The 72089-nt window shown below is 34.0% G+C and overlaps 5 protein-coding genes and 1 long non-coding RNA gene across 7 annotated transcripts; 3 read left to right on the forward strand and 3 right to left on the reverse strand.

Moving 5' to 3' along the window:
* Positions 1-820: 820 nt before the first annotated feature.
* On the reverse strand, positions 821-2880 carry LOC110683008 (protein BIG GRAIN 1-like A). The gene has a single exon (XM_021859343.1). It carries the CDS (start codon positions 2177-2179, stop codon positions 944-946), a length of 1236 nt encoding a protein of 411 aa, XP_021715035.1. The 5' UTR covers positions 2180-2880; the 3' UTR covers positions 821-943.
* A 94-nt stretch (positions 2881-2974) lies between these two features.
* Positions 2975-13326, reverse strand: LOC110683009 (omega-amidase, chloroplastic-like). The gene is made up of 10 exons (XM_021859344.1): positions 12909-13326; positions 11278-11394; positions 10487-10711; positions 10290-10383; positions 9061-9135; positions 7931-8009; positions 6906-6921; positions 6441-6521; positions 6242-6324; positions 2975-6002 (listed from the first exon to the last, which is right to left on the reverse strand). The coding sequence occupies exons 1-10, from the start codon at positions 13146-13148 to the stop codon at positions 5915-5917; spliced, it is 1098 nt and encodes a 365-aa protein (XP_021715036.1). The 5' UTR covers positions 13149-13326; the 3' UTR covers positions 2975-5914.
* A 2334-nt stretch (positions 13327-15660) lies between these two features.
* Positions 15661-24911, reverse strand: LOC110683010 (protein Brevis radix-like 4). The gene is made up of 6 exons (XM_021859345.1): positions 24597-24911; positions 24349-24513; positions 23825-24264; positions 18482-18629; positions 17369-17778; positions 15661-16199 (listed from the first exon to the last, which is right to left on the reverse strand). Exons 2-6 carry the CDS (start codon positions 24481-24483, stop codon positions 16121-16123), a joined length of 1212 nt encoding a protein of 403 aa, XP_021715037.1. The 5' UTR covers positions 24484-24513; positions 24597-24911; the 3' UTR covers positions 15661-16120.
* Positions 24912-27269: 2358 nt separating this feature from the next.
* Positions 27270-38670, forward strand: LOC110683011 (phospholipid:diacylglycerol acyltransferase 1-like). Of its 2 annotated transcripts, none has more exons than XM_021859347.1 (7): positions 27270-28506; positions 32696-32918; positions 33842-34125; positions 35437-35764; positions 36914-37173; positions 37522-38013; positions 38335-38670. In XM_021859347.1, the coding sequence occupies exons 1-6, from the start codon at positions 28058-28060 to the stop codon at positions 38003-38005; spliced, it is 2028 nt and encodes a 675-aa protein (XP_021715039.1). In that variant the 5' UTR covers positions 27270-28057; the 3' UTR covers positions 38006-38013; positions 38335-38670. The 2 variants fall into 2 exon arrangements, with proteins under 2 accessions (XP_021715039.1, XP_021715038.1); XM_021859346.1 differs by having other exon boundaries at positions 27271-28506; positions 38095-38670.
* Positions 38671-46432: 7762 nt separating this feature from the next.
* LOC110683130 (25.3 kDa vesicle transport protein-like) lies at positions 46433-47908 on the forward strand. Its single transcript, XM_021859480.1, has 5 exons — positions 46433-46573; positions 46757-46913; positions 47036-47179; positions 47270-47337; positions 47417-47908. Exons 1-5 carry the CDS (start codon positions 46433-46435, stop codon positions 47522-47524), a joined length of 618 nt encoding a protein of 205 aa, XP_021715172.1. The 3' UTR covers positions 47525-47908.
* A 19997-nt stretch (positions 47909-67905) lies between these two features.
* Positions 67906-69467, forward strand: LOC110683012. Its single transcript, XR_002503537.1, has 3 exons — positions 67906-68213; positions 68343-68948; positions 69152-69467. It is a non-coding gene; the product is annotated as an uncharacterized LOC110683012 (long non-coding RNA).
* The last annotated feature ends 2622 nt before the right edge of the window (positions 69468-72089 follow it).

Raw genomic sequence — 72089 nt, forward strand, 5'->3', positions numbered from 1 at the left:
CTAAAAAATAGGTCTATATAAAAGGCAATAAAATATAATAAGTTCAAATAATTGTAGGCGTATCAATGTATGTTAACTTTTTTTTTTTTTTTTTTTGGTGAGGAAATGTGTAACTAAGTGTTCGCAAAACGGTGAACCGCCCTTTTTTATATATATATATATATATATATATATATATATATATATATATATATATATATATATATATATATATATATATATATTTGGAGACTCACAATAGGTTAATGTTAATGAAGGGATTTTTTTAGTCCATAGTTTAACTTTTGAATAATGGCGGTTATTTTAAGTTTATTTTGATTTTTTATTATACATATTTAAGACAAAATGACTTCAAATTAGTTAAGATGTTAAGATAGAACAAATTATGAGTCCTGTACAGAAATTATGTAAAACAAAATTAAGTTTTAATTAATTTAGAAGATAAGTATATAGAAAAAATAAGTTAGTTCAAATAAAGCCTTATGTTAGAGATTATGCGATATTGAGATACAATCTACTCTAAAACTTAACATGATTTTTAAAAAAAAAGAATGCATAAGAATCCAATGTGTTATATTGATTTTAAAGGATGGATATAAGGGTGCCAATAAGGGTACATAAATATAATTAATTAAGGATAATTATAAAAATAGTTAGAAACCTTAGATATCAATTAACCTCATATATCCCTTTTTTGACGTACATATATTCCTTACTAGCTATCCGCCTATCCCCTACTAGCTATCTAGCTTAGTAATCATACCACATTCAAAATCAAGTGCATTACAACTAATTAATGGAGTAAATTTGTGCTTCCTCATAAACTTAAAACCAAAGTTAATAGATTAATCAACTTCCAAGCACCATATAATTACATTCACATCCTAATATTAAACCAAACAAAAAAAAAAAAAAAGAAAAAACAACATAATTAAGAAAATAATTAAGCCGTTATGTTCTTCAAACTAGTAGTACCATACACCGGCAACTCCTCATAGTACCGACTTACACCAATTGAGCTCAAATTTTCCAACTCAAAAAGATCTGAACTCGCACAACTTCCACCACCATCATCTTCATCATCATCCTCCTCCATTTCGTCGTCGTCGAAATCATCTTTTAAATTCGAAACATGACGCTGTTGAATGTTCCCGCAATTTGTCTTGATCATCATCATTAACGCATCAATTTCTTTCTCTCTCCTCCGTCTCCTCTCCTTCTCCTCGCTTTCCCCGCCGAATGCGTGTTCATTCGGCGGCGATGCGAGCTTCTTCGACTCTTGAACTTCATTCTTTTGTAACGATTTATGACCGCAAGGTCTGGAATCTTCGTCTAGTATTACACTCACTGGATAAAATCTCACTGATCGTTTGGATGATTTTGTAGACGACGTCGTTTTATTGCTCAAGCATGATCTTGAAAATGACGACGCCGACGAACATGTTGAGTCCATCGCCGCCGTAATTGCCGCCGTCGGTGGCGGTGATTTGATCTCCGGCGAACTTCTCGCCGGAGATCCGCTAGAGTTTCTGAAAATCGAGTTCAGAAACGCGGCGATTCTTCTACCAGGAGAAATCGGAGCAGTGTTCTGCTGTTTCGACCGCTTCAAATCCCCGTAGATCTTCAGCGCGCGAGATTTCGTCTTCGTGAAGATTCGCGAAGACGATTGATCGCGCGAGGTTGTTGATCGGGGAGTGAGATTCGTAAAACACGACGAAGAAGACGATGAAAAATCAGTCGTGGAAGAATTATCTGATGCCCTAGGTAAACTCGGGACAGATTTCTGACGAACAATCCTGATTTTTTGATCGAGTACATCACCGAGATGAAAATGCTTTCGTTGCGGTGGTTGTTGCGGGGGTTGTTGTGGTGGTTGCCGCTCCATCCACGACTCGATCATGATGGCACGGCGAAGATCGACCGTCTCTAAGGTACTATCGCTTCTCATTTTAGTTCTTCGCTGTTTGGACGATGATAATTGTATAGTGTTGCAATCACTTTGTTTGGTAATGCTTCTAGTAGGGGAGGAAGGGGTGGTACGGGGGTAGTGGGGGAGGTCGTCGTCTTCATCGATTGATCTATAAATGGCGTCGAGTAGGATGGAGGAAAATGAAGGGTTCTTAGCCCTTCTTTTATGGGTAGTATGAAAAGGAATCGTGGTAATTTCAAACTTAGACATTTTAGTAACACACAATAACAATGTTGTTACGAAAACGACAACGACAACAACGACGATGTTATTGTTAGAATTTTAGCAATTGTAGTGAAGTATGATGAATTTAGGACGAGAGATTCTCATGCTAAATACTCAAATTTAGGAGTGACAAAGAGAGCATGTGAAAGAAGGAATTGGAGCAGTTGTCTGCTAAGAGAATGTCAAAAGCTGCAAAGGCTTAGGCGCAATTAGTGAGAGAAAAAAAACACCACCATGTGATATGAATATATGATCAAAGAGTTGAAAATTAAAAATAAGTGTAACACACTATTAACACCTTATCGTACCTTAAGAACAACACCCTTGCTCGCACCCTTCAAGGTTAAGGTACGATCACGGGTTATTTTATTAACAAGTGTTTATGAAGACGTCTAGATAATTATAGCGAGAGGGAATTGGGGTATAGCAACGAGGAGAAATGAATGAATATGTGATGATAAGTAGTGCTATCTTCTGTTCGTATATATGAACAGAGGATAGTACTTAAAAAAGAAAGGAAAAATAATGTAAATAGTTATGCGGGAGGAGAGAGAAAACTCCCGCGCGTGCGGGTGGGAAGAAGAAAGGTGGAAAGGGGGGAGCAAAAGGCTGACAGCTAGGCTAGTGAAATGAATAATAAGGTCGGAAAACTTTTTTTACTATTAGTCAGATTACTGTTTATTTTTATTGCTCTGTTTTTTTGCTTTTGTTTATGTGACTTTGTTTACACGTACGTCTGTGGGTTACTTTATTTTTTATCTGTCTTTTTTTATTTTGGGTTTATGTGCTTGAAAATTTGTTGGATGTTGATATTCATATAATAAGCCAAATTTATTTTTTTGTTTTATCAAAATATATACAGTATTCATATTCCTTGACTATTTGATTGGTGATAAAATCAACCTAAATCATTGACAGTCAAAGTGGTAATGCTTTTTTATTTTGGATGTTTTAATGGAATAATGTATAGTTTTTTTTTTTTCAAATTTGTTGATTTCAACTGAGGAAATAATTGTACTAGCAACATTGCAATAAAAAGGAAGCAAAGGACTAGCTAATCAACAATGGATATTTTTTCTGCTTCTAAACTATATTTAATTTGAGATCATTTTAAACAAAGAAGAGAATCTTAATATACTTCCTTTGTCTATAAAAATTATACGGAGTACTCTCTAAGTCATTAGAATCTTACAATTATTTAAATTTGGTTGTTTATCACCAATACTACATTATATAAGAAAAAATAAAAATAAAAAATAGACCCTGTGGTCTTATCTCAACAAGTGTTTTAAGATTAATAAATTTTTATGATTATTTACTACTAAGTAATTAGAGATTAGAGATTTTAATGGTTAAGGATTTACATATAGAAAATTGTGAATAGTCAATATACGAAGAACTTTTATAGACAAAGAAGTGGAAAGCTTGCATGTCACAGATTGATGATTAGAGATCATTACTTATCTTGTACTACCTTTGGTCGCTATTATTTGCAACTTTGGGACATTATTTGTGAGATATAAAATATTCCAAAGTTGCAAATAATAGCGACCACAAGTATTATAAGGTACTCATATTTTTTAATAAAAAATACGAAAAGGATACTGTCCAATGTTGTATAGTTCTCTTTAGAACTGTAATATCATAGAAAACATATCTAGCTTAAGTTGTTTGTGTATCAATACATGTAAGTGAATGCACACGTATACATTTGTCTTATCTTTTAAATTTGATAAGAGTGTAGGTATATATTTACTCCAAATACAACTTTAATTTTGAGACTCCATATGTATATGTGAAACTCTTAATTGTTTTTCACGTATGTATAATTCATCTAAACCTACACAAAAACATAAGTTATAAATTCAAAGTTTTAACTCTTAACTTAAATTTAGAATATCATATGAACTCACATTAGAGATCGATATATGTAGTAGGGAGTTTGATAATTGAGCAATGATAACTTATGTATGATCCCTTTTCTTTTTCCCTAAAGTTATAATAATTGGACTTTTAACACTATTCACTCACTCCCTATTAATAACGGAGTAAACATTAATTTAAGTATAAGTTCGGTGATCACTGGTTGTACAGTGTTGCCAAAAACAACCTAGTTGTATAGTGTCCCAACCAACACACGTAGAAGTTTTTTTATTGGGTTGGGTGGGGTGATTACGCGGACCCTTAGGCTCTATATATGGATGGTCCAATACTCCAATGTTAGGTAAGTTTCTACAGTAATTGTTTGGTTGTGATTGTAATTTAAGCTGACTTTTTCACGTTGCACATGGCAAGCCACTAATTTACTTAATTACAAACTAATCCTGTCAACAAAAACATTACTTCCACATTTTTGTAAATAATCACAATGTGTCTTGTTGATAGACTTAAAGAAAGGATTTTAAAAATGATTAATTAAAATAGTTAAAACAACGGTAAAAATGAAGAGTTGAGTTATCGGTGTATAATAATTCTGATAAATTTGTCATTTCTATAATCTTTGTTTAAATTTTGTGTCAATTCAAAGATGCATTGTTTACAAATGCTTCATTGACCTAGTAAAGTGCCCTAAAAAATGCCACTGTTTAAAAAGATAAATTTAAGATTAGCAAAATGTATTGACAAAGTAACTATAATGTTTTTTTTTTTCTTTATCATTACTATCAACAACCAATTAGAGATACATTAACTTTTAACTTTTATGAATAGGTTTGAGTCAAATAGCAATGATTAAAAATTTCTTATCACACTACTCTTAGAGCAAGCCAAATGACTAAAATATAACTTATCAATACAATTTCAAATTATACATCGTATTCAAATCCAAGCAAGACATGGGGAGACCTTGTGATGGTTTGAGCATGAAGATATTAGTCAAACACAATTCAACAAGACTTATGTATAACGAGTTTACAATCAAATAGAGTTCTCGGAGTACAACTACTAATTTGAAAAATAAAAAGAAATTATCAATTCGCGAGTCTCTCGTAGAAGCTACTAGCTTTTGATAATGTCTTGGTGGTACCTATGAACCGAGATTATAATTCCGTCCAATGCTGTGAGAAATGGAGGTTCTGAGTACTCTCTTATGGTAATTTTTCTGGTCGGGTCTACTGAAATGTATTGTTATTTAAATTATTACAGCTAACAAAAAAAGGCTATAACCTGAAAAGAACAAAAACGTACTGAAATGAGCAATATCCTTAAACCAGCTTAAATAAATGTCCATTAATAACAGGTACACTCATGGGCCAAGAACACTAATGTATTACAGTATTAATACAATCCATTTATAGACTACAGCTCATTTAGAGCCCACAAGTTAACTCCACTAATGACACTACTATTATTGGAATATACTGGCACTGATGAGCAAATTTTCTGTAGAGCAAATTTTCTGTATTAATGAGTTGTACCATACTGCTAGATTCCAAATTCGTCGAGTCAAGAGTACGTAGAAAAAAAAATTACAAAAAAAAAATATTATGCTATCATTCTTCACAAGAGGAAGGAAATCAAAATCTTTAGGGAACTGGGATGGTCATCTCACCAACAAAACCTTATCTAGTCATCATAATTGGAAAACATTAAGAGATGGGCTCTTCCAATATGCTGTATCAGAGTTGACACCACGCATGAATTAAAGATTGATTATTGTTGATTTGGTAGCTCGGCATTTGCAGATATACTGCTTCTAGCTGATGACGGTTTGCTGTGCTGTTACTTGGTAGACTCGGCGTGCAGCCTCTGAACATCAACTAATTGGTATAAGTCACCTCTCCTTTGGTTGATGATGGGTAGATATGCCCTGCAGATTCCATTCCACACAAGAATTTGGTAAACAACATATAATGTTTGGGTCAGATAAAAAAAAACCTTCAGAAAGTGAGAATAACACCAGATTTTCTTCTTAGAACATTTAAATAAGAGAATGTGGACCGCTGGACCTTTCTCAGTTTCTCATTCTCATGTCAATGACAGTACTAGAAAAAGTGACGGTATTAAAAATAATGAACATATAGTATCATAAAGTACAGAAGATGTCACCTCCTTTGCTCAACCAGCGAGTAGTCGATTTCTGCTATAACAGTTGTCTCATCATGATCAGTTGTTGCAAGCACTTCCCCGAACTGCCATAAGAAAATGATATGCATAAATTATTCATTTGCCCAGGTTTCACAAATTTCCTTATCACACAAGTAATAGCCTGAAACTTGAAGAAGACGTAAAGAGACAACAAACTTACAGGTCCAACCAAGGTAGAGTGTCCCCATGCCACATACCCTGACTCAGTATCACGAGCTGGTGCACATGTTGCTACATACAACTGAAGAGAAATATATAGAACATCATCTACCTGACTATTAAGTTCTCAAATGCAGGTGATAACATCATGACTTGTACCTACTATAAAGACGATACATAGACACTTTCTCTATGACATGAAACATGTAGAAAATACAGGCCCTCTAATTGTGAAGCCCTAAGATTGTGCAAGTTTATTCAAATTTATAATGTCTAGTTCAATAGACTTAATTATAAACTACAACAATAAGAACCACCTTCACTATGACATGGTAGTCATAATGTAGTATCATATATGCCCTTCACCAGCAAATTACGGAGTACTTAATTATAAACATCAATGTACGTACTTCATCATGTAATATTGAATGGGAGTACTTCACAATTAACAAGGTCAGTGGAGTACCTGATTATCTGCTGCCCTGCATATTTTATAGATAAAAAAATATAAAAGGAGTTCGTTAGAAACAGGAACTTCACTTTGAGGTACAGAAATACAGTATAACCCTTGTCTTAAAATGCTAAATACACTTTGATATGTATAGTTTCAAAACGATTTCAGCTAATTTTCAAGATATATTAACTATGTTCTGAGATGGTAATATTTTTTCATCAATTTATGGAATTGAGTAAAGATGTAAATATATAAGAAGGGAACATCATCGTGACATTGTTTAACACTAGTTACACAATGTTCACCCTATAATAATACCAAAACTTGATAGTAACTTAATATGTAAGTTAAGGGGAGGAAGCATTTAATTTAATAGAGAACTCCAGAAGCCACACCTCATCCTAATCCAGTAATCCCTCAATTCATTTTTCTTATTTTTGTTTATTATGGGGGTAGAGGCAAGGGTGGAGGTAGGGAAGATAATTGTGGAAGGAAAATCTATTTAAAAAAAAAAACACTGCCAGAGCTTTCCTCCCAGACCCCAACTAATAATTATCTTCAGCACCTTCCCCACAACATCATCTCCATTCCAAAGTCTAGTTGTATTATAATGACACAAATAATAATCTCCACTCTCCAAATCAAACACATTGAACAGATTGCCGTAAAATAGTTTTAATTAATTTATTTATTATTTTTTTTTATCATTCTCCCTATATCTGGCAGTTCGTGAAATCCTACGAGGGGAAGTACTGTCATGGTTTGACAGAAAAATACAGCATGCCTAATTTCCTGCTTATAGATCTTTGTGATTTGCAAACACTCATACTCCTGCAGACTCAGCAGGACAGCAACATTTACAGAGTAAACGAGCCCTAGGTTCAAGTGAGAAACAATAGAGTTTAGCTGTAGATTGCCAAATTCTGTCAAAAGAAATATAGCAAAGATGAAGGTTTAGTCCTGCTGCGTGAGTCTGGTAGTTTACATTTTCCAAAGGTTAAGAAAATTGATTCAACTAAAAGCATTAAACCTCTTACCTAGCTCTCTGTAGAAGCTCCCAATGTAATGGACCAGTGGTCATATTAAATGCCCCAGGATAGCAGAGCAAATGAGCACCTAACATCCATAAAAATACTTCACTATTAAAATCAAAGTCCAGAGAGCAAACCTAACAATCAATTTAAACTCTATCAATGCGGGAATTTTTCAACAATACAAGAGCAGAAATGAGAAATCAATAAAGTCCTAGAAAACAATAATAGAGGTAAAAAAAAAGTCCATGCTCAGCAGATGTGGCATGTGTGAGTGTGACAAACAAGAGACGCCAAATAAATTAACAAGAAACCATGTAAGTATGATTGAAACCTTTTTTGTTTATTCTAGACTTTATATTATAGTAGGAATAAAGACGACATCAAGAGATGTCAAGCCGCCCAGTAATCCTCTAAAGAAACATTTGACGACAGTAAAATGATGCAAGGAGTAGAAAAAAATGATTGTCCCATAAGCTTCTTAGCTAGTATATCATACGATTCCTTATGACAATTCATGTTAGCCGACCCCAAATCATTTTGGGACTAAGGCTTTGTTGTTGTTGTTGTTGTTGTAAGCTTCTTAGCTAGTGCTTGTATTACGAAATGTTCTAGCTTCTCTCCATTAATTATACCTAAAGGATACCCAATAACACTGATCCGCACAAACACTTCATTACATCCTTATAAAGTGCACACTGCTAAATTGCACCAAGGAATCCCCACAAACACTTGATGAAATCCTTAAAATGCTGCAAGGTATAAAAAGTTGTACCATAAGCTTCTTAACTAGTGCTTGTATTACGAAATATTCTGGCACTTAAGGATATCCAATCACACTGATCCCCACAAACACTTCATGAAATCCTTCAAAGCTGCACATTGCTGACTTGCAATTGCAATAGAGAAGATGATTACACTCACTGGAATCCCCAATTAAAAAATTGAAGATTTTAAGGAATACTCCATAAATCCATAATACATTTATATGTACTGACTATTATTTGGACTCCCCAAAAATCATGTTTTTCAAAAGCTGGAGTTGGATTGCATTCTTGTATATGTTTTGTACACAATAAGAGAGAGAGATATCACATTAAGAAATAATACGTGATAAAACAAAAGTAAAAACAAACCTCTTGCTGCATAAATTGCCGCTAATTCTTGAAAGCGGATATCATAACAGATACCAATGCCGATGCGCCCAACATCTGTAAAGAAAATTTACTTATCAGCCTACAACAAAACATTAACAATCAATCAATCATAGCCTTAATCCCATAAGTGGGGTCGGCTACATGAACCAAAAGTGATTATTTCGTGTAGTCATCGAATATATTAGTATTCTACTAAATCATTGATCAATCATAACAAAGAACCCAAAAATGGATTACAAGTCAAATTTTCACATATAAGATTCTAAAAATAATGGACTATATTAGTATTCTACTAAATTGTTGATCAATCATAACAAAAGCATACCAAGGGCTTCTAATAGTTTAAGACATGAACTAGTCCTTAGCCATACTAAAGTCTTTATTTATTTGTGTGTGAGTGTGCCCGCATGGGGGTTGAGTTCTTTAAATTGACAACTGATCAACAGATATATGCAGTATTGAACTAACATAGCAAGTAAGAAGTATTCAGAAAACCCAATTATCTGTCTTAAGATTCTGGAAGACAGGGCTTGAAAGGGAAAGGTACACAAGTGTCTTTAAACAAAGTAGATTCATGAATTCAGTGTATTTCATATTGAAGTTTTTGACAAACTGATTTTCCTATAAGGCTATAATGCATCAAGCATGAGTGTATTCGGAAGTCGTATGAATTTCAGCGTTTTACATATACAGAGTGATGCTATATAATGATAAGGAAACATGGTGAAAGAACCCAAATCATCTGCAACCACAGTGGTCTAGCAGAAAAAAATGATTCCTAAAGCAATATTCTCACAGAAAACCCACAATTATTGATTTGTGCAATTCCAGAAAGTAACATTTATAAAGAAAATGGACAATGAAAAACTGACCCTTTGAAAAAGATACACTAGACTTGAATCAGTACTAAATGAATAAATACACAAAAGATGTCCCAAAAACAATTAAAGGAACAAAAATGTGAGGGGAAACTAACAATAAGATGAAAAGGGATGTCCAAATCTTGATATAATTTTACCTTCTAATTAAAAAAAATTTAGATTTCTCTTTTTACGATGAAAAGGGTTGATCACATTACTGTATTTACAAGAAAATTTCTAGATCATATTACTATGTCAAGTTATCAACAACCCCAGTATTTTACAAGCAACTAAACAGCAATAAATATCTTGATGGCCTAGTCATCAAAGAACAAAAAAGACAGAAACCTGTGTCAACTATGGTAGGATTCTCTCCAGCGGTAAGTGTCTTTGATTCTTTAAAAGTCATCTTCCCTGGAATGTCAATGTCAAAAAGATGTATCTGTAAAAGTGATCACAGTGATGTTAGGAAACCTGATAATAAAACCCATCATATAGTATAATGCACTGAGAGTCTCCAAACCTACAGTAGATTAGACACATGCCTTCCTGTGTTTAGCTTTTAGCTTCCCATCAGTCCCAAAAACACAGCATGTGTTATAAAGCCGATCACCTCTTCTCTCCGGTATGGAACCACCAACTATTGTAATTTTAAGGTTTTGAGAAACTTCAGAAAGCATTGCTGTGGAGGGAGATGCATCACCACCTAATTCAATATCTTCAGCATAAACTGGAAAGCTGTCGTTTGAATAGGGACTGTTCCATATTTCCTGAGACGATTGCATAAAGAAAGCAAAACGTGTTTAATAAAATTATCCACGTAAATCTTGAGAGACAAGAGTCAAATAAGCATCAGGACGATATCGCCCAAAACTGCACCCACAAACAATCAAGCATAATCAAAATTATGCAAGTCCAACACAAGCATACTGAAAACCTCACCAGATTTCGCCCTAAACTACATTTACAAACAATCAAGCAGAATCAAAGGTATGCAAGTCCAACCCAAGCATACTGAAAACCTTACCAGATTACAGACTATGTTGCAAGGGAGAAAATCCTTTTACTATTCTTTATACATAGAACCAGACAAAAACCACAACTTAGCCAACTAATACATAATCAAAACTCCAATTATACTTGGATAAGTGAACAACATGACTAAAGCAAATATGCACTCACACAAAGATAACATAGAAACAACTCCATAAAATGACAATCCCATGCATGGTTGTCAAGGAAACTAAGACACATTTAAAGAGAAAAAAAATACAACAACAAGACCAACCATCCAAACCCAAGTACCCAATTAGGCAATTACAAAATGTATACTTACAGGCAGAAGAACAAGCTGAGCACCCTTGTTTGCAGCCTCCTCAATTGCTTCACGAGCATGTGATATATTCCTCAATTTGTCAGATGTAACTGACAACTGGCAAAGAGCAATCTTGAACTGCACACATGGAAATAGTGATTCAAGAACACAGCAAATAGTGCCAAAATGCCACCAAAATAAAAAAAATAAAAATAAATAAAAGATTGATACAAGATGCCTTGAATATCAACACCAATGAAAGGGGGTCAAAAATTAACTAGAAAGAAAAGTTGTTTATCATGCCAAACTGAGAGGTCTGAATGTCTCCAATTATAGACACTCGAAAGAAAAAGAAAGGACACTACTAGGTACATGGAGAGTGACCATTTCATTGGATGGGTTTTGGAAGTTGCTCAAGAGGTATAATGTCTATTCACCTTAGCACTGGCCATTGCAAAGTTATAAACTACTCCGTAGGAATTTTCAAGGTCAACATACAACAAAATATTTTGCTACTTTGAGCCACTACATAAAACCCCATCTTACTTTAGCTCCACTCAACTAGCTGTTGATGAACTTCAAATTTTGATTAGTTTATCCATCATAAAACCAAGCTTGGCTCAGGCTATATCACCTTTGTTCCCTAAGGACAAATCAAATAATGGACTGGCTTGTCAAGTTATTATTCAAGGGCTAATAAGGATTACAATAGTCCTTAAATAGTATAAGCACATTCCTTGACAAATCAACCCATTATATGACATTGTTAAATTACCAAACTATCCCTGATATTGACCTCAAGGATAAAAGGTAATATTATACCCTAAGCACAAAAAATTACGAGTAGTTTTTGAGCAAATTCATACCTAAGTTGTACTACTAACGACTTACTCGAAAATGGTAATGCTATAGATCTCAATGGTAATACTAACAATATCAAAGGTACTACTAATGAGTCGTATAGTACTATTTACGATCTCTAATTCTCAGCGGAATTATCTTTGTACTGTTTTATTTGTTATAGTCTTCAACTACTAATAGGGGTATTAAGAAGCCTTTCCTTATAACATCCAACCCCAACAATATCAAGTTCAAGGGGAAATATATTTACCTATTTAATGAGTTACGAGGATAGCTATAATAACCACACCAAGCTACGGATTAATATTGAATTTAAAAGCACGATTACTTTCAACTCGTATAAGAAACACACCAAGCTAACCAAGTAATAATGAATTTAAAAGCTTGACTACTTTCAACTCGTATAAGAACCACAGTAAGCTAACCAAGTAGCTCAATATCATCTAATTCCGTTTATATATAACGCAGACTAAATGTTGCTACACGTTTCGCAATGGAAATGTAGAGCATCAAATGATTAAATTGAAAACGTTGCCCAAAATTCTCTCATTGTAGATTTAAGTAATACGAAGTACAGTACACAATAGCTTGAAGTAATAAATAAATTGCCAATTCCAAACCCTAATCGCAACATAAAGAAGTCATCATCATATCTAATTTACAAATTGAACGATGCAAGAAAAGCAAAACAAAACTACAAGTATAAATAACTGATCAATCAAAGCCACAATTCTTAAAATAAATAGATTAAATTAATTGATAAGATTTGTAGGAGAGAGAAAATGGGTGACCTTGGTGATCGGAGGAGGCGGCAATGGAAGTGCGGGAGGAACCCTAGCTTGGTGAGCGGTGGAAATGGCGGAAATTGTGGTGGCAAATGGTGATTTATTGAGGTTTGAATAATAGGAATTGCGAAATTTGACAGCAAAAGTTTGAGATGATAAAAATGAGAGATTTCTGGAATGGTGTTTCAGATTTTGCAGTACATTTGGTGTTTTTGTTAATGGATGAATTTGGGAAATGCCATTCATGTTTTTTTTCTCAATGTTATGGAAGTGATTAAGTTTGATGTTTAGAACTGAGAAAGTGAGGATGTACTCCGAGTAGTTGACAAGACTTGAGTTTGAAAAAAAAACCGTTGTCTTCTGCCATCAGATAAGATATATTGGTTCTCCTCTACTTATTTGTTGGTTTTTCTTGTGTCGTGAGACCGAATTTGTGATTTAATTCGAGCATGATTTTGCTCCTTTGGATATGAGTTTGGTTTTGCTCTAATTAAACTAATAAGAGATTTGATTGTGGTTTGCTCTCAAAAACCAATATTTGATTAGAGTAGGAAAAACGAAAATATGACGAGTTTGAGAAGAAGAGACGTTCTCGTTGTAATGTTATACTAGGTTAGAACCAGTGCGATGCACGGTTTATATAAAATCTATTTTTACAATTTGTACTTTTTTTCTTAAAAAATGGAAAAATATAAATAAGAATTATGCACCTTGTTCAAAAATATTTGTAATTTTATAGTTTTAGAGTTGCATCAAAATTATGATATAATACCTGCTCAACGTTGCCTAATACATATTTCAATGTAGGAGTCCAATTTATTAATGTGCTACTTACAATTGTTTCATTTTTTAAAGATAAAATTGATAGGTTTTAGTTGTAATGTAGAAGTTTCTAAAATTCAAATTTCAAACTTGTTAAATATGGTAGCTCTAAAAAAAATGACATCATCCTTGCATTTAGGCGAAAAATTTATTATGTGAGTGACATGTGGACAGTGATGACGTTAACAACGTTTTGTTTTAGTAATAGATAATAGATTTGCTGGTTCGAAAAGAATGATGTTCCGGTTTGTTTGATGATTGATGAGTTTAAAAAAAGAAGAAAGTTCTCATCATAATATAAAAAAAAAAAAAAAAATTGAAATTGAAAAAAATAGTTCCACCTTTGCCACTTCTCCTTAAAACAATCCTTATTTTTTTACGTTGTTTCAAAAATAAAAATAAAAAATAAAATAAAAATAAAACCTTCTTTTACTTATGTTTAATTTTGTATAGATCTACAACCGTTTGTATGTAGATCTACATACAACTGAGGAAAACAACATTGTATTGTGCTTTTAATTATGTACTCGTAATAAATTTTATTTTTAAATGTTACTTTCTCCGTTTATTTTTACTTGACATGTTTCTTTTACCATGCTTGTCAATGCAAAACTTTAACGATCAATATTTTTAATTCTCTATAAGTAAAAATTATAAAAGTTATATATTATAATAATACTTATTGAGACGAATTTAAAAGGATCCCACGTGAATATGTTTTTCCTTACATATTATTCATTAAAGACGGTCAAAGAAAGGGTGGTGAATAGTATAAAAATCAAAGCGGAATAACTAAAAAAGAACGGAGGAGGCATGCGTTTATAATGATGTTTATGCTTTTTATTCTACTTTTTAATTTCAAATTGTTGTCTCTGTGTATTTATTTATTATCAATGTATGTGCTTCTATATGTAATAATTTTTGTGCATTAAATCTAATATTATGTGCTTTTATTCAATAAGTTTGTGCTTTTTTTTTACAAGAAGAATAATAAAACGAATTCAGTTGCAGGTAAAAGTATATGTAATCGAGTGTATGTTCTAATTTCTTCTCACTGTTGCGGTCTCCAAGAAGTGGTCATTAGGTCCATTTCTTGATGTTAATAATGCTTATGTTAATGGTAATAGTACCTAAACAATTTTTATGATGCAATCACAATGTTTTATTGAGTCTTATAATTCCTAGAAAGTGATTGGCTATTCCTTCCCAATCTAAGTCTAGGTACCTTCCACTTTGATTCCTTTGTAATTTTGTATAGTAGTTCTCCGTAATCATCTAAATATGGTGATGTTATTAACATTTCACTTCTTGATCATAGCGGTGATCTTTCCTACGTAGTAAACCATGTGTATGTCGACGTTTGCATCAACCCACGACAAGTCATTGGAAATCTCTTGGTCATGCACGGAGTATAAAACATGGTAAAACATTAGGCCTTTTTCCAAAATTTTGGCTTCTGATCAATCTTTTTACTCGTGGCTAATGCATTTGTTTTTGCCAATAATCTCCCAACTCCACATTTTACTTTGCTACATTCTGAATGTTGTGGTGACACAATTGGCACCTTGTTAAATTTTCCATTTTCAAGGAGACATTGAGGAGAAATTATGAATGAAGTATGGTGTTGATCACTTGGGCACCTCTTATACATTGTCCTATAATTTAGAGCTAGTGTTGCTCAATGCCTTCTAATCTTTATTAAGGCTTCAAGCTTTATATAAAATGCTTAATTGAACTTTTACGAACTCGTTGGAATTTTGAAAGATTGAATTATACTTAAGTAGCCCTTATTATTTACTCAAAAAAAAAAAAAAAAAAAAGTAGCCCTTGTTAAAACAAGTCTTGGCTTGAACTTGTTTTTTTTTTTTTTTTTTTTTTGAGTTGAAACTTGAAATGCAACAAGAATTCATCCGGTGAAGTTTTCTTGAAGATCAAGTGCGCGGAAAAGGGAACAAACTTTATATTTACTGGGTTTCGTTGCAAAATTTGATATACCAAAATGAAATTACACCATTTCCTTCCCTTGGAGCTTGGAAGAACTTGCCATTGACATGATTTTGCCTATTTTCACATCAGCTTGTCAACACTCAAGGTCTAAGCCCTCTAAACTTTACTAGCTAGTATTACCTTATACCAGTTGATACGCCAAATGTCACCAAAACAAGAATAGGAAACAAAAAGAACCAAAAATTGAAAAAACGGCGAATGGAATGCCTTCTGAAGTTAAATACATGCAGCATACACCTTGATCTTCATAGCATTTTATCTAAAAAGGCAGTAAGGCATCCTTTAGGTATTCATACTGAGGTAGTAACATATAAAGAATGTACTCTAGACACGACTTGCTTCTTCAATTCATCCATCAATACTCAATTCCTCCCACTTGTTCTTTCTGATCACAAGTATTGTTCATGTATACGAGCTCTATTTTCTTCCCACCAAACTCTAGCATGCATCTCTCCAAATTTTTCTCGACTGTATTGCATGAAAAATTCAGTTTAATCACAAATTCATATGAACATATTCCAAGAAATGGAGTGTACAGAAAAGCTAGAATCAAGCAGAATCTACACAAATCCAATCCTACAAAACAAAATATCCCTACTTGTACGCCTAAATGGTAGATAAAACGAATGAAAGGGTTTGTTTCAAAAATTTCAGAGATGAATGTATAGCACTATTTCCCTAATGAGTAAATGGCTTAAAAAAGACACCCACCCAATCCGATCTTATATGCAATAACGCTATGCTACTACACAATAAATCAGAAACCCATATAGTTTATGGACCATTTGTGTTTCGTCCATTATGCTCCACAAGCCATCTTTATGATCTTGGATGGGTAGATTTAACATTTCCTTTTCAATGGTTAAACACTAATGGGAGAATTTCGCAAGAAGAAATCCTCATTTTCCTTATGAAAACTCACTTTCCAGCTTTAGAAATCCATAGATTGATTGCACCAATGAGTTTTAACTTGAACTTTCCAAAGTAAGCTTGAGGCAGATATCAGACATATATGATGTGGTCCATGTGAGCTTAAGTTTCTTCTATCGTCTTTTTCCACTTCCGTTGAGGCTTATATTAATTTGGACATCGCATTTATAATGTGGGACTGCCATGTTTAAGTGTACTATCATTTTCTTTCAATGTCAACTAAAAACACAAGATATAAGTGCCTATCCAATGGCACTTAATTCATGGCTCTCAACTACCTTAGGAAATAAGGAGGTCACTCGATTTATAACACCATCTCAATGATTTAGTGACTGCAAACTTTAGCAACAATCAGTGTTTCGGAAGAGACAAACTACACTCACGTTCTGGTATTCTTGGAGTATGTTCTTTTTTTTTTTTTTTAAAAAAAAAGGACTTCCAAGAAACTCATCTCATTTGTAACAAAGTTGAATGATTAGCTATGCTTCAGCCTTTTAGCCAATTTCACAATATAATAATCCACTGACAAAAATTGTTTTGAGTTTAGATTTAAGTAACCACGAAAAAGTATTACTAAGCATGGAGAACTAAAATGAAGAACTTGATGTTTATATATTCACTTTAGTCATTTTCCCTAGGAGAGGTAAAATTACTTTTATCGACTTTTAGAAATTAGGAAGCATATAGTGCAAGTTGAAAATGTTTACCTGAATCTAACACGTCTAAGCTCCCTTCGTCCCCCAGGCAAAGCTCTAATAGTGATGTAAACTCCTGGCTCATCCTCTTCTACCCACTCAGACTCCATGTCACTGGCATTGCTGATTGATAATTCTCCAGATCGATCTCCTTCTCTTGAAGAGGTCGATCTTAATGACTCATCCATAGAAGATAGTTCTGTCTTAACTGTAACTCCACTGATGTTGGAGTGTTTGGGTGTTGAGGCGAGACCACTTGATTCATATTGGCGTGATTGCTTTGAGTGTTGCTCGAAAGAATCTGAGGATGAGTATCCCATACCCATGTTCATTCCACGGTAAAGGTTACGCGGTCGGCTTTCTTTGCATAATGGTGGTGTAACAGGACTGTCCCCAATTGATGACTCCATCATTTTTGAGTTCTGTTAAAATAAAAGTAGATGTCAAAATATTGGCAAGTGAACATATTAATATCTATATCATTTACTATGTCAAGTGTCTTTGCTAGCTGATGTTCACTTTGTTTGGAAAAAAGTACCATAGCAAAATTAGACCACCTTGTTATTTTATTTGTGACGTTTAGGCTCATAGTACTTTTATAAAAGGCGATGATCAAAGAAGATGATAATCGTAATATATATCTCAATTCAAATCACTAAGTTGATGAACATTTTTTTTTTGTGTGTCTGTGTGTGTGGGGGGGGGGGGGGAGGTGTGAAATGGAGAAACAAAGAGCAAGTCGCGGAAACAAAAAAGGCAAGAATGGCCAGCAAAAGGAAAATGGAAGCTACAAGTTTGTCAATTTTTGGGGAAAGGGGGGGGGGGGGGGTGGATAATTAGCTATAGTAACCTTACTTTTCTACTTTAGGGGTTTCTTTTGCTTAAAAGTACCTGTGCAATAATGTTTCTCTAAAATGCTGTTTCTATATAAGTATAGCCATAAATCAAGGATGTGGTTAATTTAATTCCATAATGCATCTAAGAAAATATACTGCACTTGTTATTCTATTTTCCCCATCTTTGTACCGACAGCTCGTAAACTCTGAAAACATGTAACTCCTAATACTTTTTATAGCAACAATGACGAGATATTATACTATAATAGCAGAGATTGGGATGGCATACCATAGAGCTATTCTCATCTTCTGATCTTGGGGGAGTTGGAAGTGGAAATGCATTACGACTAAGTCTCTGGACATTGTACAGTTCCATGATCTTCTCGTAGTTATCTGTCCACCATTTTTGGGCTTGCCATTTGTTGAACATATCTCGGCTAATCAAAGAACACAAAGAATCAGAAATTATGACTTCATAGTTTAAAAGCGTGAAATATGTAAGCATAAACAAAAACAATAATATTGGATTGGCTCATATAGCTAAAAATGTTACTATGACTTCTGGAACTGCATCAATGTTGTGAATCCCCACCATTCATTCCATGGTAAGTAGTGGCTTACCCAAATGCAAGGATTAAACTTTCACAATACATTAAATGAGCATGGAGAAAAGCCTACCGCAAGCTATGGTACTCATTTACTTGGACTGTTCTATTCACCTTAGGGACATACTTGTAACAGACCCTTGACACCGTTTCATGTATGGACACTTAACTCTTCATTTCAGAGTTCAGACACAAAACGTGGGGATTTCTTTTCATGAAGTAGCATAGTATGACACTTGGATGTGAGTATTCATATCTAACACAAGTAACCAAGACGGAGCAACATAATCACAAGCCCAAAATCCCAATCCCTTTCTTTCTTTAGTGAGAATTGAACCCTGCACCATAGGTTGGAAAATTCTCTACTACAGTAATATAGTTACAAGTGACTGTGTAAGTAAATTATTACAAATTTACCTCACTTTTTACACATGCTTAGTGCCATAATTTAGAAGCAATCATGAATATAATCTTTTCACTAGTAATGGTTAAGTCCACTAAAATGATCACCTAACAACTTTTGACAAAGTCTATTGTCCTTATTTCAAGGGATTAATGGCCCCAGCCATGACATCTGGGCATGGGAAACAATATAATTTCCCAATAGTGATAACATTGATATTATTTTAATTCAATAGATGCCAAACAAATCTAATCAAGTCTTCTAAATATGACAACTTTTTACATTATTTTGCTAGGGCATCTACAGTGGTTAGTTTGTTGTGATTATAAGAGTTAATGGTTCTCTCAACTTGATAATTGGGATGATTGATTGCTACCAGACTAGGTTATGAACTTATGACATCCACATTCTTTTTTAAAATATTTTGCTCCATACTTTTTCCCGGGCCCAAAGCCACCCACTAATTATCTTTTACCAAAATTGTAATATGAATCGGAAGGATTACTTAACAACATAAATTAACTGAGTCAATGAGTAAAGGGCTGTAAAGAAATAAGGCAACAATTTTTATTTGGTAAGGTGTAAGGACCCACCTATGGAGGGGAGAAAGGGGCAAATGTTCCCTATGATGTTTTTTTGAATTATGAGGTGGAGAAAGATGTCACTACTCTATCACCCCAACTTCTTTTTATCATCTTTTTATTTTACTTGAGCACAATGCTATACCACTTAACACTCTTAACGTAAATATAGACAATAGACGAGAGTCACAAAAGACATTCTGATTCAGACACAACATTGAAAATATACTAATGACAACAACAAGACGGTCGGTCGGGACCCAACACTTAAACAGGTACATGTGTAAAACATAATAGTCGAAGCCAAGAATAGTACATGATGCCAATTATATATCCCTCAATCATATATTCATGACAAATACTATAACATACGTCCAATGCAACCATGTTCATGCGCACCCATGATTTACAAAAAAAAATGGATTTTAGGGGTGTTACATGTCATATTGTCATGGCTTTATTTTATGGTACTTTGTATGATAAAAGGACAGGAAAATTAGTACAAACTGACAAAGATAAACTCAACCTTGGCGTGAAAGAAGCTTTGAAAAACCAAAAATAAGAAAGAAAGAAAAGAGAGTGACCCCACATCCGACATATCGACATTGTGCATAATAAAAGTTCATGCAACACAATCAAAATGGCCCACTAACCAAACAGTCCTGCAATTAATTCTTCTTTTTTAGACCGTTTTTTATTTTGTTGTTGAATTATACGAGTACTATTTTTTATTTTTATTTGTAAAACTTTATTACAGGGCAAAAGAGTAGATTTTACTGTAAGTCGTCCTCAATCATTTATACAAGACAGAATTGTCTCCTAAATCTTAAGGCTTTGTTTGGGACAGGAATACCATAAGTCAAAAAAGTGATTTTGAATTTTAATCGCTCTTGTAATCAAGCAAGCTTTGTTATTAAAGGGTAAATGGGTACACTAAACCCAAATAAAGAACTCTAATTTCTTCTAAATAAAGCATCTTCACTTTCTCTATGCTTTTACTTCATTTTGATCAAAGAGCAAGAAATTAGTTTATGCGGATAATGTGAACTACCCTTTTAAATTAACTGTAACACCTTTTGAATGATTAATAATAAGACAAAGGACCACAATGAAACCTTTAACCTTATACTCAATAATCAATACAAAGAATACTCCGTAGTTGATTACTGCAACTCAATTGTATACAGAGTATAACATAGCTACATAAGTAAAGAGGACATGACCAACAATGTTTTGAACATCCGTCAATTTCAACTTTTCTTCTTTTCAACCTAAATAACATACTTAATATAATCTAAATGATATTATGAATGAAAGTGATTGACTTTTTTTTCCCCTTCCTTTTTTAAACTAAGAGACATAGTTTACTCCTTTTAGAAACTAAGTGAATTTGTTCATCAAAATGGAAAAAAGGATTATCCATTTCCCCCTCTGTTATCAACAAATTCCCTAGCTTTTCTCAATTGGAGGGCAAAATTTTCCTATTTTTACCCCCTTTAGATCAAATAGTGTTATAGAAAATCATAATCATAAGTCAACATTTAAAAGCAAGCTAAGAGTAACAAATTATAGCACACAAAAGTGAGACACAAGATTCTAAAGACAATGCAATCGCAAACTTTGAAGTTATGGTTATGGTCACTTATAATTATTTCTTATTGAAAGGCGACCATAGCAAAGTCATTACCTCATATCTTGGTTTTTTAACAAGCGTCTTTATCAATTATAATGCTAAATATCCGGAGTACTACCTATCTTGTATCACCAGAACTCCTTATTTTGTTTTCGTACGACTTGCGCAAGATAATAAATTTTATCAAAGAACATTACATCATTAATGTATTATTGACCATGAGTTAGGTAATAGATAAGTAGTATACATTATTAAAATATATGTAATGTACACCAAATATATTTCTCCATGATCTCATCAATGATCAAAGAAACACAATCACTTTAGTAGTTTAGTGTACAAGCAACCAATACCAATTCTTTATTCTATAGGCTTTATATGCTAAATGTAGATATTCTATGATCAAACTAGTGTCAATCGTCAAATGTAAGAGTATAACAGTACTAAACTTTTTCATATAAAATCATAGCAACGGTCCATTTCACATTAAGGAACCCGCAATATATGGGAGTATAATAGTGCACCACCAATAGGGGTGTCAATTTGGATAAACAATTCGGGTTTGGGTTGGGTTTATTAGTTTTGGGTTATAACGGGTCGGTTGATAATGGGTTGAAATGATTGACGGATAGGTTTGGGTTGGTTTTGAAAATCATCGGATCAGTTTGGTTTGATTTTTTTTATTGCGGTTTCTATTTGGATCGGGTTGTAGTTGGTTCGGGCCATAATTTGTTCGGGTTGAACCGGGTCGGTTTGAAAACGAGTTTAGCCAGTTTAAAGTGGGTTTCGGTTCAATATAGTTCGGGTTCTAATCGGGTCGGGGTGTAATTTGTTCGTGTCATAATCAGTTTGGGTTAAATCGGGTCGGTTTGAAAATGGGTTTCGGTTCAAAACAGATCGGGTGAAATCGGGGTTCCAGTCATTATCGGTTCAAGTCATAATCAGTTTGGATTGAACTTGGTCGGTTTGAAAACGAGTTTACTCAATTTTAAGCGGGTTTCAGTCCAAATCGTATTGGGTTAAAATAGAGTCGGATCATTATCGAGTCGAATTATTCAGATAATGGATAGGAACGGGTCATGGTATAATCAAGTTAAGTCATAAATAAGTTGGGTTTATCGAGTAGTGGGTTGAAACGGATCTGATCATAAACATATTGAGTTACGGGTTGTAAACGACTCAATCATAATGGGTTACCAGTAGTAAACGGTTCGATCTCAATGGGTTACGGGTCGTAAACAGTTCGATCTCAACGGGTTACGAGTTGGAAACGGTTCGGTCATAACGGGTTACGAGTTATAAATGGTTCGGTCACAACGGGCTACGGGTTGGACCGATTCAAGTTTATCGGATTGTTACCGAGTTTAAACGGTTTTCGGTTTAAAATAAGTTGGGTTACTATCGGGTTTAGACGTAATCGGTTCGGGTTGTTTTCAGTTTCGGGTTTTAACGGTTTGGCTTGATAGCGGGTCGGGTTAGTAACGGTTCACACAAATTTGGTTCAGGTTCAGTTTCTGGTTAGGAAAAATTGGGTTGGGTTGGTTTTCGATTTCCAAAAAATGGATTTTTAACGGTTCAGTTTCTTTTTGCATCGATTCGAAATAGACAGGGTCAGAAACTGACAGCTTTATGTACCAACAATCAAAGAATCCAAAAACAGCCTATTCTACCAACCAATTTCTAGGTAAAATCAAAATCCATTATGGACTTTAATTACCTACTTAAGTAATCTTAACAAAACATTAATCAATGCTCGTATCAGTCATTAATGTAAAGGTTGCATTGTTCAAGACTATTGTTCCGTAAACAATTAATTGACACCTAAGTTTGTTCTACACACCTTATTTTTATAAAGAGAATTACTAAATAAGTTCAAATAAACGACAATCAAGTTTCTTATAAAAAATAAATAGAACAAAACTTCAATAGTTGAAATGGAGATTAGTCCTTTTCATAAGACTTGATGTATCATGTTTGAATTTAAAAATGCCTCAAATTAATACTATAAATGAAACATAATTATATAAGACTTTTTTTATTCAAAGACAATTCTAATAAGACTTTTGTTTCCTCTCTTTATCCAATTTGAGCAACAACCAACTAACTTATGTTTGTTGTATTTTCATCAGCCAAATAAGATACATTCTCCACTTTATTTAACAAATTCTTAATCAAAGCAATGTAGGTGGTAAATCTATATTAAATACTCCGTAATGAATCACCATAGCTAATTAACTAATGATGCCTTGACCGAGTGGTTAAGAGCTCAACACAGACCCGTATATGATACGAGCAGGTTCAGGTTCAAATATCCCCACCCGACCACCCCCATTTGTAACTTGTATTCAAAATCAAACACGACCGTCACAGAAATGCAAGCAATCAAAGCAATAGAAGAAATAAAACTCACTTGAATCGAATACGCTTGAGATCATTCCCACCACGTGGCAAAGAAACAAATGTGATCAACACCCCAGGCTCCACCTGAGCCACCCACTCTTTGGGCTCATCTTCCTCAACCAATACAACCGGGTCAACTCGCCGCCCACTCGCCGACACCGACATTACCGGCGTTACCTCGCCGCCCACTGACAACCCCTTTAACCGAGCTTCCATCTCTTTCCCCCACCTTGGCGTCGCCGCCGAAGACGACGAGTTTGCACTCAACGTCCTCTTAAACGCCCTTGGTGGCTTTAACTTCTCTGACCCGGACCCGGAACCTGACCCGGTTTCTGATTCGGCGTATTTCTTGAGTTGACCCGGACCTGACCCGGGTGCACCGGTTGAGTTCGGATGTGAACATGGGTTGCATTTGTATGCTCCGGATGCCTTTAATGCTATTCCTTTGATCTACATGTATAGTAAATATAAAAATCAAATTATTAAGTAAAAATAAAATTACATTATAATGGGAAAAATAATATTTGGAATTACCTGAGAAGTTAAGGTTTTAATGGCTTGTTTACTGTTAGGAGTGTGAACCGAGTCAGGATCGTCGTGTTGATGATGATGACTCACTGAGTTATGATGACCTTGTTGATGCTTTGGACGAGCTATGCACGTCAACATTTTTGCTTATTTTTCTGGGTTTTCTCTATTCTGCAAAATTGAATTGTAGATTTTAATCTCTTCATCAAATATACAATTTTCAAACAAAAAAATAGAGAAAAATAAATAAATACCTTTGTAAAATTCAATTGGTTATTGAATTTGTTTTGGCAATTTAGTGACAATAATGATGATTTAAGTAAAAGATGAAATTAATTACCAAAATAACAGAAACATATTCAGATTAAGAAGAAAAATTAAGGAAGAAGAAGAAAAGGAGATGAAATTAAGAGAAAGAAGGAGAAGAAGTGGAAAGTGCAGGGCACGTTGGTTTAATGGAGTTCGCATCTTCTTTAATTTTGGCTCCCACTCTTTTTATTCTTTAATTATTAAATTTTTTTTTTCTTTTGCGCCTTTTTTTTTTTATTCATATGATCGCCTTTTTTTTTTTTTTTTTTTTACCTTTACCACTAGGGTGTCTAAGTGTGAATGTAAATAGGAATTTTTGTTGGCGGGTACTTTTTTTTTTATTTTTTATTTTTTTATTTTTGGGTCCATATAATATTATAATTTGACTGTTGTAGATTTGTAGCAATTTCAATCATGTAGTACGGAGTGACAATTTAGTGGACTATTTGGTACTCTTAATTTTGGATTATGTTTGTGTAGTTGTGTTGAATAAAGGCCCAATCCTCTATCATAAAGGGTGTGGTCATGGTCCTCATGGACTTTATGATTGGTTTAGTTTTGTGTTGTTCAAGTTTCAAAACGCTAACATCCACAATAGTTATAAATAGGCTCTTGCTTGTAATTTTTATATTGTTGGAGCTAGTAGCTTAACATTGCGGAGAGGTATAAGGGTTGCAACTTTGGTGAAACTACATAGCTTCATTTCACCAAAAGCATGTGATTTCTTTTTTTGCATTTTTTTTATTTCGCAAAAGGTAGTAGCTTGTCATTGTGGATGTTATAGGCTTATAGCTTAAATGATATAGTTTGGAAAATAATGATGTGGCAACCCAAAGCTACAAGGAATGTAGCTATCCATTGTGGATGTTCTAACTCGATTTAGGATCCAATTTCATCATATGTTGGTTGCAAGACTTCGTTGGGACTTGAGGGGATCAGTTTGAAAGAATATCTAGCAAGTAACAATTTGTTTGGTTGTAAAGTTTTTAAAAGAAAGGAAGAGAATAAGTAATTTCATCTTAGTGTACTGTTTGACTAAACTATGATCTATTAATCCAATCCTAGATCCGCCACTGGGCGGGCACACCCATTGTGAGAGCAAAGCTTTATGTGTTCTTCTCACATAGAAGTGTGTCAAAATCATTTTTGTGGTGTGCCAAATTCATTTTTCCTTTTTTTCATCCAAACTCCATTTGTTTAATGAATAGTGAATATAAATATTTCGAATATGAGTGTTTGGTAAAGTAGTTGTTTACAAGATATCAATTACTATATATTAAAGTAATCACCAGAATTCTTCCAAAAGTACACGTGTTGATTCCACAGCAAAAAAAATTCCGCCAATTATTTTATTTTTTAAAAAAAAATATCTACTGCCTAAACTACCCCGAAAAATTAAACAATAACAACAACATTAAATAAAAGAAAAAAAATTATTTGCTTTATAAATAAGAAAGTGAGATAATTGATTAAAAGAATGAAAAATCACGAACAAAGTAGAGTCATTGTATATTAGCGATTTTTTACCCTACAAAATTCTAAAATCAATTCAACTAAAATTTATTGTCGCAAAAAGAATACCACCAAACTAAAAAAAAAAACTACAAAAATAGGGATATTCTATATTAACGTGTCATCTATACTAATTTGATAACGTAAATTAATAGATATTTGAATGTAAACCTATAAACAACTACAAACATAGAGTAATTTATAAAAATATTTTTTTAGTGAATATCCGAGCGGTTGCTCGGGCAAATAACTAGTTATATATTAAAATTAACATTTTTTTCGCTTAAAGTGTTGAAAAAAATTATCAACCGCTTACTTTTAATATCAAAAGCTATATATTTAACTTTTTGATAAAAGCTACCTCAACTACTATATTGCCAAACGCTCAATATATTTATAAATTACTGTTTGACTTGATTGATAAATTAATAAAAGCTTAAAAGTTAGTGTCAAACCACACTTCTAGTCTTGGTTAAGGCTCCATATTGGGTCATTAAATGGTTGAATACTTTTTGTAAAAACCAAAAAGTAACCAAACAATTAATTTATAATTTAGTGTTTAATATTAAAATCGTGGTTCAAACCTTGTGAAAACCAAATAGTCTAATCTCTAAATAATTATGGATACTATATGTCTAATATTCTCCATCCATCTCTATTAGGCTTCATAATATGATTTTTATACACGGTTGTGAATTTAAGAAAATTTTGCGTGAGTTGCTAAAAACAATATAAATTTTTAGATTAGGGTTGAGTCAAAAGGTTAATATACATATGCCATAATGTTAGCGTTTGAATGGTAACGAGTAGCGTATGACAACTTAATTACTTTTTAAATCTTATTATGTATGTATTTTTATAGTATTTTAATATTTCAACCATTATTTTTACCAAATACTTATACTATTAATCTCTACCTAATACTAACTGACGACTATTTGCTACTTGACCATTAAAAGCTAGCCGCTAATTTTATCAAACAGAGCCATAATGTATCTAAACACACACAACTCTCTTTCTACAAGAACTTTAAATGTATACTCAAAGTGTACGATATAATGTCGATTTATTTTTTTTATTTTGTTTTATGCATGTGTTTGATTGTACCATGCATGTTTGTAATCATTTTCATACAAAAAGAACACTAATTATATGTAACATCTTACAATTGTGGAAACTTTATAATCAAATATGAACAGACAAAATTAATTTATTTCAATTTAATATTCTTTAATAACACACACTACCACATTCAAGATTGGATTAGGTCAAGGAGTAAACTAGAAGAACACGAAACAACTTCACATCTCTAGAATAAAAACACATTCCACTTTCCATGCAATTCCTTTTCCGTTTCCCTTTCCCTCTCCGTTTCCCTTTCCTTTCTCCCGACAACTCCCATCCAAAGCAAAAAGACGAAAAGAAGTCTCTTCATAACCCATTAAAAAAAATTAAAAAAAATAAAGAAAAAAGAATCATACGACGTCAGCCCACCATAGATTACATGCATCAGCAATTATCCACCGTTAGATCTTCTAAGCTGTTTCCAGAACAACCTGCCGTTTCCACGTGGCCATTTTAATTCGCTGTAATGTGGGTCGCACCGTACTCTTTGAATAGTGGATCCCACAAACACTCACATTTTAGTTTTTCCGTTTTTGCATAATAAAAAGTTTTTAAAAATAAAATCCCAATAAGAGAAAAACCAAAAAAATTTCTCTCATTTTCTCTCTCCTCCTCCGCCATTGCCACCGGCAAACCAACCACCACCTCCACCTCCAAATCGAGCAACGGCCTCCAAATTTAACGTTGCTCATTCAAACATTCAAATATTCCAGCTTATTTTAATTTAGTGTGATTATCAAATTTGTTGTCGGAATCGGCGGAGGAAACGATGCCGTTTCCACGCCGGAGAAAGGGTGCATCCCCTCCACTACCTCCAATAGAAGATTCCGGAACAATCGAGAAGGAGACAGAGGAGAATAAGAAGAGGAGAGAGAAAGAGGAGGAGTTTCGAAGGTCGAAGAAGGAGAAGAAATGGTCATGTATAGATAGTTGTTGTTGGGTTGTAGGAATGGTATGCTGTACATGGTGGTTTATGTTATTTTTGTTCAATGCAATGCCGGCTTCGTTTCCGCAATTCGTTACGGAAGCGATTACCGGGCCATTGTCTGATCCTCCTGGTGTTAAGTTACATAAAGAGGGTTTGAAGGCGAAACATCCTGTTGTTTTTGTGCCCGGTATCGTTACCGGGGGTCTCGAGCTTTGGGAAGGTCACAGTTGTGCTGATGGATTGTTTCGGAAGCGCCTTTGGGGTGGTACTTTTGGTGAATTGTATAGAAGGTATATTTTTATTTGTTATATAATAAGAATTGTTTTGATTGTTTTGTTTTGTCATGTTTGAATTTGTTTGTGTTGGAGTATAATTAGGATGAATGTAATTGAATTTTGGTACAAAATGATGTGTTAGATTGCATATGCCACTGCCTTTGAAGCAAAATCGGTCTGTTTTCAGTGTGATTAAAAAAAGTGGTAATTGGTAATTGTTTTAGGGGAGGTTATAGGAGTAGGGGATTTGGTTTAGAAAGCGAGTTTTGGAGTTTGTGATTCGAGTAATGGAGTGAGTAGCTGAATGGTTGAATACTTGAATGTCCTAGCTCATTTGGATGAGCTTATTGTTTGTGGTTTAACAAATTGGTGGCAATCAAATTTGGGTTTTTTAATTGATGGAAGATAAACTTTCTTAGTTTCTATGGCATGTATTTGGCCTGTATGCTGGCGTTATTGTAGCTTTATCTCTTTGGTAGTTAACAACTATATGGTGCAAGCTAGGTATGGTTTGTGTATGGGAGTTTCTAATACAAGTCTTCTGAAGATTACCTATGCTACTGACTTTAATATTGAGGATGGACTTGTTATTTTTAGTCTTGAAGAATCGAAGTATTGCGAGTTCTTTAGTTTTGTTCACCTTGTCAAAGTAGAGATTCGAGACTAGAGATGAAAAATTCATGGCTTGATGTGCAAATCTAGTTTGTTGAGTTTTATTCTACGATAGTTACCATTCCCGCCTCTTGGTTATACGGAGTAATATTATTATTCTACGGTAGCTTACCATTCCCGCCTCTTGGTTATAAAGCAGCTTTAAGAGATTCAAATATCTTAATAGAAGAGATGGGTAAATATTCTTTCTTTTTATCGATCTGTCTTGCTGCAGGTTAAATAAGGAAATGTTTTGGGTAAGGAGGTTGTTCCCAGGAGGCCAGGATCAATAGGCACAATGAAGTTCATAGATTTATGCTCGGTTCAAATCATCTTATTTAAAAAGTTTATGCTTATTTTAGAAATAGTCAGATTAGATAAAAATTTATTTGCATTTACTTGTCACTAAATATCGTTAATTCCGTACATTAAAAATTATTAAAATATCATATTTGGAAAGTACAGTTCATGTATCTGGTACACAAATCATAGTAATTTAGGTGAAATGAACATAGCCTTATTCTTGGTGGCTGTGCATTTGTGATTTATGTCTACATATGTCCTCATCTGGCCATCCAACTAATTCTTTCAGTCAGGAGATAGATCATGGTGAAAAGCCCATGCAACTATAGAAGCTCAATTAGGAAAGATGTTACTCTGTATCAAGTGAGGTTAAAGAGTTATCTGTATTCTGTAACTTTAGAAAATTACTTGAGCACGAGATGATCTTGTTAAGGATATAAAGTATTAAAAAGCTCAATAGTAAATAGATGCTCTTTGATTATTTACTTTTGGAAGAGGAGTTAGCTACCAGTTATTAGAATTTAAAATAATAAAAAAGAGTGATTGAGTTTGATCTTTGATAGACTGTTTATCAGTATTTGTTTGTTGGATTTCTTGGTAAGGATTTTTTTGAGGATATAAAGTATTAGGAGCTTGTGCCTTTTTTACTTTTGCCTCTCAACACCCTTCCAAAATCATGATAAGCTCAGGTGAGAGTTAAGTTAAACTGTCAACCTTATCATTTCAGTTTATTATGCAGACATTTATGCCTTGTAGAATCTATACTTATTTATTAAAAAGCGTTCCCAAAAATGTTTATGTGCTACGTAGTTCTGCATTAGCATTGTGACATGTCATCATTTTGCGCCATATCATCCAATAGCATTATTGCAACAATTATTCCATGTCATTAATTTGTAAACAACATCCCACAAGTTTCATGTTTCGAACACTGAACCTCATGGATGTAAGATCACATTTCTTACCATCTTAGCCAATAGTAATTTATGTCCTTTATTTACACATAAATAAATATATCTTTAAGTAAACACAAAAATAAAGATAAAGAATAATTATGTAGTCTAGAAAAAACGAATAAGCAGAATAGCCTCAACAATTCCTAGACAATAGAGAATTATTCTATTTAAATTCTCTTTTTTTTTTTTATTAACGTTATGTTTCAAAGTAACAACCCGGTGCAATACCCGGGCCACACACTAGTTGTAAATAATTCTATTGTATGCTTATATTGTCTGCTTAGTTCAGCATTGTAAGGGCTAACGCAAGGCTACTATTAATTGTGTTAACCCTTCAAACCACTGTCTATCTCGCCCTATCTCTTCCCTTCTCACTCTCTCTCTCCTTCCCAGCTCTTCTAAGTTCTAAGCCAATCAAATAATACCTTCTCCTCTCCTTCCAATGCTTTTAAGCCCCAAACCTCACCACCAACATCTTTGTTTTCTCTAGTCCTTATCAAAGACTTCTTTTCTCCCCCCCCCCCCACCCCCCTTCTCTCTCTCTCTGGTTTTATGCCAATTCCATTGTATTAGCCACCTTATTGTGCACAGTGTGGGATCATTGACTTTGTTACATGTGAAGTGGTCATTGTTTAGGGTGCTGATATTTTATGAAGGTGAAAAGATGTTTATACTCATTCCATTTTTCAATTTCTTCAAAGTAGTTTTCACTTATGTCAAAGATGTTACAATACACAGAATAGTTATTTATCAGGTAGTTATTGAAAGGTGCAAATGCTCACCTTTGAGAGGCCAAAATACACACAAGTAATGAGCAAATTTTGGAGAAGTAAAACATGGTGGCATCCCGACATGCCATTTTCAAGTGGTGTCAATATTGGGTTATGTATGTGATCTATAGACAAATTGATGAATGGGGATTTGTGGTTTGTTGAAGAAGGGTTTGATTCTACCTGGGATTAGATGACAGTTTACAGTTTTCACATTGCTATATTAAATCTATGGGAAAGATCAGTTTAATAATTTTAGATAGCATTGTAGGAGGGGAGGGGACAACAGAGGCAGCAATGATGGAGGGGCCAAGGGGGCTAGTAGCTGGCGGTAGCTAGCTGATGGGGTTTAGGATCTTGTCTCTTAACTATCCTATCTTGTGTCCTTACTACTAATTTTGACATCTCATCAGCAGGATATTAGTTATTTAGTGTTGTAATTGTGAAATCTTGGATGATGTGGAATGATAAGATTTAAAGTGATAGAATATGAGTCGTAGAAATGTAAAATGGAATGGAAAATTCCTACCAGATTGGTGGCTGTCAAGGTGGCAATTGTTGGCTGGGTTGGTGGTGAGTGGGTTCGGGCCTTTGGGGGGTGTATCATAACGCTATTAGGGTTAAAGGGTTTTTTTTTTTTTTAATTAATTATATTAAACATCAGTGGTAAAAGGTGTAATTAATAAAGTATATGGGTGCATGGTGAATTCCATTCAAACTCAGGTGTATATCTGTCCTTGAAATCTTTGTCATCCAATTCAATCACCCCATACCTGCAAATTACATTCTTGGACTTCTGTACTCTCATATTCCAGCTCTTTATGACCTAGTATTACAAATTTACAACTCTAGGTAACTGCTTTGATGCGCTCCATTTCAAGCACCAGAACACATTGTGTTTGTGGTTATTAGTAGAATATTGCTTGTCTTGACATCTATCAGTGGCAAATGTTGATAGGGAAAAAAAACAAATATTGCTTACTCTTAAGTTAGTGTCCAGGACTGTTTTCATATATTTGACCAAACTTAAAATTAGGGAAAGCCAAAATGGATATATAGCTATTTATGCTTGCTGTTAATTGCTTGGATACGTGTGCTGAGTGTGCTTCTTTGTTTACCTAGCCACTTCCATGGCTTAACAATGGAGCAGCCATTGGCATTCATGCACATGAAGTATTATACAGCATGCTTTTCATGCAAGGAGCGTAAAATTGTCGTGTAGAATCTTACCTGGAAAAGTCATTGCATCCAGTTTTCTAAAACATTCTTGCTCATATTTCCAATAGTGATTGCATATGTTCTATGATTATCATTTTGTTTCAAGTTTTGACCAACATCTGCTGGAACTTATCAATTATGGTTTAACTCAATCAGTTCATACTTGTTTTCCTCCATATTTTAGTTTTACCATTGCGTTTGATGTTATGAAATTAATTTATTGTACTAACTCATTATTTTTTTATTTTTTTATTTATGTTTTTTTTTTTAATTTTATTTTTTTAATATTGTAATTTCTTTGGGCAGACCCCTTTGCTGGGTTGAGCACATGTCTCTGGATAATGAGACTGGACTTGATCCTGCTGGTGTAAGAGTCAGACCTGTCTCCGGTCTTGTGGCTGCTGATTATTTTGCTCCTGGCTATTTTGTATGGGCTGTTCTGATTGCTAATCTGGCTCGAATAGGGTATGAGGAGAAAACCATGTATATGGCTGCATATGATTGGAGAATTGCATTCCAGAACACTGAGGTATATTTTTAAGCAATCATTCCTTATGACGATTAGCTGACTCCAAATCAAATAGGGACTTGTAGTATTAATGTTTGACTGTGGTGCTGCAGTGACTTTGTATTTATTTAATATGCGTTCTGTCATGTTTCAGAGTCATGAATTTTGGGATGTAAACTTAGAAGTCTTTATTATTTTGTGTTGGGCATGTGTCTTGTGTGTAATTTGATAAATTTATTTGGAGAGCTAATATATTGTTATCTCTCGATTCAGGTATTTCATTTACAAGTATATATGGTGTTCCCCTCAAAAAAAAAAAAAGAAAAAAAAAAACTAGTGTATATGGTGTTTTATCAATAGCTTTAAGGGATGTACATGCGTTTTATTAGAATGAAAGTCTGATAATATATATTAGACAACCTGATTTGGAATGCTTAATCTTCAGAATGAAAGTCTGGATTGATCTGGTATTTCGGAGGGAGTAATAGACAATTGAAGATCTTTAATTGTAAGTAAATGGAAATAAGAAGTTTTGGCATTAATCTTCTAATATTGTCAAATTTTAACAAGAATAATCAATAATGTGATATTACGTATAGAAAGAAGAGTCTAATTTATTTGTGGATTGTAATTTTGTATGAAATTTTAATTGCAATGTTGATGGGAGTATCAATTAGTATTTTGAGATGTATAGAAAATAGGTTTTGTATTAGATTTGCTATAATTCTGTTTGATATATAGAATTGTATCTATCTGTTATGTAGATCTATGGCTTAGCATAGTATGAATCCGTATGATATTGAACCTTTAATATTAGACTGAATTGAGATCTAAAGGCACTTGTGCATGTATTGCGGCTCGAACTAGCTCTTAACCCACATGACAAAAACTGATCATGCCTCTTGTTTAAATGTGTTTTACTTTTCTTCGATGAATATCATCAGGTAAGGGATCAAACTCTTAGCAGGATGAAAAGTAATATAGAACTTATGGTTGCAACAAATGAAGGGAACAAGGTGGTTGTAATTCCACATTCCATGGGTGCTTTGTACTTTTTACACTTTATGAAATGGGTTGAGGCACCAGCCCCAATGGGTGGTGGGGGTGGATCTGATTGGTGTGCTAAACATATCAAAGCGATAATGAATATTGGTGGACCATTTCTAGGTGTTCCCAAAGCTGTTTCTGGACTATTCTCAGCCGAAGCCAAGGATATCGCTGTAGCCAGGTCTCGTTTCCTATCTTTCTTGTTTCCTATCTTCTTTCCTAATGTAATTAGTGCTACATAAAAGGTGAATGTATTCCATATGGAGTTGCATATAGAAAGCTTAAAATATAAAGTCTGAAAACGTAAAAGTCGTATCAGTATCTACTAAGAACAATTAATATATCATATTCTTCTGATTTTTTATAATTGCAACAAGTCCCTTGGCAAAGAAAGATATTGAGAAGGTAAACAATCTAACTAAGATGACATAAAGACCAGTAACCTAATCCTTCCCTATTACTGAAGTTTAATTTGCCCATTTACCTCCTCCATTTCCTTCCTTAAAATGGATGCCAAGGAGACATGTGTGATCATAAACAACGGAATACAATATTTACTTGATCATATTTGGTTATCACGCAAGTAGTTGACGTTACATAATCATTGACAACTGTTGAAGTACAAAGTACAAAAGAAGTTTGTTTATTGTTGACCACATAGATTATGAAGTGTGTTTGATGTTTCATAAAATAATTTTAGTACCCATCATCTTATTTATTGGAGGATAAAATACATTTGCTGAAGTGGATAATAATTTGGGTATCTAGGTTTAAAACAAAGAGATAAAGAGTTGCACATAATAAACACTTTACGAGTGTTGCATAACTGCATAAGGTTGTTAGGTTTCTGGACACTGCCTTGGAGCTGGAATTGGCTTGTGATTATAAATAAATAAAAGAGATTGTGATATGAGGGGAAGATAGGGGGATGCATCCACATTATCTTTTATCGTATTCATGAATTTCTGTCTTGGTATTAGGGTTATGAGCTAGTCTCTAGCTGGGCATACTACTAATGCTAGTGCATTATTAAGTTTGAACTTTGATAGGATTGGAATTTGTGTAGGCTAAGGGGTGTCATATTTTTCTGGAATTGATGTAGGCTAAGGGGTCTCATTAATTTTTCCTACTTAAATGAGTTAATTGGATATTTTAACTCTTTTCAATAGTGTCTCCTCAATCAATTAAAAGAAATTGGAAGAGAAATAGATTTATAGGAAAAGAATAATGCCTAATCCTATAGGTACTTTGTGAATATTGACTTATTTACCACTCATCTGACTAATGAGATAGAAGTCGTCAGTATAAAATTACCCTAAGTGTGAACATATCAAATTTCACATAGATTTCTGCAATCAAACAAGTTTTCTAAAATGTTGTGGACAGAGTCTTTGCACATGCAATTGGTGCTTTCATTACATCAGTAGTTTTGGATAAAAATTTATAGATTCAGCTATTCTGATTAATGGCAAAATAACTTATCATGGTATAGGTCTGTTGCACCTTCTGTTCTGGATAAGGATGTCTTTGGTCTCCAAACGTTGCAGCATGTAATGAGGATGACTCGTACATGGGATACAACCATGTCCATGATACCAAAAGGCGGGGACACCATCTGGGGTAATCTTGATTGGTCACCTGAAGATGGGTACAATTGTACTTTGAAGAAGCAGAGGAGTAATGATACACACACTGCTGGAAAGAATGGAAATGGGTGCCTGGATTCATCAGGAAAAGGTGCGCACTTTGGAAGAATAATATCATTTGGAAAGGATGTAGCTGAGGCCCCTTCCTCGACGATTGAGAGAATGGACTTTAGGGTAAATTTTTCTGCCTTGCTTTACATTAATACCTTTCCACGGAAGATAAAATCACTAAATCACTATTCAATAGTGTTTTCTTGTGTCAGAAAGTAGAGACTTGTACCATTTAACTTATTTACATATTAGCTTATGTGTGATTCATGTTTGGGTACGTTTTTCCCCCTATGGTACTGTTATTATTTCTGCAGTTTTTCTAACAAGATTAGGTAGGTAAATAGGGACTCGAATATACATGGATATCTTTGTATACTAAATTACACACTTGAGCATCTCTTGAGCTTTGTATTTGATGTGCATTGGCAATTTGACATGGATTGACACCAAATAGAGTTGCCAACCTATCATTACAATACAGGAAATCTGAATTTTTAGAAATTGTTAATTTTTACTATGTGGCAAATGTTGCCAGTGGATGATTTTCTCAAATAACCAAGCAAGTATTGGTGATGCTACAAAGTTGTATAGTTGTATTTGTTAATAATATCAAAGCTTACAATTGGAGTTAAAATGTGATGATAGGGGCAGTGCTCGATGTGAGTATGGAGATTCTACTAGGAATATTGTCGGTAAGTATTATACAATGTTGGTCATTGAAATTGAATTGGATAGTAATACCTTTTATGTTGTGGGTAAGGAGGTGATATTAGCTATGCAGAATTTAATTTTTCAACGAATGGATGACAGGCAAATTTGTAACCTAACATGAAGTTCAAAGTAGAATATGGTAAAACATAAAAATCTCAACTTCAAAGTTTTCATATTACCTGCTTGAAGGAGTCACTGTGCGTTAAGAGGCACTTTTAATTTTAGCCTTTTTTTTGGATGGGCGGGTGTTTTGGAGTTTATAACCAAAAATAAAAAATAAAAAATTATCATTTATCCTTGATGGCAGTCCAAATTTTTTGCCTTCCACCTTATTTAACAATTATTGGCATTATCCTTCGTAATTTTTTGTTGCAACATACTTCAAAAGTTTGTTCAGTAGTTTATGAACTGAATATGATTGATGTTTGATCTGTTTGCTGGCCTGCTGCTACTCTGATGTCCTCTCTCTCTTCATATCCTTGACTTCATGCTCCAATGCCCAAGGTACTGTGACATGCGAGTATTTTGGTGATTGCCTCACATTTTCTGTTGTTTGTACAGGGTGCCACTAAAGGCAACAACCTTGCTAATGCAACCTGCCAAGATGTATGGACAGAGTACCATGACATGGGCATTCCTGGCATCAAAGCCATTGCAGATTATAAAGTATACACAGCTGGATCAATATTAGATCTACTTCATTACGTGGCTCCAAAAATGATGAAACGTGGTGATGCTCACTATTCATATGGCATAGCTGATGATCTGGATGACCCAAAATACAACCATTATAAATATTGGTCAAATCCATTAGAAACTAGGTGAGTTGTTAGGTTTCAATGTTGTCAGAATTCAAAAATCAGAATGATGTTTAACCACTCGATTAATCTACATTTGCTCGCTATGCTTTCATATTAATTTGACTTTGAATAAGATTATACTTTATGATGACTTTGAACTCAAGATTAAGTATTTCTCTTTTAGGTAAAATAATTCACTGCGTTCTTGAAAATGCAAAAGGTTCTCATTTTTAATTTAATTGATTTGGAATGTATTTGTATAATCTTTCATCTTGTTGCTGTTGGTTGTGGGAGGGAGGTGAGATGGTTAGAAGTTGTTGAAACTTTTCTCTTTTGTGATGTATGCTTCCTGATTTACAATGTATGCAGGTTGCCAAATGCCCCAGATATTGAGATTTTTTCTTTGTACGGAGTCGGAATTCCTACTGAGAGAGCCTATGTTTACAAGATGAGTGCAGCGGCAGATTGTTACATTCCTTTTCAGATTGATACAATGGCCGACAGTTCAGATCAGTGCTCTTGTCTCAAGGGAGGGGTTTACAATGTTAATGGAGATGAAACAGTTCCTGTTTTAAGTGCTGGTTATATGTGTGCTAAAGGTTGGAAAGGGAAAACACGTTTTAACCCCTCTGGAATGCGGACTTTTATAAGGGAGTATGATCATGCTCCTCCAGCTAATCTACTAGAGGGTAGAGGCACCCAAAGTGGTGCGCATGTTGATATAATGGGGAATTTTGCGTTGATTGAAGATGTTATTCGAGTAGCAGCAGGTGCTACAGGAGAGGATTTAGGAGGAAATCGTGTATATTCTGATATTTTTGAATGGTCTGAAAGAATTGACTTAAAGCTATAGCCAACAAGGTTAGTACGCTGGAACTTTTGTACATGTTAATATCTTGGTTCCTTTTACTATTCTTCCGGTTGACTCTCAAATAATTTCAGGATACAAGTCCTTTTTAGAAGGATACAATTGCAGAAAGATGATAGATATCAGAGCTGCAGACTGCAGAAGATATGGCATCTAATATCTATCCCTCTTAATATGATTACATATTTCGTCCATAAATATTCACCTTTTCGATCTTATATAATTTTTCATACGTTCTTTAGTCTTTTTGAAGCTTAGACCTTGTAGTTGCTACCATATACACATTAATTGATTTCCAATCTTCTTTGTTACAGCAGTGGCATTCTACTAGGTTGCCTTAGGGATTTCAGTTTTAGATTTGCTGATTCAAAACAAAGATGACACATAGCTCACACGTTTATCAGCCATCGAACACGGTAATTAGCAACCCAGATAACAAGTGATCTTTTCCTTTGCTTGCGCTCTTCATGTTATGTTATGGCTAGAATTTAGATATTCAATTCATTGTGTACAGAAGTTAATTTTAAATATAAGGGGCAGCTTTTCGTCCCCTGTTATCAATAGGTTTTGGGTGTTGTGAAACCTGGGTCTATTGACAATTTTGTTGTTTTCTTTAATAAGAAAACCAAATGTAGATTTTATTTACTCCGTAGTTTTTATTTTTGGATAGTAATCATTTAAATTTAGGTGGTAAGTTTGCATAAAATCAATGTTGTAATTCTTGTAAATGTTAAAAAGTTGCTTTGAAGAAAAAGGATTGATTGATGAAAGATAACTAGACGACACTTACAAACAATTCCTAGGAAATCAAAAATTTCAACACAAGTACACATTACTTTAGAACTAGTTACATCGCAGGTTTTGATCAACGATCGCCTTAATAAAAAACTTCATCCGAAGCAATACAATTTGTGAATTAGCACTAATTCGGCTTGAGATCCACGGATGAGTAATTGTTTGGGTGAAAAAACTCATATGGCTTTCTGGATACTTTCGGTGAAACCTTAAATCTTCAATCTTTAACAGACGAACAAATATAGAAATTAAGCCTAATAAAATAAACACAATCATAAAGATGAGATACATTTATTGAAAGCAATAACAAAGAGATAATATTGTTACAAGGAGAATATTTGTAGAATTAATAATAGATAATATTGTAGACAGAGATATTATGATTTGTTTTACGCGAACAAAGAGATATAATTTTTCCTTAAAAAAAAAACAAAAAGATATTATTTGCCTATAAATAATAATATTGAGAAGATAATATGATATCAAGTGAGATAATGTTAATATTTGTTGCTGTATTGCTTTAAAATAATTTGGGGTCGTTTGGTTCGCTGTAATGGGGATAGGGAATGAGAATGGGAATGATTACCTTTGTAAGTGTTTGTTTTGCATCTTTTGTCATTCCCATTCTCCATTTTAATTTTTGGGTTTACCCAAAATTGTTCTAAACTCATTCCCCACCCCCGTACCTTTTCCATTCCCTTTCCTCAACCACCAGGTCCACCACCATACCCACATCAGCTGGATGCACCTCGCTGGAACTCGTTGCACCTCGCCGGTTGCTCGCCGGCCCTCCCCCGACCTTCGCCGCCCATCCTCCCACCCGAAAATCCTCCCCCACCCACACATAACCCTTAAAAAACCCTCCCCTCCACCGGAACAACCGGCCGCACCTCACGGACGTTTGTCGCCCCTCCTCTGACCTTCGTTGCCCCTCCCCTCACCCTGAAAATGTCTCCCCTCCCGGAAAACCCCCCCTCACCCACACATAACCCTAAAGAACCCTCCCCCTCCCGTTAGAACAGCCAGTCGCCCCTCCCCCCACCCTCAAAACCTAGCGACCGGGGGTTTCGAGGGTGGGGGAAGGGGCAGCTGAGTGCTTCAACGATGTGGTTTAGAGGTGGTCGGGGATGAGCGGTAGGGTGGCGGAAGGGTGGAGAGGGGAGGCGGTGGGGTGGTTGGATGGTTGGGGTCTTCCCGGAGATAGAGGGAAAGAGAAGTGAAGAAGTGGTGGACTCGTGGTTGTGTGGTGTAGTATTTTTTTTATTTTTTATTTAAGTTGTTTCCTTTTGTTATGTAAAACAAACAACTTTGTAAAACAAAGAGAGTTGCATTCAATTCCTCTCCTTTCCTTTTCTTTAAGTCATTCCCTTTCTCTGAGGTGAACCAAACGGCCCCTTAGTGGGTATTGTGATATTAGTAGTACGCGTGGAGTATGCGAGTGGTATTAGGAAGTAGTTGTGCTTAGTGCTTCTCCAATTTAAATGATAAAATTTCGAATTCTTAATATTGTCTTCTACCTTTGTTTGGCATCCCATCATATATAAATACTTGATACATATATCCGTTAGATTTAGATTATTAAAGCTACGCTAGAAGTTTTGGTAAAAAAAAAATAAAAAATAATCAATGGCGGCAGCGTCAAGTCAATCAAGTCCCATTGAATGCCTTCCTACGGACATACTCTCGCAAATACAAGTACTGCTTCCCAACATCAAGTGCTTATTACGTGCAAAACTCGTGTGCAAGTCATGGTTTACCCTCATATCATCTTCGGAATTCACCCATCTTTATAATCTCTGCCATAACAACAATTCTCTCCTTGTATATGCCAAAGATGATTTTAACTTTCACAGTCCCTATCTTTACGGAGTCGAAGTCAATGATGACGACGTTTCGAAGGCGGAGAAAATTCAACTTCCTCCATACCTAAATAAGTTGGGAATCATTAAGATTGTTGCTTCATGCCATGACTTGTTACTTTGCACTTTGGTAACTCTACTTTGATCTTGCTAAATCCATTAACTCGTCTTTACCACATTATTCCTCGGATCGTTTGGGGTATAAATGGGAACGATTCAATTATTGATAGACTGCTCTATCCCAATTCTTACCGTGATGACGATTTCGATATTGGACTCGGATATGATCATATAAAAGATGACTACAAAGTTGTCATTTTTGAGAGTGGTGCGTTCGGTAACAACCAAGTTTTCCTGTACAGCCTAAGAGATGGGTCATGGGAACGTCAAAGTTATTTTCCGGATTGTTTCTTATTTTCAAGTAATATTAAACCCGCGGTTTGTTTGTTGCATATTATATACCAACGCAAAAGAATTGTACGGTTTAATGTTTGCAACGAAGAATGGAGTGAAATTCCGGTACCCGGTGTCGAAAGTTACATAAACTAGGTTAGGTTCCGTGCCATGCGTAATTTTCAATAACTAATCTATAATTATTAACATTATATTTAATTATAAAAAAAATCTATTTAAGTTACTACTTTGTAAAATGAATTAATTATGAAAGTGTCTATTATTAGCAAAATAGATAATTTAAAATACACATTATATGTATATTTATATATATTTCAGTAACTAATTTATATCATTTCTTCATTTAACCAAATGAATATCTTACAACTATGTATTTAATTCGTAAATAGATTTACTTTTTACACATTATTAATCCATTCCCTCTTACGCGGTATTTATTTTTCTTCTCAATAATCAACTGGCTTAGAAAAAAAATTCATATCTTTCCTAGCAAGCTTTTCAAACATAATTAAATACACAAATATTTTTTTTAAAAAATAATCCTTGTTGTAAAAATGGTAAGAGTCGTATGTAGCACTATGTATGTCACAAATTATGTTAAGAATTTGATTTTCATTGTTTTAACTTTAGCTTATGGTATCAATATATGTAGTGCAAGGAGACATTAAATCTTTTTAATCTTCTATTTATATATAAGATTTGTTTCCTAAATAGTTTGTTTTTTTTTTTTTTTTTTTGGACACACCAGAAAATGACACGCGTCATTGCTGACGTGTCTTTTAGTATATAGTTATTGATTTATGATATAGGGGTTTTGAATGGTTGCTTCTTGCTTGAGTGTCCTAGAGGGACGAATCAAGTTATGGGTGATGAAAGAGTACGCCGTTAAAAAAATCATGGGTTTTAAATTCATGGGTTTTATTATTATGTGTTTCTGACTTGTATCCAATTAGGTCTTCGTTAGCCTGTACTCCTTTGGCAATATCGAGTGATAATTAAGAACGAAATTCTACTGCATTTGAAGGACGATGACCAATGGATGTTCAGTTGTGTATGGTATAATTTGAAAGAGAAAAAGACTAGAAAAGCTCAAATTAGTCCATGGGATGAATACGTTTCACTCAAGAGTATATTTCCTGTTACGGATATTAGTAAGTTTAATAAAAAAAAAATAAGGTACGTAATTTCTATTGATGCTCTTGACTTAACTATTTGTTGAACCCTATATGAACATTATTGTTGTATTTATACCCACAATTCATTCATAGTTGGTTTTTGGATAAGTCATAAGTGTGTGATATAACCTCGTATGTATAACTATTTGCTCATTTAACAAATGAGCAACTAAGTTTTTGCTCATTTGTTAAATTAGCAACTAACTATTTGCTCATTTACTAAATGAGCAAAAAATTGATTGCTCATTTCCCAAATGATCAAAGAAATGTTTGCTTATTTTGCAAATGAGTAACTAATTATTTGCTCATTTGACAAATGAGCTCATTTCACAAATGAGCAAAGAAATGCTTGCTGATTTAATGAATGATTAAAGAAATGTTTGCTCATTTAACTCTTTTACTCATTTGTACGAACTATATGTTCAATAAATAATAACCAAAGATTCATTTGATTCAATGATAAAATCAATTGTTGCAAGTTTATTCAATAGCTAATTTGCTCAACCTCATAACATTCCGATGACTCACGAAATCAATCTCATAATGAACAAGACACTCCTATATGTTTAAGAAAAATTGATTGCTCATTTGTGAAATGAGCAAATAAGCAAATAATTGATTCTGTTAAGAAATATAAAATTAACAAAATTTCAACAAAATTAAAAATATATTATTAAATATAAAATTTCATCAAAATTTCTATATGTTCGTAAATAATGAGGGGATGTGCTAAAAATATTAAATGTTATATGTATGTAAAAGTATCATTACATTTTTTTTGGACAATTTCTAATATCATGATGACTCAATTTATCACAACACCTGCATAATCTCTTCTTTTTCTGGTTTTGTTCTATAGCCTTTTCTTTTTCTCCCTTTAGCCTTTTTGCACTTCTACCTCTTGTTTCAACATTTAACACATCAATCTCAATCCCTTTCTTTTTTGAAGTCTCTTCATTTGATACATGAACTACAGTCCCTTTATTCATTTGAGAAGAGAGGGAGCAGCAGAAGGGTGGCAGGAGCAGTAGTTGGGGGGCAGATAAGATAAAAAAAGTATCAATTGTATTTGCTCATTTGACAAATGAGCACATAAGTATTTAGGAAGCACAACCCCAACAAAACAAATTATCCTAGCAACAGCAACAAGAACGCAACAATGATACTCAAATTTAAAATAAGAACACAAGAACGATCATACCACAACAACACAGCTTTGAAATTGGATAATAAATCAAAAGTAAATTCAAGACTAAACATGAACATGGAACACAACTTATTTTTGCTCATTTGCTCATTTTTATATTTGCTCATTTTTTTTTGGTAGTTGCTCATTTTAAGTTTATTTTGCTCGGTCTTCACTTTATGCCTACACATATCTTAATATTTGCTCTCTACATCAGATCTAATATCAAAACACATTAGAAGACAAACAGAAGAGCACATAAAGCCACAGATAGATATCCTCTCTACGATCTCACAAAACAGAAAACTAGCACCAAAAGGAACTAAGGGTACCCAACACCAGCTCCAATGCTCCATGGCATGAAGTTCAAAGAGAGAAGGGCAACCATATAGCACATCAAAATAAAGAGCATGTCAAGATAAAATGAGCAAAAAACAATAATTGTTAAATTACAATGGCAAAAACACCAGAGCAAAGCAAGAAATAACACAAAGTTTTGTTCAATATTGATTGATCCACAAAAATGATAGCAGAAACTAGATGATTTGAAAAGGAGTAAAACTTGATAATGCAACCCTTCACTATGATTTGCAAAACTGAGCATATATAGCATTCAATTTAACCTGATGTATCAACATCCTAAACAACTAATCACATCATCACCGTAGCTAAAACCAGGCATTCTCCAAAATTTTCAAAAGATACACCCAATTCTTTTCCCTCTCTTGAAGAATGTGTATTGAATAAATCTTAACATTTAACTAATCCAAACATCAAGAAAAAAAATAATATAGTAACAATCAATACAACCATAAAATAAACAAAACATTTTCAATACCTCCTGTCAGTTGCTTCGGACTGCACTGTCATTTGCTCATTTTTTTTTTTTTTTTTTTTGGTATTTGCTCATTTTAAGTTTATTTTGCTCATTTTAATTATGTTTTCTCATGTAATTTTTCTAGGAAATATTTAGGTTTGCTCATTTTCAAATTTTTTGCTCATTTTATAATTTTTTTAAGTTTAAATGATTAAGAACATTTAATTGGAAAAAAATAAGAACATAATAAGAGCATTCAATTGAAAATTTATTGAGTAACAAATTTCACAACATGAATAACAAATTTTAAAGAAAATTCAAAAGTAAATTCGAAAATTATCAGAACATGGAATTCGATAATATATCAAAAGTATATTCGAAAATCATCATATTATTAAATTCGTTAATTTCAACAAAAATTCAGAAGTAAACACGAAAATTATCAGAAAAAATAAATTCGAAAATTCTCCTAGAATATAATAATAAATCTCACATACTAAGATTAACATGCAATTCAATAAGATTAGACGATTGACATCATTGAATTTTAACGAAAATAATCCAAAATCGAAAATAATTAGAACAGAACAATGGAAAATTTTAACAAAAATAATCCAAAACTTAGATAATGAACAAACCTCAATAATCGATGGAAATTGTGTACTTCTAACAAGCTAAGAAGAGGAGAGAGAAATTGTCGAGGTTGAGTTTTTGATTAGACGTCATTGATGAAACTTCGTGGTGGAGAGAGAAGACAGTTAAGCGTTGTGGAGAAAGACAGTTAAGCGTGGTTTTTAAGAGGTTTATATCATTAATCTCAGCTGTTGGATTTAATACAATCTAATGGCTGAGATTTGTTCTCACATAAGAGATGAGTTCTCACATAGAGGGTGGTTCTCACCTGATCCTGACCATATATATATATATATATATATATATATATATATATATATATATATATATATATATATATATATATATATATATATATATATCAGTTAACAAATGAAACATATTATTAGCCAACAAAAGGATAAAATTAGCCAACAAATTAAAATAAACCTATCAGCCAACAAAATGAAATATATAAGCCAACAAAATATACATATTAGCCAACAAAATAAATATATCAGCCAACTAAAGAAACATATCAGTCAACTGATGTCTGATAGCAGCCAACAAAAGTAACATATCAAAATTTAAAAATAAAATAAAATAAAACATATCAGCCAACAAAAAGAATATATTAGCCAACACAAAAACCATATCAACCAATAAATGAAACATATCAGCCAACACATGAAGCATATCAGCCAACAAATGAAATATATCAGTCAAGCCTACCGCACGTAATTATGTGTGCGACAGTCCGCACCCAATATATTCTCTTTAAATTATATATATATATCGACATAAAGATTGTAGTTATCTATATATCTTTAATTCCTTACCTAGAAAATGCAAAGTAATCTTAAGTATATGTTATTTTCACCCTTTTCACAAATTTATAAATCAATCAAAGTATAAGTACACCAAATCATTATTTCATAACATTCATTACATTGATAAAATTAGACTAGAGCAACTTAGTTTAGATGAAAATTATCTTTCATCTCTCTTTTCTTTATATTATTGATAAACATTCATTATACAAATCGCTTCACAAGGTAATTAAAAGATTTACCATTCATCTTTGTCTCTTTTTTCTTCATGCTCAAGAAATCTCAAACATCAAATTCTTTCTTTTTCAAAAGTGGATTCACCTCATCATCAATGTGAACTAAAGGATCGATGTTCATAAAAAGGAATAAAATCCTCTCCTTCATAATGTAACATTTGGACAAAGTTATTAAGTAAAAGAAATGCTAAAAGCATAAAAGTGAGGCAAACTTCATACACGCAAAACAATAAAGGCTAAAATCTCAATATTAAATCAAGGAAAATTATATCCTTATAATTTGATAGTCTTTTTGAAATGAAAATTGGCACAACATAGTATTCAGTCATAAGGAATTACTTGATATCCAAGTTATCTTACCTTTTATAAAACATCTCGGATCTCTTTATTCAATTTTTCCCTAGTACGCTCTAATCATCTTTAATTCGTAACCTCAAAATTAAAGCAATCTTTAATTAAAGCATAATCATAAAACCAAACCAAATAAAATGGTTATGCTAACAATAATTGGAAGGATTACAGATGGCATGCCAATGTCACAAGGTCTAAGGTATGCCAATGAAGATTACAACAACATACCATACTACAAGCAACAAGCTGAGAATTCATTCTCAAAGAAATTTCAAGAGGTTCTTTAGCACCTAATCCCAAGATGACCATTCGCCTCGATCATCAACATTCGTTCATATCCCTCTCTTCCCCCTCTCCCAGGCCCTAGCTAGCGAGTGCCACTTTATGTTTTGATTTAATTTATGGACGAATTTGTATTGCTAACATGGTTTTTCTAATGATCATCATAAGTTGTTTGGTAGCTTGTGGTACGTATTTGCTTCATCACATTGTGTGATTCTTCATATCCGAGAACACTAGCTTTCCATTACCTTGAGGATTTGAGGCATGAGTTAGAGAAATTTCAAAGCGATCAACTTGTGGATAAAATTACTAGACCATATAGTTTTGTCAACTTTGGTAAGCATTTTTTAATTGTATTATTAACATTGTTTTCCTCTTTTGTTTGTTAATTTGATTATCTTGAAGGTGTTCATAGCGCAAAATCCTATGATTTTTTTAGCTTGGGTGATTATATGTAGACAGTGTTATTATCAAAATTAGGAAACAACATGTTGACACAAGAGCACAAGCTAATCTAAAGAAGTTGAATGCTAATCACGGACAAGAGTTGGATATCACAATAGAAACCATGTCTGCAGTTATAGAAAACAGAAAGCAATTAGGTAAAATTCTCTTTCACCAATTACTTGGCTCATATTTTCACTGAATTTTGTGAAAAAGCTAAACTAAATTGTTTTCATTGCTTTTACTAGATTATATGGAAAGAGTTGTGATGGCTCCTCAAATTGTTTCACCAATATGGGGTTCTCGGCATCTTGAGGTACACACTTAAATTACAAAGAAAGATTTTGAAGATTGAAAATGTTATGAAAGTAAGCTTACATTTCATAATGTGGCAGATTATCGCGTTGAAATGGACACCAATTAGCATTTCAATTAGTGTTGTGGTCATTCTTCTGTTGTGGGCGTCTTTGATTTTGGCAGATTACATTGTCTTGTGCTTGTGACATAACGTTGAAGAAATCTCACAATCATTATTTTTCCTCTCTATATAGTACCGCAGTACAGAAGAATATACAACACAACCATTAAATAGGTTGTCCAAGCTTATGAACACACAATATAACTTCCTTTGATGATCAAATAATACCAAAGTTAATATTTGTAACTGAGATGCAGAAGAATATGCAGTACAGCCATCTAATAGTTTACAAACAGCCTAGTCACTTAAAGACAGTAAATCAGTAATCAAACTACAATCTATGTCAAGAATAGAGAGAATAGTGTAGTGTGTTTTGTATTAGAGTATGAACAAGTACATATATACAAACTAAAAGTGATTAGGGCTCAACACATTGGCCCAATAACTATACACTAATATAAGGCTTAACACCCCCCCTCAAGTTGGAGCATGCAAATCACAAATGCCCAACTTGCCAAGTAAATACAAAAATTGGTTTTTGGTTAAGGCCTTAGTGAATATATCCGCGAGTTGATCAGTCGTCTTGACGTATGACGGACTAATAACCCCTTCCTGAATTGCATCCCTAACATAATGACAATCTACCTCAATATGCTTAGTGCGTTCGTGGAAGATCGGATTCTGCGCAATATATAACGCCGATTGACTATCACAAAACAAGCTCATTGCACGGGGATGCGAGACTCCCAAACTGTCGAGTAGTGCCTTCAACCATTTTAACTCATCAATTATATTAGACATCGAACGATACTCTGCCTCTGCAGAAGACTTAGAAACAATATGTTGCTTCTTAGTCTTCCAAGAAATAGGGGAACCACCAAGAAACACCAACCAACCAGAAATCGATCGTCTCGTCAAAGGGTGACTAGCCCAATCCGAGTCACACCAACCTGTCAAATGTAAATTGCATTATGAACTCAATAGGATTTCTTGACCCGGACATCCTTTCAAGTAACACACCGTACGAATGGCGGCCTCCCAATGATCTTGACGAGGTTGTTGCATAAATTGAGATAAGATATGAACTGTGTAAGCCTGATTAGGTCTAGTAAAAGACAAATAAATCAGACGACCCACAAGACGACGATACCTTTCAGGGTCAGCAATAAGAGGAGTCTCTGATTTAGCCAGAGTATGATTTGCTCAATAGGAGTACTTGCCGGACGTGCCCCTAACAAACCAGACTCTGCAATAATATCAAGAGTATATTTCCGTTGACATAGAAATATGCCCTCCGGGCTTCGAGCAACCTCAATACCAAGAAAGTATTTCAACACACCCAAATCTTTCATATGAAAACAGTCACTCAAATATGATTTGAATGTCGAAATTGCAGAAGAATCATTGCCCGAAATTATTAAATCATCAACATACACCAGAGCACTAAGATGAATAGCCCCATTATTCATAGTAAATAAAGAATAGTCAGAGTACGATTGCAAAAATCCGTACCTTTTTCAGAGAATTGGCCAGTTTAGAGTACCAACATCGAGGTGCTTGTCGTAGGCCATACAAAAACTTTCGAAGACGACACACCAAGCCAGATTGAGTACCATGAAAACCAGGATGGGACTTCATATAAACCTCCTCATCAAGATCACCGTGCAAGAAAGCATTATGGACATCCATTTGGTGTAATTCCCAATTTTTCGCAGCAGCAACCGCAAGAAAAGCACGAACGGTGACCATTTTAGCAACGGGAGCAAAAGTCTCGTTATAATTTATACCCTCAACCTGATGATTACCAAATATAACAAGGCGAGCCTTCAATCTTTCAATTGTGCCATCTAAGTTAAGCTTGACCTTGTACACCCATCGGCAACCAAGAGCTTTCTTACCCGGAGGTAATTTTTCTAACACCCATGTTCCATTATTTTCAAGAGCAGTAATCTCTTTTTGCATAGCCTCTCGCCACCCTTCATGTTGCATTGCCTCATTGAAATTTCGAGGCTCAACCACTGTATCCACAACTGCAATAAACACACGGTGTCGCAAGGAAAAAATTATTACAATTCACAAAGTGTGCTAAGGGATAAGGAGTACCTGAGGAGCTTGGAGTAGACGGTGAACTTTGAGGGATAGATGAACTCGGAAGAGATATAGTATATGCGATGTAATCACGATGCCAACTGGGAGGATGCCTTTCCCTTTGACCACGGCCCATATCAATAGAGGAAGTAGAGGTGGAATTCGGATCAGCCATGGGGCTGCTGTCTGAGGGAGTAGCTGTAATAGTAGCCTCGGCAGAAGAGGCCGCAGGAGGGCTGCGTGGAGGAGCAGAATCCGCAGGTGGCCTGCGGTGTAGGTTGCGAGGAGCAGCAGTAGCAGTGGCCGTAGGATCTGCAGCATGGACAGGAGGGCTAGGCGGATTTTCGGGCACAAGGGAGTCCTCACTAACCTCCAAAATATGCTCTAATTCATCTAGAAAATCCTGATCCACCCCAACATTGTCGTTTGACATGCCTTCGATACTCACATTAGTAGAAATTGAATCACTCTTATGCACATATGGAAATTCATTTTCATAGAATTTAACGTCACGTAATACAAATATATCACCGGTTTCTAAATCATACAACTTCCAACCCTTCTTGCCATAAGGATAACCCACAAACACACACTTCCTACTCTTAGAAGCAAAATTTTCGCCCTTTGCTTTTTGGTTATGAGCAAAACAAAGACACCCAAAAACACGTAACTCATCAAAATTAGGTTCTTTGCCAAAGAGAATTTCATATGGAGTTTTATTGGCTAGTAAATGAGAGGGAGTGCGATTAATCAAATAAACCTCTCCAAGGACACATCCACCTTAAAAATCAATCGACAAATTGCCTTGAAACATCAATGCCCGACTCACATTTAAAATATGTTGATGCTTACGCTCTACCCGACCATTTTGTTGTGGTGTGCCAGCACCAGAGGTTTGGAATAGAATGCCATTTTCATTAAAATACAGAAGCATATGTTTGAACTCCGTACCATTATCACTCTGTACACATTTCACATGAACATCAAATTGACATTTAACCCTAGCAAAGAAAGAAAAAAAGGAAGAATAAAATCCAGTTTTGTCATTAAATAAATAAACCCAAACACCTCTTGAAAAGTCATCAACAATTGTCAAAAAATAATGAGCACCACAAGTAGAAGGCGTCTTATACGACCCCCATAAATCACAATGTATCATTTCAAAAATATGACTAGCCCTACTATCACTATTAGGAAAATTATCCTGTGATTGTTTAGCTTGTGGACAAATTTCACATGCTTTATTCAAAGATTTGCTACCAGAACTAGTACTAATAGTAGGCACTAACTTGAAAATTTTATCCGACGGATGACCTATACGTTGATGCCATAACTCGAATGCAGAGACCTTCGAATTTGTCACCGCACATACTTTAGGAATTCGTCGGAAATAGTAGAGTCGATCTATCCGTTCACCGCCTCCAATCAGGCTCCCCGAGTGTTGGTCCCGCATAACACATAAAGAGTCGGTGAATTGTACATTACAATGTGAATCATCGACCATTTTAGACACGGAAATTAAATTGCAATTTAATTTGGGAACGAATTAAACATTCTCAAGAATTATTCCGTCAGCTAAATACACTCGCCCTTCCTTCGTAGCCATGGCTTGAGCACCATCCGGAAGACTGACAGGGCAAGGAGAAATGAATTGCACATCCATTAAACATGATTCGTCACCGATAACATGATGAGAAGCTTCGGTGTCGATGATCCATGACAATGAAAAATACTCACCCGTCATGTTGTCTTGTTGACGATTATTAACCATAGTCAAAAGAAGACGAACATGCTCGGGTTGAAGCTCTGACAAAGCCGAGAGGGTTTCCTGCGAGGGAAGAGATGTAACAACAGCAAGTAACAACAGCAAGAGAGGCGCCCACGGTATTGGAACGAGTCGTGGGCTTGCTGTGATCAGACACAGCCGTAGCAGCAGCAGCAGGCGAAGAAGTGATAGGCCGTTGTCGAGCCTACCAAAGATAATAATTCCTATCATGATCTCACTAACTACTAGCAAGGGTAAGAAAGGGTCGAACCCAAGAGAAGCGTTGAATCAACCACCGAGTACTACCGTTTAAATAAGCTAAATGAAGTTGAAATCGGGTTGGTTTTGAGTAACTTCTACTAATTCAATTCAACTAAAACTAAGAGGAGATTAACAATATTTAGAGGAATCTAGGGCTTGGGTTATACCACTAAAATTCATCACAAATCACGATTAGCATGCAACAATCAAGGTAAGTTAAGGGGATAAATTAGGGGAAGTCATCTAAGGCACCCAACTACTCTCTCAAGCTTGAGGGATTACTTGAATCATGAATACAACCTACTCTCGTGGTTACAAAGCATAAAGAAAGTGTTAAAGCATAATCACGATGATATAAACATTCCCTTGACTAGAAATTCCTATTCTCATGGCATTTCAAGTCAATTAAGCATATGAGAGCTAACTCAAGTTCATCTCTCGATCCTTCGTTGAGAAAGCTTGGATAAATAGTTCTAGCAATGGCCATATACAAGAACTAAGCAATTAAACCACTTAAGCTCAACTAATTAACACCCAATAATCACCCAATTATTACATGCAACAAGTAATTAGTGACTACATTGAGGGTTTATCCAAACCCTAGAAATTAGACTACTCACAATCCATAGAGATTAAAGCAATTAAAGATTTCAAGCAATTCATGAACAAGTTCAAACTAAGGATTAAGATAATTAACAATCTAAGCATGCAAGAATTAAGCAAGTAATTAACAACAAAGTAAAGAGTAATGGAAGAGAAGAGTAAGAAATAGTTACTATGAAGCTTCAAGGTGAGCAACAATGGTGGAACTTGTCTTCTACAATGATTGAAGTTGAATATTTCCAAGCTAATAATTAGAATCTAACTAATGATTTGAGAATTTAATGTTCTAGGATTGCAAAACTAAGAGAAAGCTCTAAAAACCTTGCTTTTCCGTACAAATGAGCTTGGTAGGCGTGTCGCGTACCTATAAAAAATAACCTAACAGACCAATACTAATGTAGACTGGTAAGTAAGGGTCGGATCCCAAGAGACTAAGGTTCAGAAATAATTAAATAGACTCGAATCTTTACTAAGAAAAAATCAAGTATAATCGATAACTAAGGGTCTAAAATATAGGAAAAATTAGAAAATAAACTAATTAAGATGATTAAATCAAGCAATTAAAAACATCCAAGATCTTAGTTTCACCACAATTATTATTGAAGCAATTGTAATTCTACCCTTAACATACGATTTTAATTGAACGGGGAAAAGTAAACCCTAATAAATACCAAGGATCTCTCTCGAGTATCAATGGCTTCCCTAACATACAATCAATCCTATTCTCATGGTATCATGCATATTAGAGACATTAAACACATTACTCTCACTTCCCAATTATCAAACCCAACTACTCCCGTGTTGAGAATCAAACCCTAAATTGAGTTACTCAATTCCGTTTATACCCAACTCTCGCTGTGATAAAAACAATGGAATAATCGCAATACTATAGTTACGTCTAACCTAGCATTGGCATAATCACAATCAATTTAGCAATTCAATTGTTAAAGTTATTAAAGAATTTAAAGATTTAATTCATGCATCAATAATAATAGGGCTACACTAGATCTTGAATTAAGGAATCTACTCACACATGATTAAAGAAACAAAAACAATAATAAATAATGAAAACATAATTAAATAACAAAGGATGAAAAATAAATACCAAATCTTGAATAAAAATTGAAAGTAGAAACCTTGAATCTTGAATCTTGAATTACAAAAACTTAGAAAAGTAGATGGAGAACTAGTTCTTAATGAGAGAATAAAAATAATAAAAGTCTTAATGAATCATCCAGAAAAACAAGGCTAAAAAGTATTTATATCAGCCTAAAAAGATAAGAAAAACGGCTAAGCCTTGGCGCACAAGAATCCCAGGAGGCACGGACGTGCCTCTTTACGTAGCAAAATTGCTGCAGTTTCTGTCTTCCAGGCACGGACGTGCCTGATGCTGGGCAGGGACGTGCCTGCTTCTTTACCTAGGCACGGACGTGCCTCTTCTGCTAGGCACGGACGTGCCTAGGGTCTTCCTTTGGCGCAGCTTCTGGCACAGAGGCACGGACGTGCCTGATAGGGAGCCACGACCGTGCCTACCTCTAAAATGCCATTTTCTTGACTTTTCTTCAATCTCCAAGCTCCATGGGCTTTGACTTACTTCGTGGATTTATAATTCATCCAAATTAGCTCCATTATTCCTGAAAATCATCAAAAACAACAAAACTACCCATAAAAGCATCGGATTAACCAAACTAGAGCAAAATACGCCAAAACGGACTCAAATACTCAACTAAACTAACAAAACTAACTAAAAACCAACCAAATAACATACACAAAACACGACTTATCAGAGCTCAAAGGAGGTATTTATAAGACCCCCAAATAAAAAGGACGGAGAAAACAAGAATCGGGCTCAACTGCAGGTCTGCACGGACGTGCTGCCTTATGCACGACCGTGCAGGGCATGGCAGAAGCTACTGTTTGGACTTCAAATCCTGCACGGTCGTGCTAACTTAAGCACGGCCGTGCAGGCCTTGGTAGAAGCTACTGACTTTCTGGAGCACCCCTGCACGGACGTGCAAGGTCTGGCACGGCCGTGCAGGGTCTTCTAAGCCCTTTTCTTCATCTTTTCTTCTATATTGCTCCTTTCCTTGGCTTCTTTCTACCATCTTCTTGTTTCTAACCTCGGTTTAGTATCCATGGGCTTCATTTGGTCGTCTTTGGACCTAGAATCTCAACAAAAAAAACACTAACAACCCGTGAAGCATAAGACCTACTGGGCACAACTGGAGTACCTTGCTGCCCCAAGGACGATGCCCCCCCCCCCTTTTTTACCATACTTCTCGAGCCACCAAGGGGGTTAACCATGGAGTATGAAACAGCCTGAATTGTCGTGTCCCGAGCGTTTGCAATGGGAGCAATATAGCTTCGATTAATCAATGCGAGTGTTAGATTGAGAAGGCCGTCGATCCGAGGATAAAGCAAAAACATGAGCCTCAGCCTTCTCTGATTGAGCATGCCCTTGATCAATTCCATGAGAACGCTCCTCTTGAAGGAATGCTTGGTACGCACGGTCAAGAGTAGTTAGGGGCTGCTGCGAGAGAAGGTTCGTGCGCACCACAGTGTACTTGTCATCATCAATACCGATCAAGAATTGATGTAATTTCTCCTCTTCTTTATCCAATTCATACTTTGCAGCAACGTTACACGTGAAATGTCCACATTCACATCCAGGGGGGGTGAGACGAAGAAGATCATCAAAATACCCCATCAAAGTAGTATAATAGTCTTCACCAGTCATAGCCTTCGATTGTTTGCAATTGGTAATAATAGTCAGCAATTGTTGGAGACGAGGACCACTAGCCTCGCAAAACCGCTTCTCCAAATAATCCCAAAGTTTCTTGGCTTCCTCAAAGTAAGGTATGGATGCCGCAACCTTAGGGTTAATAGCTCGTAAAATCCATAAAACTATCATGGAATTCACCATATCTCAATCAAGTAATTTTTTCTTCTCAGAGGATTTCAAGGATAAGGTAATTGCCCTAGACCAAGAAAGGTAGTTATCTCCTTTCAAGACCACGTGAGTGATCAAATTCCCCGGTTGATCACCGGCGCCAAGGTAAAAGGGGGATGAGAGATTGAGTTTTCCATCGTCGCCCATTGTAGTGAATCAAGCAGTGCATAGTGGAAAAAAAAAATCAGAATTTTTAAAATTTTAGGGTTTTAGAATATTAAGGCACTGATACCATGTCAAGAATAGAGATAATAGTGTAGTGTGTTTTGTATTAGAGTATGAACAAGTATATATATACAACCTAAAAAAGATTAGGGCTCAACACATTGGCACAATAACTATACACTAATATAAGGCTTAACAATCTATATTTCCAGTAAGAAAATCATGATACAGCTTTCAAGGACTGGAGCGCCACAAAAATTTGAAGAAGGGCTCGATTTTAACTGTATCGTACATCTCTAGCAAAGTCCCCAGATTTCCCTTAATTTCTTCAGTTTGTTTCTTATTGTAAACTTGATTGTTTTCTACGTTATGCCACCAGAATTTATTGCAAAACGATCAGTACAACAGGATTCATCTCTGGAATGTGTTTCTAAATTTTCAAACAAGTACTGCAAATCAAAGAAAAAACAACATTACTCTGCATGATAATTAGGCCTTAATAGACATTTCAAGTTGCTAACCAATAATTGTTTTTAACCTCTAAACATGTACTTACTACTAGTCTTATTCCATATCATTTGTCAAAAGTCTACCTCCATATATATATATATATATATATATATATATATATATATATATATATATATATATATATATATATATATATATATATATATATATATATATATATAAATGAAGCATTACTCATTATACTTAATTTCAAACCAATAAACTAAGTAGCACTTCCTAAAAAATAGTGCATAACCTTAAACAACGATTAACACAGAATAAAAGAAGTACCTTAATGGTATTATAAGTGTAACCAGCTATAATTAAGGTAGTCGGATATGTGCTCCAAACTAGGCCATCCACTAGAGCTGCAGAATATACCGTGTTGGCATACTGCATCCGCAAATTGAGGTGAATATTGTACAGTTGAGAAGCTTGCATTATTGGTCCAAAATCATCCAGAATAAACTCAGCCTAGCAAACCAAACAAAAATCACAATAAGGAAAGTGTAACAGCAGTACATGAGCAAAGATATTAAGTCGGAAAATGCAAGTCATAGCCGTTTCTAATATTTTGGTGGTCCGGGGCAAAATGATAATATTTTTGTTGAATAAATTATTTGTTTTTATAATTATAAATATTTATGTAATTTGTTAATTCATAAATTAATTTTATGTAATTTGTTAATTCATAAATAATTTTACGTAATTTGTTAATTACTTCATCCGTTATTTTAATTGCATTATTTACACTTTTCCACTATTCACTCACCTCTTTTGAATTTTTTTTGTGATTTATCCGTTTGAATATTATATTTTTAAATATCATATTTTTAAATATTTATATATAATAATTTATTGCATTCGCCCCTTAATTTCGTGATTAATCAATTTATTACATGGTTATGACACACAAAAAATGTGCATAATTACACTTCTTTGTTGGAATCTTTCTTTGACTCAACTTATTGTATAAAGAGTATTAAATTTACTTGTCCCAATCTATAAATATGAGTGAGTAATAAATAATAATCATGTTTCATAAATAATAAATTTAGCTCTTCCTTATAAAATTGAATTAAGCTTACATTAATTTTTTCTTGTTACTTATAATTAAATAATTACATGATTCAGTTCACTTTTAATAAATGTATCATGTAATAATTAAATTATCACTTCTTATCATGCTTGTAAACAGGTCATTAAATAGAATTAATCAAACAATCTAAAAATCATAATGTTCTTATAATGTTGTCACTTCAATTTTCAAAGTATATAAAATACCTAATATGATACTATGCGAGTATTAAAAAATTCATACATGCATACATATCAAATAAAATAATGGGGAATAGTCACAACCACTAAAAATCATCTCACTCGAATTCTCCTATATTGTAAGAATAATTATTGTCAAAATAAAATTGCATAATTAAAATATTCTAAGCGTAAAACAAGAAAAAACCTTCTCATGTGAGAAATAAAAACTTGTAGGAAAACTTCTGAAACGACTACTATTATCAGTAACACATACACATCTAAATCCCTTCTAATTCAAAGTGGAATCTCGATTTTGATAAGTTTGATATAAATATTTACTATAAAAAAAATAACATTCATTAAGATATTTTTATTTAACTATAATTATAATAAATCATTTTATAATAAATTCAGACATTTAATGCAAGAAAAATAATCCCTCCAATTTTTAAAGTGCGCATCATTTTAATCGGCATAATTTTTAGGAGATTGACTTGAATTCATAAATAATATGCACAAAAAAATTGATACATTGTATAAAATTTCATAGTATCAACTAATTATAATAAATATACAATCAAAATTATTAAAGGTAAAATAATATTATGTCTCAACAAAAATGTATATTAAAGTGTTTCAATTACTTTAGGATGATTTTTTTTCTTTTTTGACAAAAACTTTAGGACGATTAATTTTGTAAGGTACCCCTCCGTTTCTTTTTATTGGTTATTATCAGATTTTAAATACTATTCATAATACTTCCTCTGTTTCTTTTTATTGGTTATGTTTAAACATTATTCATAATACTCCCTCCGTCCCAAAATATATGAGACGTTGGACTTTTTTCACTATTCATGTATTAGTTTTGATCATAAATTTTTACTAAAAAACATATTTTATCATAAAATATGTTGTTAAATAGGTATATATATAAAGTTTCAAAATATAATTTTTAAACTAATTTTCATTAATATTTAATTATATACAAATAAAGTCAAAGTAGTGCATTGACATGTGTGCAATGTTGACTGTGTCATGTATTCTGAGATAGAGAGAGTATTAGATAATCTTCAAATTTACTCACAAAAGTAAAAGAGTCATGTGAGATCATGTTTGATTCAACTCAACGAATGCCTATTAATATTCAATTGTTATAATTTTAAAATGTATGTAATGAATAATAATCAAATAGGTGTATTGACAAACGTGTAAAAGTCAAAACGTATCCAATAAAAGGGACAAAGGAAGTATTATACTTTAGATATAGGGTAATTTTGTGAAAATTTAAGAAAATTTTACCAACAACTACCATTATAATGACTACTTTGAGAACAATAACTATCATTTATTTATTTATTTCTTTTGTAAAAAAAAACTAAAAAAACCTACCACAAAAACGTTGAGTAACACAACTACATTTAATTTCTTGGCAATAATCTCTTATTGAGGGGGCTAAAAAATCGGTCGTTTCGACGACGAGGGAAGGGAGGAGGGGCGGTTTCATCGACCTGAGAAGGGAGGGGCTATTTTGGGGATGGGGGAAGGGGGGTGGTTTCGATGGTGTAGGTGGGTCGCCCGAGTGGTTTTAGGGGTAGGGAGGGGCCGACCGGCTGTTATCTGTTGTTAGGGGAGGCGGGCGGTCGAATTTCGGTCGAGCTGGGGGTTAGGGTTAAGGGGAGGAAGGATGGTGGCTGGGAAGGGTTTTTAATTTTTTTTTTCTTGCTTTACAAAAAAAAATTTGGACCAATTATGTTGCGACACATCACATATGGCTTTTACAAAATAATATTCACCCTTTCTTTAAGTTACTGGTAAATCGATCTAGTGGAAGAAAATCAACCCAAAAGTTCATAGTGCTCCCTAATAAATGTACGTTTGGATTATTGAGAGTAAATCGCTGAAAGTTCGAATTAATAAATTAAAGTGAATTTTTCTAAAAAATAAAACTTAGATTTTGGAAGCACCCAATATAATAGATCGAAAAGCGAAGACAAGTCGAATTCAGGATTAATTGGAGGATAAAATGGAGTCGTTTGACTCTTGGAATTGCCCTTTTTAGTCTCTTTAGTTTTAATACAAATGTGTTTCTTTAATGGAAGTGGTGTTACTTATGTTTGTTGGGAGATGTTGCAAAATTTCAATTTTCAGATTTGCATAAACCCTTGTTGAAGGAGGATGGTAGTAGGTGTTGTTAAACCCATTTGTATGTGATAACGGTAAAAGTCATTACATCATCATGACCTTGTATGAGAATATATACTCCCTACGTCCTACAGTATAGTTTCTGTTTTCCTATTTTAGAAACCCAAAATTTTGTTCATGTTTCTATTTTTAAATAGTATGTGAAGACCATTATACCCTTATTTTTTGACTTTATTCATTGAACTTCCTAATTTACCCTTAACTTATCCACTTGCATTGTACTTTTTTCACTTTCTCTCTTTAACTTTTGTCTATAATTGTACTTTTCATTTTTTTCCCCTTAAATTATCCACTTGCCTTGTACTTTTTTCTAACTTTTGTCTAGATTTTTTCCACATCTCCTCCCATTTCTTAAATACCGTGAAAAAAACACAATACGAACTATATTATGCGACGGTGGGAGTATAAGATATGGTTTTGTCAGATCGCAAGAAATGTGATTGACATGTATGAAGCATAGATTTCAAGAAAATTTTATCCATTTGAATTATTGGGGTCCCTTAGGGTAAGGAATAATGATTTTGGGTTGTCTCCGTCATTTCAGCAACATTCATAGACTTTTAGTTGTATGTTAGAAAATACCTTGCATAACATGAAACATCATCACCAACTTCCCTTGTTCTATCAATAGTCCCATCACATGTTTAAATGTATATTGGTAAGCCTTATATGCTTTGTCCTCACTCGTTGTAATAGCTTAAAGGCAAATATCGTTAATGACCTTAATTGGTATTGTGTAAGGGCTTCTTATACCAATAGTAACTTATGTTACTTTACTGTCCTTTCGTTTGTTGTAAACTCAGTTTAATTTAATTAATATAATTTCAGCTATTTTTTTTTACAAAAAAAAAAATCTAAAAAGACTTACAAAGAATTGATACAAGCTTTGGTGTATGGAAATATAAAAAACTAGGTTATGTCTCGTGCCATGCACGACAATTTTAAAAAATTAATATCAACTTTTCAATATAATTGGTTATTTTACAACAATAAAACAAAAAATCTAAAAACACTATGGACAATCTTTGATTAAAATATGAAAGATAAGTGGATATCTAATAAGTATAAATTGAATAATTTGATATTCTTAAATACAAAGTGTTTGGGTACTAAAATGATCATACCCATTTTAGGCATAAAAAGACCCCAAATAAGCCAAATGTACTAACATGGCCCATAGCGGCCCATATGTGTACAACTAGGGTCCTCCAATACCCACCATGCACTATTATAAATACCCCTCAAGGGGCAAAAGGTAAAAGGGAGTCCATCTTACCATAAGATGACTATTCTCCTCCACCCTCTCTCCCCAACATATCTTCAAGATATGCATTGTTTGGCTTCTAACTTGGGCATCGGAGGCTCTGCACCCTGAGTCAACCCCCGGGGCTCGGGGTTCATTTTGCAGGTCCATTCGAGGCTCAAATCCAAGGCCCTCAAGCAGCCCTCTAAAGCCCAGCACATTTTTTTTCCAAAACACAAAGTAATAAAATCGTCTATTAAGTAATTGAAATATTGATGTGTAGAAATTGTATTCAAATATATAAATAATATATAGTATCAACATGTTTTGGATGAGGGTAATAAATAATATTGTAATATTTGATCTTCATGAGATTTTTGTGTGTGTTTATATAAATATTATGAGGTATAGTCTAACTAATTCTTATATATTAAGGTAGTAAATAGTAATGTTTCTATAAATAAAATAAAATACTTTAATATAGTAACTCATTTTCACTTAGAGAAGGGAAAGACAAGGTTATTATCATTCAAGGGGTAGTAAAAGTATATGCACTAATCTATTGTGAATTCTAATCAATAAATAAACAATTTAGGGGAAAAAAATATAAATACTCTCGTGTAGTAAATCATTATATGTCGCAAATCATATTAATATTTTCTATTATAATCATAAATGTTTGTGTGAAAAGGTAAATCAAATCTTTTATATTTAAAGTAATTATCTTTGTTATTAACATATATAATAAATTCTTTTCGTATAACGTTTTATTCTATGATTGATTTTTTTTTTTTGGAAATTCTACATGGTGGCCTCATGGTTTTGAGTTTTCTACGTGAAGACGAACTATTTTCCAGCTCTCTTCAAGGGCACCAAGGTTTAGAAAAATCTACATAGTGACCTTTTTTAGGTTTATGGCTAACCTTTTTAGTTAAAATGTTTAACCTTTTATTTTTTTTATTAAAAAATTATTTAAATTATATTTTAAAATAATAAATTTAAAAAAAAACAAAAAAAATTAGAAATCCTAGCCCCACCCTCCTTATTATTTAAATTATATTTTAAAATAATAAATTTTAAAATAAAGTAATAAAATCTTTAATGTAAAATGATAAATTTTTAATAATTTAAATTTACCATATCTTTTATTTTGATAGAATCACCAACCTCGTCCACAACCAACCTACTAAATCAATGGATAAATTGAACTGTAAAATGTTAGCCAAACTTAAATTGATATATTAAATCTTTACATTTATATAAAGTAAATCAATATATTTACCAATAAATGAAAAATTGTTGCGATATAAAATCAAATCTATGCATTGGAACTTTTTCCTCATCTCCAAAAATAACCAAAGTCATCCATATATTAAGTATACAACATCTAATCGTATGCAATTACTTAAACAAATAATCGTTAAGTATCCTAAATAAATACAATGTAACTAATAATTACAAATATAAATTTAAACATAAGATTTTAAAAATTACCCGGACATTGATGACCTAAAACTAACACAAAATTCTCTTGATGGAGTTTTGTATTGATACGATATTATATTTGCGTCGTATGATGTATTAGATCTGCATGTAAAAAAACATTTAGTAAATAAAACATAAACATATAATCGTTGAGTATCCCAAATTAATACAATGTAAGTAATAACTAGAAATACTAATTTAAACATAGGATTTTAAAAATTAAGCTAAAAATTACCCGGCCATTGATGACAAAAAATTAACACAAAATTACTAACACAAAAATCGCTTGATGGGGTTTTTTATTGATACGAAATTTTGTTTGTGTCGTATGATGTGTTAATTTATAATGGTAGGTATCACAAATTTTAATTTAATTATAATTAACGAACAATTTGTATTTCTTATCATAAATACTATCAAAATTTATCTTATAATGATAGGTATCAAACTTTATTATAGTTGTTTATCATTTAAATATTTTTTAGTATATTTATTTTGGATTTCTTATACTCGTAGTATTGAATTAATAAATTTATCTTTTCCTATATTTTTACTTTATTTTTTCATTAAAATAATTTAATTCGTGGATTATAATCTACGTGGCATTAAAATTTTAGATATATCAAATCTAATTCGTTACTTTTATCTAGATGGCGACATAAACAAATAATCGTTAAGTATCCTAAATAAATACAATGTAACTTATAATTACAAATATAAATTTAAACATAAGATTTTAAAAATTACCCAGACATTGATGACCTAAAACTAACACAAAATTACTAACATAAAATTCGCTTGATTGGGTTTTGTATTGATACGAAATTTTATTTGTGTCGTATGATGTGTTAGATCTGCATGTAAAAAAAATATTTAGTAAATAAAACATAAACATATAATCGTTGAGTATCCCAAATTAATACAATGTAAGTAATAATTAGACATACTAATTTAAACATAGAATTTTAAAAATTAAGCTAAAAATTACCTTTCCATTGATGACCAAAAATTAACACAAAATTATTAACACAAAATTCGTTTGATGGGGTTTTTAATTGATACGAAATTTTATTTGTCTCGTATAATGTGCCAATTTATAATGGTAGGTATCACAAATTTTACAATTTGTATTTCTTATCAGAAATAATATCAAAATTTATCTTATAAAGATAGGTATCAAACTTTATTATAACGCGTTTATCATTTAAATAATCCTTAGTATATTTTTTTTGGATTTCTTATACACGTAGGATTGAATTAATAAATTTATTTTTTCCTATATTTTTACTTTTTTTTCATTAAAATAATTTAATTCGTGGATTATAATCTACGTGGCATTAAAATTTTAGATATATCAAATCTAATTCGTTACTTTTATCTAGGTGGCGACATAATTTTTTAATTCAAAAATAAAATACAAATCTTTCTTCCCCAAATTAATACAATGTGAGTAATAATTAGAAATACTAATTTAAACATATAATTTTAAAAATTAAGCTAAAAATTACCCGTTCATTGATAACAAAAAATTAACACAAAATTACTAACACAAAATTCGCTTGATGAGGTTTTTTTATTGATATGAAATTTTGTTTGTGTCGTATGATGTGCGAATTTATAATGGTAGGTATCACAAATTTTACAACTTGTATTTCTTATCAGAATTAATATCAAAATTTATCTTATAATGATAGGTATCAAACTTTATTATAAAGCGTTTATCATTTAAATAATCTTAAGTATATTTTTTTGGATTTCTTATACTCGTAGGATTGAATTAATAAATTTATTTTTTCCTATAAATTTATTTTTACCTCCAATGGCTAACACCCTCGCTACCGAACCGAGCCGGCCCCTACCCCGAAGCTTAGTCGGAGCTAGACCATAAATTACTTAGAGTATTAGAACAAAGGTTTTCTCTCTTTGGAGATCCCTTCAAGTTTACCAACTCAAGTGTTTTTCCCAAATGCCAAGTGATTGATATTTATAGGGAAAAGAGCCCCTTGAAATCCCATCATCTTTCAATGTCGGATAGCTAGTAAAATTGCAAATGGAATTTAATTTAATTTTAAATTAAATTAAATAGCCATGAAACAATAATCAAATGCCAAGTGTCATTACACAAAGAGGGAGTAGGTGGGAGGACCACCTTGGCCTTGGAGAGCAAGGCAAGGCTTGCCCTCCCCACCTACTCGGTCAGCCTCGGCAGCTGCCCGGCCTTTGGGCAGCAAGGCAAGCCTTGCTTGCATCCTTGCACCCCAAGGCTAGGCTTGCTGGCCCATGGCCGCAAGCCTACAGATGCCACCGCAAGCCCACGCACACAGCAGGCCAGCAACAGCACCCGCAGCTGCACAACAGGCCCAACAGGCATCCCGGCTTAGGTGTTGTAACGCGCAGGCACATGAAGCAACCCTAGCCAGCCCCGCAAGCCACGACCAGCCTAGCTGGGCCTTGCGAGAGCTGCGGGTGCTCGGTGCCTCGATGCTTGCGGCCCCTAGCCATTTGCCTCTGATCTGAGGTGAGGCTAGGGATCGTGCTATCCTCGTAATTTTAGCACGATATATATTATTTGATTATTTTTCTCGTCTTCGTCGATTCCTAAAATCGACTCGACGCACGACGCTCGATTTTGACGTTCTAAGCTCGTAATCAGACGTCTTTGTTCGTAAATACTCTATTGACTCATTTAATCCTTTGGATTAATTCGTCGTTTCGGTTTGGTTACACGATTGGGTGTGACCTGAAGGGTTCAGTCAAGATTAAGCTGTAATATTAATGATTCATTAATATTACTAATCGAAAGCGGCCTCCAGCTAGGCATTACGATCACTTGACCTCATTGAATAATTAGCTTTATAATTAATTGCGAACCCTCCATCGGGAATAATACACTTGTTCGAAGGACACCATTTCTTTCACACTGAATTAATCAAAGTTTTCTAATTAAGAGTAAGGGGTTTTTGCTTTGTTTTTTTTTTTCTTTTTTTCCTTACTAAAATAATAGACTCGGCATAGAGTATTATTCTCTAATGTTAAACTAAGACTATCCAGATTGTCTATCTGTTGTATTGTGAAATTATAATATATTGGACAATAAAATATACTTCATGAGATGGTAGATTGATGAGTGAAATAGAAAGTGAACAAATCTTGCTATTTTTCTTTCTTGTTTCAATGGTTACCGTAAATATTCGATTCATCTAGCTAGATACAAGTGTTTTAAGTCTTCTATTTTGAGCTGTGAAAAGCTTAGGATATTTGTTTTAACATTAGTGGGCAAGGAGGAGATAAAACTATAAAAGGATGGGGTATTATTAACTTTAACAATACAATTGTCACATGTTATGCATAGAGGTGTCAAATTCGAACTGATCCCAAAAAAATCATCCGTTTCGAACTGTAATCAATTCGATTTGACCCGAGAAATTCAGGTTATAAATCCGATCTGTAACCGACCCGAACTTAATCCGAATCCGAATTTAACTCGATCTGAACTTAACCCGGCACCGATTTGACCCGACTTAAACTCAACCCGAACCCGATATGACCCGACTTGAACTCAAATCGAACCGATTTGACCCGACTTGAACTCAAGCTGATCCGAAAATGACCCGACAAATAACCGATTTAATCCGATCTGTTTTAACCCAACTGATATTAACCCGACCCGATTTTAACTCGATCCGATTTTAACCCAACCATAATTTTAAACCTAACCTATTATTATTGACCTTTTTTTCAAGTTCTTATACTACTATATATTTACAAATTTACTAGTTATTAATAAGTTAGAAAGTCTAAAACTCTAACAAATATCTTATACAAATTGAATTAGTAATAAAGCAAACCAATAGTACTTGTAGCCTAATGAGATTAAACAATTGAAGAGTAGTACCTTAAAAAGAGGACATTCTTTTTTGTATATCACTATATGTGAGTATGTGACTATCATCTATATATCAATCTATCAGTCTATCACTAGTTCACCACTAATCGTCTCACTTATGTACGTAGGTATATAAGTCATCGATAATTATTCAATTTAAATTTGGCTCCAAGATAAATATTGCACAAGAATTGATTGAATGAGAAAACTAATTCTTCGCATTTTGTAATAATTAACCATGTAATATGAGAAATGACACATAAATGACTTGATATCGACCCAATAATAAGGTAAAAATTTAATAATTACTCTAGTCTAAAAATGACCTTATTTGGATATTGAATTTGGTCAACTCGACCAAAATCTAGACAAGCACATAAAGGATTTGAATCGGAATTGACCAAATATTGAACCAACCTTGTCTTAATCAAACCGAACTTGACCGAATTGAGATCATCCGAACCAAAATCTACCCGACCCAAATTCATCCGACTTGAAATTAACCCGGTCAAACCTGTTTTGAACCCGATTCGAATTTATTCGAACCGAACATGAACCGATCTGGAGTTGACCGACCCGGATTCAATAGACCATGACCCTAATCTGATCTGACCCGGATTTGACCCGACCAACCCGATCCGAGTTAAAAGAATATTTTTGACCCGAACATATCCGATCTGAATAGACCCGACCCAAACTCCATCCGGTAATCCGAATTGACACCTCTAGTTATGCATTCTAATTTGATGGACTAGTTGTGCCAATTGTTCACTAGCAAGAGCGCTTGTTGCTTATAGTTTGTCATATATTTTAATAAGTATTTAATTGTTTATTCATACAAAAAAAAAACCCTGTTTAATGTATGATATAAGTGACTTTCTTTTGCTCAAGTTATCTAGTAGTAATCTTAATTATAAACCTCTTTATTTTTATATTCACTATCCTACTTAAATTAACTAAGGCTACATTTTGCTCCTTTTTCCCCCCTGCATCTAACTCTAATATGTGTAGGTTCTTTTATCTAGCCAGAAAATGATTAAGCAACAATGCACTTATTTAAGCTAATTGTAGAAATTATAAACACAATAAGTCTAGTGTCTTTCCTCTTCACCTACGTACACAACAATAGCATCCATTGATAGCATTTACAATTATTGGAAACTGATTCCCTCTTCAATATCGTAGAAAAAGTTTAAATACTACATCCGTTAAATATTATGTGCAACTTTGAAGGGGGTTGCAGTTACCAAGGCAAAATTTAAGGGGCGAAGATTAGGGAAAGTTGATTAAAATAATTAAAGGAAGAGGAGAGAGAAAGTAGGACCCACCCACTTGCAAATTGGTGGGGAAATCTGGTACTCTAAAGAGAGACTTGTTTTCCCTCCCAAATTTTCACCAAAAATTCTAATTGGTTGATTTTTGGGTGGGTTTTCATTTCCCTTCTACTTTTTAAAATATATATATATATATATAGTGTGGATCATGTAAAAACAAGCCTATAGCTGAAAATATAAAAACGGACAATCTCATAGCTGAGATTAAAATACATATTCTCCCTCAAATCCCTAACTTACCGTCCAAAATTTTCTCTCTCCTCAAACTTGCAAACCTCTTGTCTTTCTCTCTCCTCAAATCCCAAAATTGAACACAAATTGCTGGAAATTGAAGAATTTTTGTTCAAATTTCGTATAAACAACCTAAATTGCTCAAATCAGGTACGTTTTTTTTTTCCGATTTTGTTCAAATTTTCATGAAAAACGCATGATGTTCAACTAGATTTTGCGATTTTTCAATTTGATTTTTCCGATTTTAATTTTTGCGATTTTTGTGATTTGATTTATGCGATCTTTCACATTTTTAATTTTCGATTTTATTTGGCAATTTTATCAAAAAAAATTTCCTGCGATTTTGTTCGATTTCTTGTGCGATTTGCGTGTTTTGTTCATCAATTTTGTTTGATTTCCAGTGCGATTTTGTGACTTTTGCTCATCAATTTTTTCGACTTTTTTTCATCAATTTTGTTCGATTTGTTTGATTTTGCGATTTCCTGTTCGATTTTGTTCGATTTCCTGTTTGATTTTGCTTGGTTTTTGTTCGTTTTCATTTGTGATTTTTGTTCAATGGCAAAAACCTAATGTTCCTGGATTACTTGATGAAGTGAGAATAGGTCAGAATGTTGTTGTCATTTCTTGTAAATTGAAATTGTGATTATCTGTGGATACTACATTCAGAAATGGAGAGGCAACAATAAAAGCCTTTGTTTCTGTTAGTTTGTCTCTTGGAGACCAGCCGCTTGCTGCTCAATTTCAGGAAATTCCTGCAGAGCTTCGGATGTCAGAAGCTGAGAGGGTTGGATGTAGGCACAAGCACTTGATATATAGTTTTGTCAAAATAATGAAACCACCTAATTAACAATGCTAATTTGTATTTACTTGTTATATATTCTGGTTTATTGGAAATTGATTGGGTTTATTGCTGTTGGCAGATGAACTTTTGAAATCAACTGTGGCGGACAAAATTCCAAGTGATTTGGAAGGCATGGAAAGTACTCTGGAGAGGTTGCTGGCTTTAATTGAAATGGACCAAAGCAAACCTGATTTGAAATGGATTAACGCAATTCCTATCAACAAGAACACAACAAGTTATGGCCTTTTAATTTGAAGTTGATTAGAAAGTGAAATTAGCCTAACAGCCTTACCAAAAGATGACCATCACCTCAAGTATGACCCCACCTGTATTGGAATTGACCCTACTACTACTGCTTGAAGTTATGCTATGCCTAATAGTGGCAAAAGTTATACAGTTTATAAAGTATATAATGTATGATATTGGTGTTTGATTCACTAATGCCTAGTAATGGCAAAAGTTATACAATTTATAAAGTATATAATGTATGATATTGGTGTTTGATTCACTAATGCCTAATAATGGCAAAAGTTATACAGTTTATAAAGTATATGATGCATGATATTGGTGTTTGGTTCACTAGTCCTCTTTGGCTCTGGTGGTGGCTTTCAAGATTCTTGAAACCAGAGGTCAAGGGTTCAAGGACTGGTGGAAAAACAGCTACAGAGGAAAGATACTAGATGAGGTATTACAAAACACTTTCCTTTTGATTTTTGATATAATTGTAAATTAGTGGTATGCTGAGTATTACTGTATTACTAGATTGTTACACTGCACGGACATAATTACTTCATAAAAATTATCTCAGATTCTATTTCTCACAAAAGAATGAACAAAAATGAGGGTCATTTGGCTTGTTGCTAATCAATCACCCTTTCATTATTTCAGTGCAAGTTCTGTGGCAGGGAGGGTACTATTACAATGATACCAAAATCTGGCCGCTATCTAACAGGTGATGACTGTGAAGCTGGAAAGTTTTTCCGTTTGATGAGCTTTGACTGCCGGGGTTTGGAGCCAGTGGACTACTCCTTTGGTGGTGACAAGGAGGAGCAGGAGAAATTATCTGATGACAAGGAGGAGCATAAGAAATTATCTGATGACAAGGAGGCTGGAGAAGTTATCTAATGATAGTTACCTTACTTTTGTAAATAGTAATATCTATATAAATGTGGTCAATGTTGTCAAAATTTATATAATTACCTTATTTTTATATATAGTGACCTTCATTATTTTTATATAGTGGCCTCTGTATAAATGTGGTCAAAATTGATATAGTTACTTTATTTTTGTATGTAGTGACCTTTATGTAAATATGGTCAAAATTGATATAGTTACCCTATTTTTGTATATAGTGACCTCTAAGTAAATATTCTAAAAATTGATATAGTTACCTTTTTTTTGTATATAGTGATCTTTATGTAAATATGGTTAAAATTGATATAGTTACCCTATTTTTGTATATAGTGACCTTTATGTAAATATGATCAAAATTGATAAAGCTACCCTATTTTTGTATATAGTTACGTTATATTTATTTATAGTGACTCTATGTAATTATCGTCAATTTAGATAAAGTTACCTTATTTTAGCATGTAGTGACCTTTAAAACGTTGCGTTTGTCAAAAAAAAAAAAGACCTTTAAAATAGTTGAATTGATTATATGTAAGGTTGGAATGATCTTAGGGCTTTAGATCCGTCTGATCTTTTGTGCTAGTAATGAATGGCTAAGATTGCTTGTTTTTAGTTTTCACCATAAGCTCTGTTTTTAGCGGAAGCTCCCCGTACAAATATATATATATATATTATACATATACATATATATACATATATATATGTACATATACATATACATACATACATATACATACATATATATATATATATATATATATATATATATATATATATATATATATGTATATATATACATTCAAATTTTGGGCTTGCATTTAAACCAGGCATTCATCATTTATGAGGCTTATAAATACCAACCCCCACCAAATGCCACAAGCCTTCAATGTTTCACCAATAATTACATACCAGAATTTTTCTAAAAGATGAAATGTTTACCCAAAAGTTAGCACTAACTACCCATGATTAGCCCATATTTACCCAAAACATTCCCCTAAACTAGAATTAGTGCTGCACATCTTCAATCTTCATCACCTACCAGGCTTCACTATCTACATATTCACCTAAGGCAGCCTCATCTCCTAAAAAAAAAAAAAAAAAAAAGCAACAACCAGCCCTATATCATCAACCTAAATATGAGGAAAAAAAATTCAGACACAAGGCATGGCAGAATTTATGGATGCTTTGTTCTTTGATGTTGATCACATGCTAACAGAGGAAACAATGGCAGAAATCTACTATGATGAACTATAAGAAATGCATGATGAAGACTTAAGAGGCATATGAAACAGAAAATGAAAAATGCAAGAAGAAGAAGAAGAAAATCAAGAGCAAGGCACACAAGATGTTCAGATTGCACATGAAGAGGATGAAGACCATGACATGCAAGCATTCAATGAAGTTGGCACTTAACAAACACAAATGAAGCAACTCACTTTGCAAAAGAAAAGGGAAATTGTTGATGCAATAATGTTGGTGAAAATGCAAGATGGAAACTTACCAAGGGGTCACAAGAAGATTTTATCAATTCAATTTAGTGTTCACAAATCAACAATCACTAGAATATTCACTGACATTAAAAAACAGATGGCACAGGGGAATTTGATTGATGTCAGGACTAAGAAGTATGGAAGAACAGGTCCAAAGCCAAGGGAATTTTTAGATGAATTCCTACAATCAGTCCCTCTACAGAAAGAAGTTATGCAGATGCTGTTTGGGGGTAAAAAACACCCCCAGCCACGTGGCCCTATGGCTAAGCGACACGTGGCACCCAGCCATTGGTCAGCAGGGCTCCAATCCCCTGCTGACACGTGTCCCATGAACCCTAAATGGGGAACCAAGACTCCCCACTATAAATAGTGGAAGGACCCCCATTAAAGGGGCATATTCAATACATTCATAAATACATATACCAAACCCGAGCAATATTAATTGCGGAATTCTCCCATTACGTGAGAAGTAATTTCACTATTTTACGCACTCTTTTCCTCCTGTACGTAACTGACTTGATCGTCGGAGGCGGAGCTCCAACCAACCGGAGACTTCGTGGTTTTGCAGGTACAGGCGGTAAAGGGCAGTCTCAGAATTGTAACTCTCCCGCAGGACACATCAAAAAACCCTGAAACATTTGGCGCCGTCTGTGGGGAGAGTACTTCTGAGATGACTTCTAACCCTGTACCACCGGATCAGGACAAGCGACCGTCGGCCGAGCCTGAGGTCCAGACGGACCATGAAAGTGGTGATGACTATGAAGTCAACACCTATGTGGCCCCAGACGGGTCCTTCAGAACAAAACACACCCGTTCCAGGGATAAGAAGGAACGGGATAACAACCAAGCTGCTCCAAGCAACCCAGCCGGCAACCCGGTTGAAGCTGCCCAGGCGGCAAAAGGCTCTGCTCCCGTCACCAGGAACGAACTCATGACCTTCATGAATAGTTTCAAGGGCGAGATCCAGAACCTTATTCGGTCAGCTACTCCCAAAAAGAGTCAGCCGGCCAAGAAGCCTTCCTCTGGGAAGAAGACGATTAAAGACCGGGTCCCTACCCCTCACCCAAAGCCGAAGGAGGGGGAGGGCCTCAGGTTAGATCAAAACAGGCTCCGCTTCCCTCAAGCGGAAGTTAGAAAACCCATCCGGCACTTACAGCCGGATGGTACCAAGAAGACTTTCTCTGATGCCCGGACGTTCCTCCGGG

The sequence above is a fragment of the Chenopodium quinoa genome, unplaced genomic scaffold, assembly GCF_001683475.1.
Source record: "Chenopodium quinoa cultivar QQ74 unplaced genomic scaffold, ASM168347v1, whole genome shotgun sequence".
Classification (NCBI taxonomy): domain Eukaryota; kingdom Viridiplantae; phylum Streptophyta; class Magnoliopsida; order Caryophyllales; family Amaranthaceae; genus Chenopodium; species Chenopodium quinoa.

Excerpts from the sequence above, each read along its gene's own strand:
- LOC110683011 (XM_021859347.1), top strand. The coding sequence starts at position 28,058 with ATGCCGTTTCCACGCCGGAGAAAGGGTGCATCCCCTCCACTACCTCCA. Across the intron at positions 32,919-33,841 it reads TTGCATTCCAGAACACTGAG|GTAAGGGATCAAACTCTTAG; the intron begins GTATATTTTTAA and ends GAATATCATCAG. Across the intron at positions 34,126-35,436 it reads AAGGATATCGCTGTAGCCAG|GTCTGTTGCACCTTCTGTTC; the intron begins GTCTCGTTTCCT and ends ATCATGGTATAG.
- LOC110683008 (XM_021859343.1), bottom strand. The coding sequence starts at position 2,179 with ATGTCTAAGTTTGAAATTACCACGATTCCTTTTCATACTACCCATAAA.
- LOC110683130 (XM_021859480.1), top strand. The coding sequence starts at position 46,433 with ATGGTTATGCTAACAATAATTGGAAGGATTACAGATGGCATGCCAATG. Across the intron at positions 46,574-46,756 it reads TCTCAAAGAAATTTCAAGAG|CTTGTGGTACGTATTTGCTT; the intron begins GTTCTTTAGCAC and ends GTTGTTTGGTAG. Across the intron at positions 47,180-47,269 it reads AGAAAACAGAAAGCAATTAG|ATTATATGGAAAGAGTTGTG; the intron begins GTAAAATTCTCT and ends TGCTTTTACTAG.
- LOC110683009 (XM_021859344.1), bottom strand. The coding sequence starts at position 13,148 with ATGAATGGCATTTCCCAAATTCATCCATTAACAAAAACACCAAATGTA. Across the intron at positions 9,136-10,289 it reads TCCTACCATAGTTGACACAG|ATGTTGGGCGCATCGGCATT; the intron begins GTTTCTGTCTTT and ends TTTTCTTTACAG. Across the intron at positions 8,010-9,060 it reads GGCAATTTATGCAGCAAGAG|GTGCTCATTTGCTCTGCTAT; the intron begins GTTTGTTTTTAC and ends TATGGATGTTAG.
- LOC110683010 (XM_021859345.1), bottom strand. The coding sequence starts at position 24,483 with ATGTTGACGTGCATAGCTCGTCCAAAGCATCAACAAGGTCATCATAAC. Across the intron at positions 18,630-23,824 it reads CTCAAGCGTATTCGATTCAA|CCGAGATATGTTCAACAAAT; the intron begins GTGAGTTTTATT and ends TTCTTTGATTAG. Across the intron at positions 16,200-17,368 it reads CTTAGACGTGTTAGATTCAG|TCGAGAAAAATTTGGAGAGA; the intron begins GTAAACATTTTC and ends CATGCAATACAG.